The sequence below is a fragment of the Amphibalanus amphitrite genome, unplaced genomic scaffold (assembly GCF_019059575.1).
Source record: "Amphibalanus amphitrite isolate SeventyFive unplaced genomic scaffold, NRLGWU_Aamphi_draft 000425F_arrow, whole genome shotgun sequence".
NCBI classification, from domain to species: Eukaryota; Metazoa; Arthropoda; class Thecostraca; order Balanomorpha; family Balanidae; genus Amphibalanus; species Amphibalanus amphitrite.
The window spans coordinates 488,465-554,767 of NW_024881919.1; the positions used below are offsets into that span (position 1 = coordinate 488,465).

Consider the following 66,303-nt stretch of genomic DNA (forward strand, 5'->3'; position numbering starts at 1 on the left):
CCGACCAATCAGAGACAGATCCTGAGTGACGTCACCCCTGATGCTCGCAAGGGGTACTCCGTTCCTTTACAACGTAAAAATGACTAATTTTATTTAAAGATTATTCATGGCATTCTATACCTACTGCTCAACCGTTGATGTCAATGGAAAGCCCAACCAATTTGTTAGCGACAAAAAAAAGAGCAGCAATATGATAAGAAATGCCCGGTTTTGAAGATATATACGATTTAAAAACCCTCTGCAGTAGCAGGAAAGAAACGTATTAACGCATCGAGCTTATAGTTTTACTATGAATAAATCATTTTTCAGTAAGATTTAAAATAAGGTATCGATTTAATAAACAACTTTATTACAATATTTTTATTATTTGTAACTTTATTTTAAAAAAAATCAAAAAATGGCAGCTGTTGGCAAGTAGCTTGGAGGCGATTGTGGCGCACCGCGCCATTATTGTCCTGAGGCCCCCTATGATGTCATCAAAAGTGGAGTGACATGGGCCTGCTAATGCCAAATCCTGAAGCATGGTTGTGGGACAGAACAACAGACCCTGGTACTTTTCATTATCAATGTTGCGGAAAATGAAACTGAAGTTGATGAACTGTCAAACAGTGATTGTAGTTAAAACTCTTGCTCTTTCTTGCCTTGCATATTTTCTGGGGTGTGATATGCCAGGCTTGAAGCAACCTTCTGAGCAAGTCTCAAACTTATTTGATATGCAAGGCATCAAAACACTAGTAGGCATCTAAGTCAAGAAAGAAAAACATGATTCATCTATTTTGATTTTTCCAATTTGATTTTTATTTTTCTTCAAGCTGCGATCAAATCACCAAGGACGTGTGAGCCACAATTGCCTCTTTCAATCTCAAAGTTTATTCAAATTTTTAATGACGTCAATAACAAAGAAGTGGCAATTTTTTCCTTTTTAATAGTCATAAAAATAAGGATTATTTCATATTAAGATTTTACAGTTAATTTATTGCTCAAAAACAAAACGTAATATCATTTCTTTAACATTTTTAGAAAAAGACGTCATTTTATCAGAAAAGGCAACAACTCGCGTAAGAAATGTTGTGTTCAGGGTTTTGAACTTCATGTAAATGAACCGTATGTACGGTTTTATTAATTTTTACTTATTATTTTATTAATTTTTTACTTATTATTTTATTAATTTCTATTTATTAATTTTTATTTAATTTTTATTAATTTTATTGATACCGTAAGTACGGTATCAATTTTTCAATGAAGACACGAGGTAGAAGTAACTTTGGCTAGGCGCAATGGGGGTATGCGTACCATCATTCGAACAGTAATTAATTGCTGTTTAAAGGGACAGTATCACCATTTTGATGAAATTTGACATTGCATAGGCCCCACCTTTCTGGTCCGGGAACTGAAAACCGATCCTCGAAGCTCCACACCGTTATCCCGCTATCGCCGCTCAAAGTACGAAAGGTGTACTACACTTTGAATCGTGCTTCACTATCTTCACTGTTTAAATGTTTGTGCCGTTTTGAATTGACCGCCAGTAATAAAACTTTTACCCTGGTCATTCCATCAAATTTTATAAAGCCAAAACGTTTTTCGCACTTATTCATCACCGTTAAATTCATTAAATAGTCGTAGGCAATTTCCGCTGTTTCCTTCGGATTCTAGCGGCAGGGCTGGTAAAAATGGTTTTGGTGGCTCTGACCAAATTTTTGGCCATCAAAAGTGGCTCCTAACACGCGTAACAGAAGAGGCTTGAAAGTGCGGTGAACAACGTCCTTTTCAGGAACACCTTAAACATCATCAGTAACTATTTTAGTTTTACTTATAGCTCACTGATGTATCCTGATTTTAGGACATCGCCTGGTGTCAAACACAGCAAAAGAATGTAGGTAGGTATATAATTTCTTCTACTTTTGTTTAAGCTGGTTGGTGACAGAAATGTAAGGCACAAATGCATGTAAGGCAATGAATGTTGTTGACAAAAAAATATAATACTGACTCACCAACAGAGGAAATTTCATCATCTCACCCACTAGCATAGATCTTCCGCAGGCTGGTCATTGTCTGCATCATCTGAGATACACATGATTGATGATGTCCTAGGCTGAGAACTGAAACACAAAGGCACTATAAGTGAAATTCTAATATTAATTTTAGTTACAAAATGCCTGAAATATAAATAAGGATTGCTTATATAAGCATATTTTGAGTATGACGTACCAAAAAGAAAAACATGCAGAAGAGGAACATATCTTAGTCTTCAAATTGATTTTGTAACAAATATGCTAACCATTACTGGGTTGGTTGGCAAATAAATGAGTATCTTTAGCCACTTGAGTTAGGTATCCGTATGCATCTTCAAAATAAAAACAAGCGCCATATTTATGTCTAGCTCCACAGCTTGACCAGCTTAAAATATTGAGGTAGGTGGTCTATGATATTGCTATGAGATGTACTATACAGAAAAGGAGCAACTTCAAATCCAAACGAACAACAACCAACATACCATGAAATGTAGTTTGCCCGTGCCGCAACCAGCCGCAACCCTGCATGCCCTGCATTGATAAAAATGAAAAGGCCACTTGAACATCATTATTTGTGTTCTAAACTAGTCGGTAATACAGTGAACCGCCAATGGTAGAAGGCTCTGTGGCTCCCCGTTCCCTCAACACTAGGTCCTCATCAACTGATAAAAGTTACGGAGCCCTATTCTCCGTAGTGTTAAAGCTGGAAATCGACTGATGGCTCTTCGACTGATGAATGCTGACGCTGTTCGCGGTAAGAATTTACAGCTATTCTGAATAGGCTACCAGCTTTGTACTTTGTAGACAAACATTGCGCATAAGACCTCATTGGGAAATTGAATGCTGCTACTAATTTAATATTTGTGCTCAGGCATCTTGTATTTAAAGGTTTGTCGTAGAAATAAAATGAAAATATGAAACAAAACTTAACAGTTATCCTGCACATGCATACTTCCGTTGAAACGCTTATTTCTGGCTCCCTAAATAGCTTGTACAGCTATTGTTCTGGCTCCGATATTATCAGCGAATCGGCGCTTTTTACCAGCCCTGTCTAGCGGCTCAACAAAGGAATTCCTCCAGCTTGAATCACAATCTCCCTCCAATGTATGACGTTTATCACGTGATTGTCACGTGATATTTTCTCCCATTGTCAATTGTCACGTCCAATTGTCACTCCCTCCAATTGTCACGTGATATTTTTATAGGCAATACCTAAGGCTACCTCTCCCTAAGGACAACTCAATCAGAAGAACGACTGCGTAAGCGTAGCGTCAATAATGTATTATCTGCGCCAGTTCTGTAGTAATTTTGCATGCTTCCAAACTGGCGGCCATGCTTGTATAGTGGTGGTTCGCTCATGAAAATGAAATGTGGTTGCAATATTTTTCACCAAGTTCGGTCCTCAAACTATGTTTTTCTGATTCAGAAAAATAAGAAATGCTAGTAAAAAAAATCAGCTCCATACATTGATTTTTTTTCGATGATACTGTCCCTTTAAGTATCTACTGGGGCATTAACGTAATATTCAAATTTGACTTAGTTGTAAGCAATGAAATATAGTTAGTGTATTTTAATAGACCGCCAACGAAAACAATCGCGTAAAAAGCAGCCTAAGTCATCACTGACTTCTGACTAATGCACACTTTTAGAAAGCTTACTTTGTGGGCTTTCGTATTCCGGTGGATTATTTATCGAATATGTAACATATACCAGGGGTCGGCAAATGGTGGGGCATGCCCCCTTTGGGGGTAATGGAGCCCTTTCGGTGGGGGTAATGAGGGATTCTGAGAAAGCCTATTGTGGTGTTCTGTTACGGACTGGTGTCTCTCTTTCGTTCCGTACCGTACGAGTGTGCCAGTGTCACCTAGCGGCAGTTCTGTTAACTGCAGGTTGTGGGGGTGGCGCTGAGGGCGAGTGACGTGTCCGTAGGCCGGCCGGCGGAGCAGTCGGTTGGCGACGGTGGTCACGGATGGTGACGGTCTGTGCCGTGCGCGTTTTGAGTTCTTCCTTTTAACCGGACTGTATATATCGCGTGGGTGGTGCAATACACTACAGTGGCGACGAGGAACTGAGATCCTTCTGCGCTAAGTGATAACAGTGATCGCCGCGATGGACTGTTTGCGTGCGCCAGCGCCATTTCTAGTGGCGCCAGGACGGCCGACCACGCCCTGGTCCCAGTGGCTGGGCGAGTTCAGGATTTTCGCCGTGGCGAGTGGTTGGGACGAGTGGACTGTGCAGCGACGAGAGGCCCTCCTGTTACACTGTGTGGGACAGGAGGCGCGGCGTCTCTATTTCGCGGCGGCGAAACCGGCGCAGGGCGTGGCACCGGGAGCGCAGGAGGCGGCGATTCCGGCGCAGGAGGAAGATGGTGTCAAGGAGGAAGGACAACCGACTGCAGCAGTCGACCCGGTGGCTGCGATCTCTGCAGTGTTTCGGCGGCTGTTTCCGGAGACACGAGCGACTCATTCGGAGAGAATGCTGTTCCGGCGGTGTTACCAGCTGGACAGGTCTCCAGCGGTGTACCGTACTGAGCTGCAGGACCTGAGTTCCAGATGCGCCTTCGGCGAACTCCAGGAGCAGCTGATCTGTGAGCAGTTCATCGAGGGCTGCAGGGACGACAGGTTGAGAGAGCGGCTGTGTCGGGAGCCAGCTCTGACTGTGTCGCGCATCCTCGAGGTGGCTGAGGAGCTGGAGGTGGCTGCTGAGCGACAGCGGCTGGTGGGTGGAGGTGGAGCTACGCGGGCACCAACCTCTTCCCCGGCTCAGCTGGAGATAGCTGCAGTGACTGCTCCCAGGAAGGGGGTCTCGCCGTGCTCCAGCTGTGGCGGTCCCCACCGGGCTGCTGATCCCTGCTGTCCAGCTCGTTGGAGAAGGTGTCACAACTGCCAGCAGAAGGGCCACTACGCCAGATTCTGCAAGGAACCACCTCAGAAGACGAAGCAGACCAAGAGGAAGCCAGTGAGGACTGTTGGAGTGCTGGCCGTGACGGATGACGACCGGAAGAACCTGTGGACCGAGCTGCGGGTGGACCAGCAGCCACTGCGGATGCTGGCTGACACTGGCTCGGCCATGAGCATCCTACCGTTGTCCGTCTACAGGAAGCAGTTCCGCCATCTGCCCCTCCTGCCCACTGCAGTGCGCCTGGAGGCCTACGGCGGGTCATCGCTGCTGGTGCAGGGGGTGGTGCAGGTGACGGTGCAGGCAGAGAACGGCAACAGCTCCCAAGTTTCACTGTACGTGGTAGACGCTGGTGTGCCCCTGCTGGGCAGGGATCTGCAGGAGAAGCTGAAGTTGTCCGTGATTCACGGGGCGACTGTGTGTGCTATCCAGGAGCAGATGCCAGAGGAGCTGCCGAGTCTCACTGGGTTCGTGCACAGGGTGAGACTGAAGACGGAGGTCAACCCAGTACAGCAGCGGCTGAGACCTCTACCGTACGCCGTGAGGGAAGAGGTGCGGGATCATCTGTTGAAGTTGCAACAGGCTGGAGTCATCGAACCAGTCGACGCATCCCCATGGATCTCTCCCATAGTGGTGTCCAGACGGCGGAACGGGAAACTGAGGCTGTGTGTGGATCTTCGAGAGGTCAACAAGGCGGTGGAAGCCAGCGGACATCCACTCCCCGACATGCAGGACATGTTGGAGCAGCTTCAGGGTGCAACCATCTTCAGCAGCCTTGACATGAAGTCAGCATACCATCAGCTGGATCTACATCCGGATTCAAGGTCGCTGACGACGTTCATCACCCATCAGGGACTGATGAGGTACAGGAGGTGTCCCTATGGGCTGAAGAGTCGTGGTCTGGAAGGAGTGCAGGTGTACCTAGATGACGTCATCATCTACGCTGCGACCTCCAACCAGCACGAGAGGCGACTGACGGCTGTGCTGAAGAGGCTCAGGGAGCACCAGATCACGCTCAACATCGAGAAGTGCAAGCTGAGGAGAGAGCAAGTGGAGTTTCTGGGGTTCATCATCTCCAAGCAGGGGGTGGCAGTGAACCCAGACCGCATCAAGGCTCTCCGAGAACTGCGAGCACCTGCTAGCCTGAAGGACCTGCAGGCCATGCTTGGCCTGTTCGGCTTCTACAGCCGATTCGTGCCGGCGTACAGCACGCTGGTGGAGCCACTGCAGTGCCTGCTGAGGAAGGGGGCGCCACCCTTCCAGTGGACTGGCGAACTTCAGGCGGTGATGGACGACGTCCGGCAGCGGATCCTGGGCAGCAGAGCGCTGGCCATGTACGACCCAACGCTGCCGACCCGAGTCACCACAGACGCCAGTGACGTGGGATTGGGGGCCGTGCTCTCCCAAACTCACCCTGAGGGAGAGAGAGTGGTGAGTTTTGCGTCATGCAGTCTCACCCCGGCTCAAAGAAGATACAATGTCACGGAGAGAGAGGCCCTGGCATGTGTGTGGGCCGTGGAAAAGTGGCGGAAGTATCTCTGGGGTAGGCCGTTTTGCCTACGAGTCGATCACGCGGCTCTCCAAACGCTGATGACGTCACCGGGGGTGGGCCGAGCCGGCCTACGGGTGGCACGGTGGGCGTCACGTCTCATGGCATACGACTTCACCGTGGAGCATGTCAGAGGCGGTGACAACCCAGCTGATGGCCTCTCACGACTGCCAGGCGCAGAGGAAGGCGAACTGGATGATGATGTCGTGGCGGTGGCGGCAGTGACTGCCCAGCTCGGAGCAGTGCGGCGGGACGAGCTGCTGGAGGCGACACAGACTGACCCAGTGCTGTGCCAGCTGGTGCAGCAGATCCCACGGCGGTGGCCGCGACGGCGCCGCGACTGCCCGGCAGAGCTGCAGCCCTTCTACAACTGCCGAGAGGAGCTCGGCCTGGTGGGAGACCTGGTCGTCCGCGGTCAGCGGGTGATCGTGCCGGCGCACTATGGTTGGAAACGGCCTTACGGATGGCCGGGGGTCAACGCGAAAAAATGTTTTGCCCATTACTTTTTAATGCGTGGACCGATTGTGATGAAACTTTGCATGGGTATACCAGTGTCTTTTGTGCATCATACAGTAACTCAGAAACGACAAGGTCCCGTCACGTCACGCATGTGTGACGTCATTATTGCAAGCATGTTATATGTCGCCTAGGTCTTTCGTAAAGTCATCGATATCGTGAGGCATTTTGAACATGTTTTGAATACTGCTATGCTGAATGGATATTGTTGTTATGCTTTAGGGCGAGAAATATCAACGTAGTGACGCACAGTGTCCTACTATTTGTCATAAAGGGTCAAAAATTTGGAGAAAAAGTATTAATGATTCTTTTTTTAGATTGGTCAAAAACTAAGAAATAAAATGACGATCAAAATGACAAAAAATGCGTCTGATTAACCCGGCAGTTGCTGGGGTATTTCCCCACCCGCTGTTTGCCGGGGGGGGGGGCGTTCAACGCCCCCAGCCGATAACTCGCGAACAAATAGGCGCAGCGAAACGCACGAGGCGGCAAACGAAAGAACGCGACGAGACAATTCAGATGAATACTTGACAGTTGAATTTCGAGGTCACCGGTCGGGTCAAGGTCAGGTCAAACACTTGAAATCAGGCTTTCAGTAGCATGGACTTTAGAACCTCACAATCGGTGCCTCTCGTCATAAACTCTGTCACAACTGTGCACAATCCTTCATATAAGTGCTAAAAGAGTGTCAGATCCATGTAGGGGTCAGTCAAATATAGGCCAGGGTCAAAGTCAGGTCAATCAGGTAAGCACATAACCCCAAAAATTAAAATTGGTACCTATTCGCAGCCCATGACACATGTGTTATGGGTACTTTTGGGTGTAGAACACGATGGTGACATTCATTTTATCATACGAGTACGTGGTTAGTTGAAAAAGATCAATTTCAGAAATGCATGGTCGTGAAGTAGTCACGACCATGGTATCATGGTCGTGAAGTAGTCATCATGGTCGTGAAGTAGTCACAAGAAATTGCCAAGATTCAGTTCAAGATTTTGGAAAATGTAGAACGATGATCAAAAATCATAGATAGCCATTGGATTTGCCATGGTATTGGCAGTGTAATGGCGTTTACAGCATGTCTGTATGGGTGTTCTGTCAGTGGATATCCATATCCAAACTCCAGGATATCCATACACGTTTGCACGATATTCATACTCCAGGTGCAGGGGCGAGCAGTTACTTCTTACGAGGGGTGCGGAGTTGAAGTCAGAGTCGGAGTCAGAGTCGGAGTCGGAGTCAGAGTCGCCCAGAGTCGTGACAACGAGCCAGGAGTCGGAGTCGGAGTCGGGGTCGGTCAGGAACCCGCAGTGGAAGTCAGAGTCGGTCCGAATCGGAACAACTCCATCACGACTCCGAAACACTGGCAGGGGTCCGGAGTCGGAGACAGAGTCGCCCGGAGTCATGGCAACGAGACAGGAGTCGGAGTCGGAGTAGGAGTTAGTTTTGGCGCCACCACGACTCTGCAACCCTGCTTCTTACCATCATTTATTAGGATAAACCATTGCACGACTGACGAGCCGACATGCTGCTAACGAAGCGACGGGTAGGTACGCCTCGGGAGATGAAGCTTCATGGACGATTTTGCGCACAAGTGCGCAGTTTGCTTTTAGGTTCCCCTCACGCAGAATTGAACAGAGATTTATTTTGCCAAAAAGCTCAATGGAGGTCGATGGAGAGCTTTTTGTATGTCCAATGAAACATAAACGTAATTTTGCAAATGTTGCTGTGGTGACACTGCAAACAGAATGCAATGCCGTTCCTGATTTTGAACACGCATGAGAAAAAGAGTCACTCCACTCGATAGCCAACATAACAAGGATTATTTTGATATATAATAATCCAGTTTTACAACGTCATGGAGGTACTCCACATACTATCACCAGCGCGGTTGTTTAACCCTCGCCCTGGCAGGGCATCTTTCATAACACGGCCTGGCAGGGGGGGGGGGTCGATGCGACCCCCCCTCGCGATTGGCTCCTATGGCACCTAGAAACACCAAATTTGGTAGGTAGGTGGGCCCCCTGGAGTTCTCGCCCCTGTGCAAATTTGGTTGCTCTAGGTCAATATTTAGGGGGGTTTTGGGGGTATAAATGTAAAAATTTCGCTAAAAACAGGTCAAAAGTTTTTCGCTTATAACTTTTGATCTAATTAAGATAGAGCAAAAAGAAAAGCACCAGTGAACTCAGCACGTCAAGGCGCGTCGAATGATATACTTTTTAGCTTGCTTAAGTGTACTTAAAGTTTTTCTTAAATTTTAAGTAAACTTAAATTAATAAATTAAGTTCAAGTTAACCAAATTGCATCATATCGCATATCATTCGATTTGGCTGATCACCAGGAACACAATGATACCATTTTTTAAGCTCTAGCGTCATTATGTGCCAAGTTATTGGCAAAAACGTCATTTGACCTCAGTTGACCTCATTTGACCTGACCCATGGATAAGTACACCAAACAAAGAAGCACCAAGTGACCTGCTGTTAAGTACCGTGGTTTCAAAGCACAAAAGTGATAGAACGAAGCGGATATCTCCAGTATTTTCCGAATTTAGTATTTTCCCATAGGCTTAACATTACGACGTAATGACCTCTAACTGACCTCAGGTCAGTGACCTCAAAAAAGCCGGACTATATGTTATACAACTCGGTGAACTTAGCACATCCTGAAAGTTTGAAGGAAATCAGTCAAAAAATGTGAGTTGGACAGGTGCAAAAAGAAAATTGAAATTTGACCATGACCTTGTACCGTTTTTTCTGACCTGGTGACCTGACCCAAGGTCACCCGGACCTGAAATTTTCAGGTCATATGTAAAAAGGTTGCCCCATAGGCTGTGCCAAATTTGGCGGCGCTGCGCGCCGCCGTTTTTACGCTATCTTCGAAAAACCTTAGGGGGGGGGGGTCGCATCGACCCCCCCCCCCCTGCCAGGGCGAGGGTTAAACCTTTGACGGCGCACCAAAAAAGCCACTATCAGAAACTCCCGATTCTACGTACGATAATGAAGACTAAATGCGTAACTAAATATTTTTGTCTGCCCAATTCAAAACATTTCATCAATTTCCAACAGAATGACACCCCAAATATACATATATTCCGAAATTGCCCATGGCCATCCGTGAGGCCGTTTCCAACCATAGTGCGGCGGCGCTGCGGACGAGGATGGTGTCCCTAGCCCACGAAGGACATCAAGGGATCGTCCGAACTAAGCAGCGGGCTCGTGACATTTACTGGTGGCCCAAGATGGACACGGACATAGAAGAGGCGGTGAGAAACTGCGACGTGTGTGCCGACGTGGACAAATCGGCTCGGACTCGCAGTGCGCCGCTACACCCTGTGCCGCTGCCAGGAGCGGCGGAGAAGGTGGGCGTGGATTTTATCGGTCCAATGGAAGCGCGCCGCCAGCACCGATACGCGGTAGTGTTGGTAGACTACTTTTCCAAATGGATAGAAGTCGGCTTCTGCACAGAACCCAGCACGGAGGCGGTGGTGCAGTTTCTGGAGACGCTAGCATCTCGAGAAGGTTACCCGAAGGAGCTGGTGTCCGACAACGGGACACACTTCACCTCAGCAGCTTTTGCAGACTATCTGAGGAGTGTCGGCACGCGCCATATCCGGGTCACGCCGTACCATCCTGCCGGGTCAGGTGCGGTGGAGCGTGCGAATCGCACAGTGAAAAGTGCTCTCCAGGCGGCGGACCGGAGCGGCGAAGATCGAGCGTGTTATCTGCAGAAGTTTCTGCAGACGTACAGGAGCACGCCTCACGCCACGACGGGGCTGAGCCCAGCCGAGCTTCTGCACGGACGGAAGCTGAGGACACGTCTGCACGCGGCGGCTCTTCCCACGGAAGAACCGCAAGATCGTGAGCTGCGAGACAGAGTGCAGAAGAGGCAGAAGAAGCAGAAGAGGTACAGGTCTCGCGGGTTTTAAGGGTAGGTTTTGCCTTTCCGGCTATATCTTTTTCGTCTTCAGCTTTGTAGGCTTAAAGATGTGACCGATTTATTCGTATAGCTCCCTACCATGATCATGGAAAAAAGTTTAACCGTATGCCGGATAGTTTCGGAGAAATTTAAAGAAAACCTCAAAATCCGCCGTTTGGGGCATTCTGACCGCGGCTTCCCTGCAGTCGCCCATGACTACAGTGGCGCCACCCAACGGGTAGGACGCTGAAACACAGAGGCATGAATGAACCCAGCGCGTAGTAAACGGTGAATGGAAGCGGGACTCAGTAGAGGCTATCACTGCGGCCCGCGCGCAGGGCGTCCTTGGACAACGGCCGAGCCCTCGGGCGGGAGGCCAGAGGTCACGAGAGCCCGGCGCTGTTTAGCGTGTAGGGAGGGGTGAGGCGCTCGCCACCAGCCTTGTAGCTCGGCCGGTGTGGCATGTCTATGAAAGCAGGGGTTGGGAGGAGCTGGAACAGGGTGATAGGTTAAGGCATAGAATAGAATGGAAGTGTGCTGAGGCCAGTGTTACCAAGAGAAAAATAGCCGGCTGCCAGTATTCTTTTAGAAGTCTCCCTCAAGGTCAACTAATAACCCCTAAATATATCATAAATAATAATGATCGGAAAAGGTAACCGCTATGGGCAAAATATTCCGGCAGCCGGCGATGTTGCTGTTGGTAAAACTGGCCTCAGATCGACTAAAAATATCTTTTGCTTATTAAAATGCATCTATCATTACGAAATAATCCACAATAATCTATTGAGAAAGATACAATGAATTGTATTTTTCCGATGTTACCGTTTTTAAAACAATTATTATTTGCACTTGAAAGGATGGCCGAACGAACCACTCCCCTCATTGTTCTCGAACAACTCGCCATGAGTAGCGGATCGCCACGTATGTCTATACAAAAATCGTAGCTGCCATAGATCGGCATAGATCGGCCGAAAATGGGAGTTTGACAAATTGATGTCAATTGTGAACTTTTTCACCATAAGTCTTCCAAAAAGTCGAGCTATTTATCTGATACTTGGCATATCGATGGACCGCATTAGCCCGCGCCCCGTAGGGCTATCGGCGGACCCTACCACCCGTGGGGGGGGGGGGGGCGTTTCGCCCCGCCCCCAAGATCTCGGAAAGTTACCGGCCGATTTTCAAAATTTAAACGGCGTTGGATAGCCGGCCAGGGCTGCAGAGTCGGAGTCGGAGTCGGAGTCTGAGTCGGTCGGAGTCGATAGTTTTAACTGGAGTCGGAGTCGCCAAAATCTTACCGACTCCGACTCCGGGGTGTCGGTGAGAGCTATGCCAAATACACTTGGAAATATTATGCTCGTTGATGTTTCCAAACCAGACTTTGTCGAAGATAAGGCAATGTTTCTGTTTGGACGATCATTTTCAGCGAAAAACCAGAAGACCGGCTGAGCTAGAAACTGCTTATGATACTGATAGCTATTTTTAGAGTATCTATAACTGTAAGGCCATGGAACGCGCGAATGATATTCTCAGGCAAGATAAAAAGACCTCTGACATGAACTTTTCTATCATGATATGGATTTATAGGGAAATGCCCGGAGTCGGAGCTGGAGTCGGAGTCGGAGTTGGAGTCGATTTTTCAAGCCGGAGTATTTTCGGAATATTTTTCTCTATCCTCAAAATTGTAGGCCTGACAGCGCTTCCCGCGCGAAACCTTTTTTGTTAAAAATGGCAGAACATGACGTCAGATTTGCGGCCAACATATCATAGCCTCTGGATAAATTTTTTGTCACAATGTGTAAAATTGATAACCTGAGGGGCCCTGAAAGTTTGGTGACGATATCTATAGTCGTTTAGGAGATTATACGGAAAAGGGCAAGGGGGCGTTCCCCCTACGGGGCGCGGGCTAGGTTCTATAACATCTAGATTTTTTCGAAGTTTAGAAAACTTTCGGCTGTTTTTGAAAATAATATAATGATTGCTAAAATAATATGCTTTAATGATGTATATCATTATACAATAGGATGTATTATATAGTGTTGCACATTTTTATCTATGTTCAAAACTGTAGGCGTGGCAGCTATTCCCGCAAAAGTCCTTTTTTGTCGAAAATTGCAGACCCATGACGTTATTCTGATGTCATTTTTGGCCAACCTATCATACTCTCTGGAAAAAGACGGCCCCGCATGGTGTAAAATTGATGCCCAGAGGGTCCCTGAAAGTTTGGTGACGACTGACGATATCTACAATAACTACTTAGGTAGACATGGATTGAAAAAGGGAGAAAGGTCGTTTCGGACCCCCCTCCCCCTAAAAGTCGAAGGATAAGGCATATTTATCTCCTATCATATGGTTTTATCATGCTTCTTCAAGCGACTCATATAGATTTGGCTTTAACCCTATTAGTGGCAGGGGGGTTGTTTTCATCCACCCCTCAGGTTTTTCGGGAATATCTCCGAAACCGCTGAAGCTACGATGCTAAAATTTTCTGACTTTTCCTAAAACTAAATTGGGCACATTCCCTGAAAATTTCAAGTTCATAGCTTTACCAGGGGCGGCTCCAGAGCACTGGGAATTGGGGGGTCCTATTCGTGAAGCGAGTCATTTGGGCGAAGATCACGATGCTGATATATTATAACTGTATGCACCAGTTTTACGAACAGTGAATGAAAGGTATCATGTGATAACATATACAAAGTTATTGTGCATCCTCTTTTGACACGTTTTTGCTATAATAGGCGGATCCAGGCATAAAAAAGGGGGGCTATGTTTTACCTCCCAACATAGGTGCCCTGACACCGCCTATGCATGACCAATACAATTGTAGTCGTTCTCTCATAAGAAAATTGTAACATAACAAGACCATTACCACCCTTTTTAGAAACAGTACCAACAAAAACCTTATTTACTATACTTTTTGTGTACCCCCAATCTTAATGATCTGTATCCGCCTATGATTTTTGAAAATGCATATTTTTAGGATCCATGTGAATTCCTGGTTCATTCTCTATCGATCGGCAAAAGGTGCGTTAAGATTGGTTCAGAAACCTGGCCGTGATAAACAGTCCAAAATGTATCTGCAATTTGCCCGTTTTTACCCCCCTCTACCCCCCTATTGACATTTTTTTCAATTGTTATTTTTTAGAAATGTAGATCACGTTGAGCGAAATCGAATGCCGTTTGAATTTTGAAAATCGGCCCGTTAGATCTCGAGATATCAGGGGGGGGTCGTAAACAGCCCCCCTGCCACTAATAGGGGTAGCCAGGAGCCTGCCACTAATAGGGTTAAAAATAACAAAGATAACAAATAACATTAGTGTAACTAGACCCCAAATGCCTATCTTATAAAAATGATGTCAAAAATCCATACAACATTTTCTGCGGTAAGAGTTGTGTCTGGTAGTTTTGGAACTATAGTGCGGCAGAAAATAAAACTGTAGTGTGACCAGATATCCGGCCTCATCAGGTCACGGATAATTAGCAGAAACGTTCCCAAGAAATAACAGCGCTAAACAGTCGTCTGCCGGCTCCATTGGTAACCGGCTAATACTATTCGCGACCTTGGATCGGCACGCTGCCGGCTCACTCAGCCCTCTGGCTACGGACGACCTTGACCGCTCAACACCGATTGGCCAACGGACGGGGTCGTGCGCTGGTCAGCACGTGGAGAGGACGGGGCACAGCACCGCACATTGTATGCGACCTCTGACCTTTCCCTGTCTCCTGACCGCATGACGGGTCGCCGGCCCAGGCGGTAGAAACCGGTTCTAGCCTCTACACACGCTGCCACCCTAACCCTCCCCTCCCCACGCTACTACGTGATGTAGTACACGCTCGTGCGTAACTGGGCGGAGCAAAGGGTCGCCGATACAGGGGCGGAGCTAGTTGCCCTCCCGCCCGCCGAGCGACCTACCGCTAAAACCCGCGAGACCTGTACGCTGACGAGCGGCGTGCAGCTGAGACACCACGGTTCCAGGTCGGCGACTGGGTCCGGTGCCGGCTGGTGCCGCGTCCCAAGAAGGGACGGCCACGGTACTCCGAGCCGAGACGGGTGGAGTCTCGCCTGGGACCAGTCAGCTACAGGCTAGATGACGGCTCCCGGATCCACGCAGAGCGGCTGACGACAGCTCGGGCGCCGCAGCAGTCTCAGGCTGAGCTGCACGTGGATCAGAGCGGCCAGCCGGGGGCTGGTCAGCGGAGTGCGGTGTCTCCGACGTCTGTGCCTCGCCGCGGGGAGCGGCTGGAGGCCGACGACTGGCGGCACGCGGAGGACGGCGTGCCACTGGAGGACGGACAGGCTGTGTCACTGCGGGTCGGCCGGCGGCACACCGAGGCCAGCCGGGGTCCCGCGGAGGACGGCGTGGCTGTGTCACCGGAAGACGCAGAGGACGATCGGGAGCGGGAGGCGTCACCACCTCCGGCGACGGAGCGGCAGGCAGAGCAACAAGACGCTGGCGTACTGCTGTCGCCGCGCGAGGCAGCGAGCGGTGCCGGGCTGGTGGCGGTCGAACCTGCTCTCCAGCCGGGCGCGAGAGTGAACTCCAGGACGCAGCCGGTGAGGAGGTCCCAGCGTACGAGACGTGCGCCAAATAGACTGTAACTTTTTCCAGGGGGGAAGAATGTGGTGTTCTGTTACGGACTGGTGTCTCTCTTTCGTTCCGTACCGTACGAGTGTGCCAGTGTCACCTAGCGGCAGTTCTGTTAACTGCAGGTTGTGGGGGTGGCGCTGAGGGCGAGTGACGTGTCCGTAGGCCGGCCGGCGGAGCAGTCGGTTGGCGACGGTGGTCACGGATGGTGACGGTCTGTGCCGTGCGCGTTTTGAGTTCTTCCTTTTAACCGGACTGTATATATCGCGTGGGTGGTGCAATACACTACACCTATCTTTTTAGAGTTTGTAGCTCCAGTGATGGACCCATCGTGACTGTTGCATCCCAGGGTTCAAAGATTAGCCCAGGCCAAAGGCACATCACACTATTGATTAGATACCAATTTTCACGTACCTGCTCGCCTCACCATCTCACCCCTCCGTACAGTCGTTCAAAAGCAGCTGCAACTTTTAACCGTCGCCCGTCTGTTGGCGTTTCAACAGCCGCTAACGTAAGGGGGAGGAGTCGATCGGACCCCCGCGGCCTCTCGGACTCTGATATGGAGCTGTGCATAAAAAAGACGAGCGTGCAACCCGTGACCATAGGAAGCCGCTGCTGCCCATTTTTAAGGTCCTTGGTCATTCCGTCTCATTCAAGACGGCAATGATAAGTGTCGAGAAAATCGGGACCCGCTATAACTTCTTGAAGTGAGATTTTATGGCTCAAGATGATCTCCAGAAAAAGCTCATAAGCCAACGGTCATTATGGGTCCAGAGGCCAGTTTTACCAACAGAAAAATAGCCGCCTGCCGGAATTTTTGCCTAAAGATCGTTTCACATATGGAGCGTAAACGGTAAAGCCCTATCCGCTTACGAGCCCATCGCGTTTACGCTCCGTATGTGAAGCGGTCTTGAGGCAAAAATTCCGGCAGGCGGTTATTTTTCTGTTGGTAAAACTGGTCTCAGGTCATGATATTTTCTGGGCTGGTGAAAAAAAAAATGATGGGCTCGAGGGTACAATTTGGTCGTGATCCAATGCCTTTTACGTGAGCTTTTAACGAAAAACCACCCGCCGCCCCTATACGTACAAGGGTTAAATGGGATATAGCATAGGCGGCGGAACGGGGAGGGCACCGGGCACCTTGCACCCTTTGATTTTTGCATTTTAACATTAGCCCTATGGGCGTTGCATGGAAAGAATGGGACCAAAAGTCGGCAGTGCTCCCCCCCCCTCCCCCTTAATTGAAGGTGTTCCGCCGCTACTGGGATATAGGCATTAAATGTTTTGTGGAGGAAGTGTCATATTTTAAATTTGATGCATTGGAAATGCACAAATACCCAAAGAGTTCCAGGACGGTATGGAATTTCAGTAAACATAGTTGTGTCAGCAATGGGGTCTGGTAGGTGGGGGTAATGGCCCTGCCTGGCGCCCAAAAAGGGGGCACGACCCCGAATGACCTGCCGACCACTGACATATACAATGATATTACCAGTAAAACGCCTTTTGGGCGAAGAACGAGCGAGCGAGATAGTGAGCCCTGCACGTGCGGAAGGGCGAGAGGGTACTTCCAACCGGCTTGTGCAAAGCACCCTTCTAACTGGTCGCTAGCGGTGTGCCAAATTTGAACGCAATCGGCCCAGCCGTTCCTGAGATCTGGAAGCGGCATTCTGCACGTGCGCACGTGCAAGGGGTCCAAACTGACTTTTGCACGGCACCCTACTAACCGGTCCCCAACCGTGTACCAAATTTGAGCGCAATCGGCCCAGCCGTTCTCGAGATCTGGAAACGCCCCCTGCACTTGCGCACGTGCAGTAGCACCCTAACCGCAACACATGGGAATGCATTGCCTGGTGGGTGCCTACCTGTATACCAAGTTTCAGCGAAATCGCCCCAGTAATTACCGAGTTACTGAAATGGGAACAAATTTGGCACCTCTTATTGTTGTATTTTGCACGTGCACTGGAGGTGACCCACATGCATCGAGAGTTTCCTACTTTGGGTAGAAGGGATGCTGCTACCCTACAAAAATTACCGCAAGTCAATCGCCCAAGCGGCTGCTGAGATATGAGCCTCTCAAAATCACTACTTTTGCAAAACAGCTTGAACACCCTTGACTTTTCACGTGGCACGTGCCACGACGGTCACTGAGATGTATCAAAAGTAGTCAATTACGGGGTAGAAGGGATGGGGCTACCCAACAAAAAACACTGCAGGCCAATCGGTCCAGAGGTTGCTGAGATATAAGCCTCTCAAAAGCGTTACAGGCCGGGCCGGGCCGGGCCGGGCCGGGCCGCTCATACTGAGATTTTTCCGTTATATTGAACAGACTCACTTCGCTCGCTGCGCTCGCTCGCTCGTACTTATAAGTTAATTGAAGAGATGCAATTATTTCCTATTCAAATTATCCATTGAAATACCTACCTATTTACAACGCGAGATGTACCATGAATTTACAACATGAAATGCATTTTGCTTAAATTTTTAGTATAGTTTTCCTACACACATAACATATCGTTACGATATAATTTGAATTAGCATAGGACGATAGGCGGCGGCCGCGGCCATAACGGCCGGAGCGACACCAGCGCCACCATCGGCGGCTGGTCGGAACTATCGCAACGGATCGCACGTTAATTCAAATTATTTAGTAACGATACGTTATGCGTCAACGAAACCTTTACTGAAAATTTAAGAAAAATGCATTTCATATTATAGCTTAATTTCATGATACATCTCGCGATGTAAATAGGTATTTTAATGGATAATTTGATTAGTACCTAAATAATTGCATCCCTTCAATTAACTAATAATATCATTGCACATATTTCGCATTCGATAAATGCCCCACCGGAATATGAAAGCCCACAAAGTAAGCTTTCTAAAAATGTATATTAGTCACAAGTCAGTGATGGCTTATGCTACTTTTGACGCGATTGTTTTCGTTATCGGTCGATATAACATACACTTTCACTATATTCCAATGCGTACAACTCAGTCAAATTTGAATATTACGTTAATGCCCCAGTAGATATTTAAACATCAATTAATTGCCGTTCGAATGATGTTACGCATGCCTCAATGGTGCCTACCCTAAGCTACTTTTTTCTCGTGTCTTGATAAGCAAGCACTAGGCAAAATTGTGGTATCACCATAATTAACTAATAAAATTAATGAATAAATGACACCTTCGATAAATGCCCCACCGGAATACGAAAGCCCACAAAGTAAGCTTTCTAAAAATGTATATTAGCCACAAGTCAGTGATGGCTTATGCTACTTTTGACGCGATTGTTTTCGTTATCGGTCGATATAACATACACTTTTACTATATTTCAATGCTTACAACTCAGTCAAATTTGAATATTACGTTAATGCCCCAGTAGATAATCAAACAGCAATTAATTGCTATTCGAATGATGGTACCCATACCTCCATTGCGCCTAGCCTAAGCTGCTTTTACCCCTTGTCTTCATTGCCAATCACTGGGTGCAATAGCGGTCTCAGGCCTTATCCGGGCAAAAATGATTTTTAGGGTGAGGGGACAAACGCTAAAGCTATTTCTTTCAAATGTGGCTACTTAAGCGTTTCAAATAAGAGTAAAATTTGGGAACTTCACTTACCTGAACATAATTTACTTAATCTTAAAAATTGACTATCTAATCAAAGTATCAGTAGGCATGATCCGAACATGTAGGTACCTAGGCAATAGGCATGGCGGCGATGGGAGATACCTGTCAGGGTGCGGGCCAGTTATTTTCATGTTCAATCTCTTCATATTGACGCCATCAACGTCACGTAAATATAGAATGTATATTCTTCGCAAGTAGCATATCAATACATTTATCACAAATCTAATGCAGTCACATAAACACATTTTGACACGCACGCTCACGCACCAGATTCTGATGCGCCAACATTTTGATAGGTGCACATTAGGGTGTTTCACATTTTCAAAGTGCCATATTGCGAGTCATATCGATGTTCCCCTCAAATGTCATATGCTCACAAGTTTCTGTGTAAAATTTCACTTCATTCTGATGATGTTTAGAGGTCGCACATTTCTGCGACTTTTCATCTCTGATTTTGTTTCTGGCCGTAACATGAGTAGTCTTCCTGCGAACTGATTTGGTTGAGAAAGCCAGGCAGTGGCGGCGGAATAGGGGGTGCAGGGGGTGCAGCTGCACCCCATTGAAAAACATGGGGGTGCAAACATATCTTTTTTGCACCCCCAAAATTCATACAAGGGGCCCGTCGCACCATCCAATACATTTTCTCCTGAAAACCAGTGATCGGGAAACGAACACTGATGTGGAATCATCCGGGGTGTCTATTTATGGTCAGGAGCGCCCCATGCTAGTCGGGGCCTCCACACCGGCTAGAAGTGTCCCGAGCCGCGTTTGGTGCTCCACACGGCATCTGAGGGCCCCACGACGGCCTCAGAGGGCCCTTTTATGACGATCTCTGAGGGCTCCCACCTGAGGGCTTTGTCCCCTGGGGCCCTACAACGGCCACTAACCCGCGCCCCACTGGGGGGGGGCTATTTATAGCCCCCCCTCCCGTTTTTCTGCAATAACTTCCAAACAGCTTGACGGATCGACGCCAAACTTTCAGTACCTTCGGCTGCATCAATTTGACACCTTGTGTCAAAATTTGAACTTCGTACCTACCATAGGTCGGCCGGAAATGACGTCAGAGTGACGTCATGTTCGTCCGATTTCGACGCAAAACATTGAACCACGGCAATCGCTCCCAAGAGCTCAGTTTTTAAGCTAGATCCAATTTCTTTGCATGAAAGAACTCAGAATTGACCGCGCTATCAAACTGCTATCTCGGATTTTCAAAATTTTGAAAATTTCGAAAATTTTATATAATAATATTCAAAATTTATATTTTTATAATTTTTTCAAAAAGTTTTTGACTTTTCGAAAAAACCGGAATATATGTGACAGAACGCATGATTATGACTAACTCTAGCAAGTTTAAGCTAAATATCTTCAAAAATGGCCAAGTTATACGCATTATTGCAAAAAATTCACAATTATTAATTTTTCAAATCAATTTTTCAGTACGTATTTGGCATCGTACACCAATATAAATGGCACCATCGTGTTCCTGAGCTCAAACTGCATTCAATAGACACCTTTTTTGTTGAAAAATTTCAACTTCAAAATTTGACCTTTTTTGACCTGAAAGTGACCTGACCTAAGCTAAATTCGACTCAAAATGACCTCGAATGACATAGACGACATCAAATTCGAAATCTATGACCTAAATGGACCATAAAACATGTGTCACGTGACCGACGCATGATATAATATTTTCGTGACCTGTGATGACCTGACCCTGACCTGAAAATCAAAGTACAAGTTTGGTACCCGCAAGGTATCTAGAGCATCTGTTAACGAGTGTGGAAACCAAAAATGAGCCTGATCTGACTTGTAAGACGGCGGCCAGAGCCCAAAATGTGAACAAGCCAAAGTGCTAATAATTTTTACTTTGACCTGACCTGTGACGTCATCGGTGACCTCGAGGTCAATGAAATTAGGTTTCGCTCGACAGTTTTTCCGGGGCTATCAGACGCCGTTTGAATTTTGACGATCGGCCCAGTAGTTTCGGAGTTAGGAGGGGGGGCTATGAATAGCCCCCCCCCCCAGTAGGGCGTGTTATACACAGACCCCAGTGGGGCGCGGGCTAAGGGCCCTCGTGACGACCGCTGAGGGTCCCACAGAGACTCCAGGGGCCACGCTGGCCTCTGAGGGCCCCTATGACGGCCTCTGAGGGCCCTTACGATGATCTCTGTGGGCTCTCACGACGAACTCTGTCCCCTGGGACCCTATAACGACCACTAAGTGCCCTCATGACGACCGCTGAGGGTCCCACAGGACTCCAGGGGCCCCACTGGCCCCTGAGGGTCTCTACGACGGTCTCTGAGGGCCCTCGTGACGGCCCTAGACCCAACTCAAGTCTGAGGGCCCTCGTGACGGCCCTAGACCCAACTCAAGTCTGAGGGCCCATTTGGCTTCAGGCGGCCCAGCGACGGCCTCTGAGGGCCCCAACACAACCAGGCTGCGGGGGCTATGCTGGCATCTGAGGGCTCTGCAACGGTCTATTGAGGGCGGCAGGGCCCTAACAACGATGGCCTGCGAGTCGTGGAACTCAACCGGAAGGCGCTGCCCAAGCGCACCAAGGAAGGATGTGCCCCCTTCTCTGTGTAACGAGTTTTGGTGACAAAAGTGTGCGACCCCTAAATATACTTCAATTTGGGTTTCAAGCGTATCAATCGATTCAGTTTTACGGGTAGAGTTGGGGTAAAGTCGATATGGCTGAGTTTTGAACCAACATTATTTTACCATAGTGTAATGAAACACCCTAGACTGCACATTCGCTCGCAATTCAAGTCACATAACAATTTTTAGCTGCCTTCAACAGTCGGCGGCCGTCCTGCGTCAAGGCATGTCGCATTCCGTCCTGTTTTTCAACAGGTTGTTGGGTAAACACTTGCATAGATTCTGCCCGCCCAGTAGTTAAATCGCAAACATGAAATAACTGAATACGAAGAAGAAAAAAAACGGGCCGATCATGGACAACAAGAACACCGACAGGAACATTTTCATTAAGTTCGCAACCTCGTGGCGAAGTTAATCGAGATCACGACTTATCGTCCTATAGGTTCATGACTTTTACACACTTTAGAAGTAGCAGTCGCAGCTGCATCCCGCTTTAGAGGCCGAGGAAATCCATGGCAGGAGGGCAAAAACAAGAACAATATGATTTTGTGACGGCCGGCTTTATCTAAATTACTGAACTCCACATTTCGTCCCGAACAGTGATTTTTCCTCGGCATGCTATTTTACTCCGAATGAACTCGTGACTCGAGGTTTAGGAATTTCGCGCCGATTGAAGTTCGTCGGAAGCACGGAGGACGTTTCTTTGTCTAGGACGAGTGGTACGCGTGCCTCCATTGCGTGTAGCCCCACTGCGTTTCCAGCTGGCAAATCTCGGTGCTGACGATGTCCTTTAGGTCCACTAAACGTTGATGCACGTAGGTGTCGCACTTATCTGTAAAGAAAAGCCAAATTGTCACAAAAACATTTTCTTCAGTGTCACTGTCATTCACCAGAAGGCTCATATTTAAAACCCCTTAGCCCTAGGTAAAAAGATATTATGAGGAATTTCGGTCCCCACTAGTGAAACTTCACATTCATGCGTGAACAGCCTGATGGTAATATTCTTATTTGTTAAACAATAAATACAAACTGATAACTGACACTGACACTACTATGAATCAGCCCAGAAAAAGAGCATACTACCTAGGTACTTGACAAATGGGATACCAATTTCAAAGAAAGTAAGTCAATTCTTCAACGCAGCCTGAATCAATATATGCAGGCTAGAAGCATATGCCTACTATCTGAGGAGTTAACAAGCAGCCGTTTAATGAAGTGGGTTGCAGACTGCAGAGCCACCACAACAATTCTTGAAACTGCACATGAGTGACACATGTTCTGATTTCAGCAGCATGTTGTAATGGCATTGGGTGGTAATGGCATACTAATAAATTTAGTAGGCACTACTTGTTGCATCAATGTTAAATAGGGAAGATCAATACATACTCGGGAAGCTGATGTCAAAGGTAGTTATGAAAGAATCACTTCAAACAAGTTATGAAAATGTTGTGAAAGGGTTCCAAATAATTTACAAAAGGGCAGTGTCGAATGACTCATCACAAAATTATATTGATGCTTGGGTGTTAGAGGGGAAAATTCCTCTCCAAAAAAGGGATGAGGGTGGTATATTCTTGATAAGGTTAGCCCCGCCCCCCAAAAAAAATTGAAATAAAGAACAGAAGAAGGAAAAATTGCACTTTCCTGTACAATGGTAGAATCTGATGCGATCATGCAATTAGATGCTCTTTCATGAGTGGTAAATTGCTATTGAAAGTTGGAGGTGGGAGTGGAAAATTATTTTCATTTGGATGTCTTGTTCCACCCAAATTGACAAATTTTGGGACACTGCGAATGAGTTATGAAAATTTTGCCAAAGGGTTCAACAAGTAAACAAAAGTGTTGTTTGAAATGAGTTATGTAAAGGCTGTGAAAGAGTTATGAAGAATTTGCAAAAGGGTTCCTTCAAAAGAGTTCCGAAAAGGTTCCGAAAGAGTTACAATGAGTTAATGAAGAGATTTTTCGAATGAGATATGAAAAAGTTGTTAGAGGGTCACAAATAATCTATGAGAAATTTGCTTTAAATGAATTATGAAAGGGCTGTGACAGGGTTACAATAAGTTAATGAAAAGCCTCTTTCGAATGAGTCAGGAAAATGTCGCGAAAGGGTTGCAAATAATTTACGAAAGGGTTATTTTGAATGAGCTATGAAAATATTGAACATAGTTAAAAATAAGTTATGAAAGGGTTACTCTGAATAAACTATTAAAAGGCTGAGAAAGGGTAACCATGAGTTTACGAAAGGGCTGTTTCAAATAAGTTATGAAAAGGCTGCGAAAGGGTTACGAAGGGCTTGCGTAAAGGCTTAGTGAAAGGGTTGTGAGTTGTGACCTAACAAGTTGCGAAAAAAATCACAGCAGCTTTAGGAAAAGAATATGAATGGATAAAGAAGTAACAAATTTTGTTGCAACAAGTGAGGAACAATGTCACACTAATGGGGCTATAATTATACTCAGAAATAAAAAGCATCTCAGTCTAGTCCATGAAGACTGAAGAGCAGGCTGCACTTAATTGGTGGCTTACCTCGAAATCACTGGCCGACTCACCCCTTCCACTAGATTGATCGGGCGATTAAACACCTTTTTTCAAATAACGGAAACCCAGGCAATTGCCTAAAACCCAGAAGAAACGTTTGAACCGCTGGAAATGCCGAGAAATTGGCGGCAATATACATTATACAGGGAGGGTACACTGCGCAACAAATGTCTCATAAGCGCATGGAACGTATGCAGTTTCCAAAGCTCTTGATAATATCAAGAACATGTTTTTTTTTCTTCTAATCCCCATCTGGCCAAATGTCCGCCTTTACAGGGGGCCTGCACCCTAACGATCCGTTGCGATAGTTCCGGCCGGCCGCCGATGGTGGCGCTGGTGTCGCTCCGGCCGTTATGGCCGCGGCCGCCGCCTAACGTCTGAGACATTGGGTTACACAATCGTCACTACCGTCTGCCCTTAACAATATATAATGTCTCCATGAAAAATGTACTTAGCCAAGTATAAAGGTAGTTATGATAGATTCGGTTGCAAAGCTTTTAAAACTTCAACCATGTTAAGCTGCAGGTAGGGGTGTTTTTCGTATAACTTAACCCTCGCCGGACCTATTGGTTTTCTACATACGCGCCGGCCGAGGGTTGGCGGGTACGACCCCCCTCGCCGTTTCACCCCTGGTGGAGCTAGCGCGTCGCGGAAAAAAAACGAGCGTGTGCACTTTTACGAGACGCAGAGATTGGTACCCGATTTTAAGGTCCTAGGTCAACCGGTGACCTCTGAGGTCAGGTCAAGTGTCCCAAGGTACGGTTCAGTTTCTGGTGAATAACTTCGCAAAAAAACGGCCGCAGAGCCGCGATTTTGGCAGCATCGTGTTCGTCTCGATCAGGCGCGTCGAATCATATACTTTTTGTTCGGGTCAGGTCAACTTAGGATGTTGACCTCAGGTCAAGGTCAGGTCAGCACCCCCAGGTCACGAAGTTGGTCGAAAGAGGTCATGTCGCATATCATTCAATTCGGCAGGTGTTCCTGAGTCCATTGGTGGCTTTCCCGACTTGCTAGCTCAATTTGACCGGGAATTATTGACGAAAAACTAATATGACCTTGATGACGTCATAAATGACGTCACGCAAGTTCAACATTGTAAAAGTGACGCATCTTACCTTGCAAGGAGTGCATCAAATCACGATTCTGTGTGCTTGAGATAGTTAAAGATCGTTCCCGGCGCCAGAATAGCATTTTCATTTTTCCCCATTGACTTATAATGGTGAGGTCACGAAAATTGCCTGACCTCATATGACCTTGAGGAAAAATCCGAGATATACAAGTTGTGAGACTCATAATGGATACTAGATTCTGCAAGTTTTATTTCCCTGTGACATCTCCTCTGGCAGTGAGGGCGTTGCGAAGTTGCGACATCTGAAGACCGTGCAGAGGTTCACTTATGACGTCATAGGTCAGTGACCTGACCTGACCCAAAAATGCGAGTGGTGTCAAAAGATCCGGCTTCAATCAAAGGTCAGGTATGCCAAGTTTCAGCTCTCTATCGCCAGCGCGTTCGGAGCTATCGCGAAAAAAACCTATGGGGGGGGGGCGGCACCCGCCTCCCCCCTCGGCCGGCGAGGGTTAAATTGTGGTTTTTCTGTGTTTCTCATTTAATGCCAAATTTCTTTCAAAAAAATTCAAACTTTTCAAAAAAACTTTGTCATGGCATTCATCGTTTAATTCCACATCAGCCTGAGCAAAAATGATGAAAAATATGAAACGGTTTTCATGGTACGTACAGCGTTTTTACTAAACCACTACAGTACTGTTTCAAATAGCCCCACTGTCTCAAATAGCCCCACTTTACGGTACATCATGTTGTGAATCGTGGTACTAATTAGCTTCATGCGACTACAATAAAAAAGCCAGGAGACTTGCGTGTCTCCGACCCTCACCTTATTTCGAACCAACCGCAGCAGCTCAGATGTGGTTTCCTTGTAGCCCTTGAAGGAGCCTTTGTCCAGTGAGCGGTCGATTAGTTTCCTCCAGTCCTTGGGTTTGCCTTGCTCCTCTCCGAACACCCGAGTGGGATCTTCATTGACAGCCGTTTTCAGCTCTTCGTCTTTTGCCGTGATGAGGTCACTAATGGCCTGAAAACAAAGCCAGGTATGCATATAAGGCTTTCCTTCTTCCTGGAGACCTGAGTCGGTTATGTTTTTCGAAAATAGCTGTCTTGTTCTGCTTCAACTTCAGATGCTTTAACACGCGCAGTGGAAGGGGGGCGGATTTCGCCCACCCCTCCTGTTTTTCGCCAATAACTCGCGCCGCAAGCATAATATCAATGTGAAATTTCGGTTACCTGTCCAGAATTGAATTGCGGATCTTCTCGTGCAAAAAGTAAGAAAATCGGTTCACAACTTTTCTACACCTTTTTAGGCGCAATTTCAAAAAGTGAAAGACCATATTCAAAAAGTTGAAGTTCGATTTCAAAAAGCTTAACACCAATTTCAAAGAGCTTAAGTCCAATTTCAAAAAAACCTAAATTCATTTTCAAATAAGTGAAGTCCAAATTCAAAAAGATAAAATGCTATTTCAAACGAGTTGTTGATTGATGCAATTCGTTATAGGTATGTAGGTAATATACCTACCTAATCTTTTTTATGCCATAGCAAACACGATTAGGTGTTAGATTCACTCGATGGAAGATGTAGGATAACAATTGGTATCATAATTATTTTGTCATTATTATTTTGTTACGTGCATATACATATATGCTGGCGCATTAAATTGCACACAAAGAAGAGAGATGAGACTTGGCTGCCTTTGTGTGCATGTTGGCTGGCTTGTCAGAATTACGTAGATAGGTACTTGGTATATCGTTTTACGACATTGGTTTTTAAATAAAAAAGAGTATGTAACACATTTATTACGAGACAAAACAAAAACAAGAGACCCCACGCATGTAACAGGTGCAGGAGAATGCGCAGTATGGTACAATCCGTGCGAGCATGATTGCACACTTGTACGTTCACTACAATCTATGGGTGCTCAAAAGTCGTAGATATTCACAAGATCGTTGTTGGAGCAAGTCACCGGCAGTGCTCTTTGTCCGCCGTGGCGTTTACCGTTTAGCAGCCCATGGCAAGGTCAGCCAGGGTCATACACCCTGCATAGTGGCGCTGCACATGGTTATAGAAGTGAAGGCACATCACTGGAGTGATCTGCTCCATTGCCGCGTCAATTCTCGCTTCCAGGTAGCGCAGGCGGTGCTCCTGCTGGGTCATTCCATGCGGAGTGTCCATCATCTCCCGCGAGGAGCTTGACATGCTTCGCTTCATGTGGGCCTTCATGGACGACCAAACCGCCTCGATGGGGTTCAGTGGAGCGCTGTACGGTGCCGTCCTCAGCAGCTCCAGTCCAGGGAAGTCCGCCACGACGCTCTCCAGGTCCGTGTGTACGGGCGCGTTGTCGCATACGTCACGGTGGTTTGGTCCAGCGGTGTTGGGCAGGCCTCGAGGGCGTGCCTCAACCATTCTCTGCAGTCATCCTTGCGAAAAGAGCCTCTTCTTCGCTCCCAGTGCACCATACCTGTCTGGGACATAGCGCCTATCACATGAATGTTTGGTCCCCTAGCATTGGCCGCTTTGACTGAGCAGCGCGTGCCTCGGAGAGAACGACCTTGCGAGCGCCGTAAGAACAGGTTCACGTTGGTTTCATCAATACCTATAGATGATGGTCCTTCCTTGCCCGTTCGCTTGCATGACCTTCTGTACGAAGAGGGCCCTTTTCTGTTTGTTGTCCAGACTGTTCATCGATATAGGTTCTACATTCACTTTCTTAATGGTATACATCCGTCCATTGAGATGGCTGTGGATCGTCGGTAGTGACAGCGAAACTCCCGTGTCAGCTTCTAGTTTGCGACCGATCTCCGTCAGTGTTATCAGGGGATTCTCCTCCACGTATTTCAACATCTTATCCACCATTGGACCGTCTACTTTCTTGGAGGTCGCTCCGCACGGGGCGCTGGAGTGTAGCCATCTGGTCTGGTTATATAGCCATACGCCGTTCTGACTGCGACGCCGTTTGCCGTGGCGGCAAGCTTCCAGTCACCGCCTGCTCTGTATACATCCAGGATGCGCTCCCTGGCATCAGCACCGACGCGTTTGTAGAGGCCGCGTTTGGTACCCGGCACCAGACCCCGTCTGCGGCGCGGCCCAGCGGTCGGCTGAGGCGGACCATCACCTGACCCACTGGGGCGCGGCCCCGCGGCCGGCTGAGGCGGACCGTCACCTGACCCGCTGGGGCGCGGCCCCGCGGTCGGCTGAGGCGGACCATCACCTGACCCGCTGGGCGCGGCCCCGCGGTCGGCTGAGGCGGACCGTCACCTGACCCGCTGGGGACTGGTGAGGCCGCCGGTCCCTCGTCTGTCTCGGCAAAAGTGACCTCAATATTATCTGGATCAAAGTGATCATCTACGTCCTGGGACGACGTAGATTGAGACATGCCCGAGATTATGATTAAAACGCGATATATTAAAATTACGGTAAGCAAATAGAGCTATTAAAAAATAATGAACAGATCACATCGATATTACTCGCTTTTAAGTTTCAACAAAGGTCGAACTCGACCACTGAACTCTAATATATACTCGACGAACTCCGACGAACCAGACAGCGAGAGTAAAATCTACGATCAACAATAGCATTCGTTTTAATATTGCACGTTCTTTTGTATGAAGCCTTTTACCTCAACATACTCCTGCTATTGTGAGTCATTTTAAAAAGGTCACTTGCAAGCTGCATTTCAAGCGTTTACATCGAAATGACGGTCTAAAAAACTGAATGTTACTAAATGTAATGTATCATTGCATTTCATTTGAAATAGCATTTTATCTTTTTGAAATTGGACTTCATTTATTTGAAAATGGACTTAACTTATTTGAAATTGGACTTCAAGTTTTTGAAATTGGTGTTTAGCTTTTTGAAATCGATCTTCAACTTTTTGAATTTGGCCTTTAACTTTTTGAAATTGCGCCTAAAAAGGTGTAGTAATAGCGGCGTAAAGTCAAACATCCTGCCGCCGCGGCGGCGCCGCGGCCGGCGCTAGCCGTTACGCGCCGCCTGAATTGTAGACTGTGCCGGGGCGGGACGGTTCCGTCTTTACATCGCGCTCCTTACCGCTGATTATATTAGATTCGCGTCAAATTCGGTAAGAAGACTGATAAATGTACAGGCAATCATATGGTCAAAGAATTTTGAAAATCGGCCGGTAACAACTTGAGTTATGAGTGTGTAAACACAAAATTGTGATTGCCGCGTTTCCCGCGTCGGCCGATGCCGCTTCAGCCGGCGACATCTTACCCTTAGCAGGCTTCTAACTGCCATATTATTGCATATATTATTGCATATATATTATTGTTGGATTATCTAGAAATTCACCATACGTACTCACAAATGTTTGCTCTTTCGTATAGTGAAAGTTAAAAAAAAATCGGCCGGTAACTTTTTGAGTTATCGGCGTGTAAACGCAAAAAAAGTCGCTAATATGGCAGATTTGACCACATTTGACCTCATTTGACCTTGAAGATATTGACCTAGGGTCATGAAATTCGCACACAACAGAGCTCCCCATGGCCCCCACCTACCCTCCAAATTTCGTCTTTCTAGCTCCAGTGGGAGCTGAGATCTTAGGGGGGGGGCGACATCCGCCCCCCCCCCCCTTCCACTGGGCGTAGTACTCGCAACCCTTCCACTGCGCGTGTTAACCCTCGCCCGTAAACGGTGTTTTGCCACCTTCGCCCATGCAGGGGGGGGGGGGTTGGTGCGACCCCCCTGGCGTTTGAAAACGGAGCGTCGTAGAGCTTAGCGGAAAAGACCAACGGATTGCTCTAAACGAGATCTCGCGATTGGTGGTATATTTTTTGGTCCTAGGTCAACATTTGACCTACTTATGACCGGTCAAAGGTCAAATTTTCGGAAAAAAATCTAACTTTTTCAGATTTCCGCGCCGATTGCGGCAAAACGGTAAGAGATATCGACTTGAAACCTTCACTATCGTGATCCTTGATCAATTCTCTATCGTTTGGTGTGTATTTCGATGTCATAACTCTAAAAATGATGCGTTGGGAGCATCGGAAGTCATTGTAGTCATTGTAGCATTGGGTCACGTCAGGCGTGTGACGTCACTGACCTGGCCCTGACCCAAAATGAACTACAAGAAACAACCGACGATGCCTGAAATGGATAGCAAATTCGAATTCAGGGCATCAAAATACCCCGAAAAGGCATACAAGTGCAAGAAGTCATTACAGGTCAACCGAGGTCACTGACCTTACCTTGACCTTTAGTAACCTTCAAAATGTCAACGGACATTGTGCCAATGTCAAATCAGCCAGCTGTGATTCTAAAACAATTCATCAGTGTGTCAAGTCAGTCGGCAATTATACCAATGTGAAGCAATCTCCAATTTAGCGTAAATCTGGCCGGAGGTTGTTCCCTTTATGACGTCATAACTCCGTGACCTGACATGACCTTGACAAAAAAAAAAAATCAAAAGTTGCGCAAAGGATGCCCCAGAGGGTACTGAAAATTTGAGCAGGCTATCTGAAACGGTTCGGCGTGTAGCTAAGAAAAACCTCAGGGGGGGGGGGGTGCACCAACCCCCACCCCCCCTATATGGGCGAGGGTTAACACGAAGGGTTGCGAGTACTACGCCCAGTGGAAGGGGGAGGGGGCGGATGTCGCCCCCCTAAGATCTCAGCTCCCACTAGAGCTAGAAAGACCAAATTTGGAGGGTAGGTGGGGGCCATGGGGAACTCTGTTGTGTGTGAATTTCATGACCTTAGGTCAATATCTTAAAGGTCAAATGAGGTCAAATGTGGTCAAATCTGCAATATCAACGACTTTTTTGCGTTTACACGCCAATAACTCAAAAAGTTACCGGCCGATTTTCTTTTTTCCTTCACTATACGAAAGAACATACATTTGTGAGTATGTATGGTGAATTTCTAGTTAATCCAACAATGAATATGGCAGTAAGAAGCAGAGGCGGTGGAAGGTAATTTGGGATGGGGGGAGGCACACCTGATCCTTACCGAAACCTATTGTACCCCCAAATCTAGTTTTCTCACCGGTTTTAGGCCACTTATTTTTCACCCCTTGGCCTTTACAACGAAAAATCGAAACGAAAACATTTGCAAAAAAGTGAGATATTCTGTCTCATCTGAGTCAAGGAACTACCTTTTTAGTAACCTGGAATAAACGTTTAAAGCTTTCACACATGAGCTGTCAAGTCAGGTACAGAAGGGGATTTTTTACTTAACCCTATTCCTGGCGGGCTCCGCCGGGACAAGAAACTGGCGGGGGGGCCGATTCGGCCCCCCCCCCCTGAGATCTCGGAAACTAATGGACGGATTTTGATCCGGTAAGCGGCATTGGATTGTTCTCAACGTGAACTACATTTTAGACATTTTTCAATATCAAAAACGAAAAAACAAGCCCCTGAGACCCCCAAAAAGCCAAAATTTTCCGATTTGGCAGAGTTTTCAAAGAATGAGGTCTAGCTCAGTATCTAGGAAAAGTCAGAGCAAAACGGAAAAAAGCAGCTGATAGCTGAGGAAATTTCCTTTCGAATAGCTGCCAACAGATTTCAGCTATTTTTTTTTATTTGAGGCGCTAGGAGTCAAAAATCTAAAAGCGTATTTTTTAGTAACATCACTTTTGCGTCAATAACTTCTGAACCGTTATTGATAGCCTGAAACGGTAAACGCCGTTGCAGTTCTCTAATAAATGCGAAACAAATGGTTTGTATTTTGACCTACTAAGGTCACTCTCAATTCTGACCTCAGGTCACGGTTATGCAAAAATAGTATTTGACCTCAGTGAACTTGTGTGACCTGGTATGACATGACACCTCCAATAACGTACTCTTCATTATATGAAGACGATATGAATGTTTCATGCATATAAGTTCTGATTTTACCCTAAACATGTTAGTTTGAATCGTTTCCCCATTGACCGTAATGGTAAGCATTGGTGACCTCAGGTCATGACCTGTCAAGGATATAACAAAAACCGAAACATATATTGCACATATCCGTAAGCTTATTTGAACCTGGAAGTTTGAACATATTTGCTCGAAAACTCTTGCTGTGGTGAGAGGACAAACTTTTTTCATGACCTAAATCTAGGTTGACCTGGTGACCTGACCTGAGGTCAGATCAGCTCAAAATTTTCAGAAATGTTGCGTAAAAGCCTTTTAGGAAAAGTCAGAAAATTTGAGCTTCCTAGCTCAAAGCGTTTGGGAGAAATAACCAAAAAACCTCAGGGGGGGGGGTCCTGAGGCCCCCCCCCCCCCCGCCAGGAATAGGATAGGTATTGTCTTCCATTCAACTTTTCTTTGAGGCCTACGGCCGCTAATATAGGGAGGACAAGCTGCCGTCGATAACGATTTGGGGGGGGGGGCAAAAAGATATTTTGCCCCCCCCCCCACCCCCACCCCACCCTGGAAGATGGGGGGGGGCGTCGTGCCCCCGCTGCCCCCCCCCCCCCCGCTTCCGCCGCCACTGGTTAGAAGCCCGCTAAGGCCGGGGGGATCAGGGCGTCGCAAGTCCATCTACGACACGTCGCAAGTTACGACACATGTCCCGTCGCAAGTTGTGTCGTAGCGAAAAAGGAGGGATGTTGAGGAAAGAGGGGTTTGTCGGAGGATACGACAGAACGTAGCTGCGACGAGGCTTAAATACCCGATTTACTCGAGAATTTAAAAGGCTACACAATCAGCTGATCCCGTAGTAAACGTCAGTAAGGTCGAAAACTCTATCATGCATAAAGGAACATTCGCCCTTCTGGTTTGCGAGCTTATGAGACAGCCAGGTCAAGCATGTTCTCTGATTCTGAAGCTTTGTCTCAACTGGGTGACTTGTGGTTGCTAACGCTCACGTGATTTGCCATAAAATTTGGGATCGATCACAGGAGATTCGTGGCTATAGGGCATCTAGAATCGATGCTTTAGCCCGCGCCCCAGTGGCGGTCTCAGCCAACTTCGCCCTAGTGGGGGGGGGGGACATATGTTACCACCCACCTCTAACTCAAAAACTAAGAGGGCTAGAAAGACGCGGTAAAGATCAGTCGATAGCTCTCAATCCGTACGTGTGAAAGTATGTCAGTCATTTTTCATCTTAGAGCAATATTGGGGTCACCAGAGGTCATCAAAGGTCAAAATTTGCCAATTGTCATTATATTTTTCAGAAAACGTGCCGTTATCTCAGGAACTATGGTAGCTAGAAAAACGCAAGGAAGAGCAATCGATAGCTTTTGAACTCTTCTTTTGATAAGGTCATTATCAAAATTGACCTAAGGTCAACGGTTTAGCCTCCAGAGGGCAAAAACTCCAAAAATAGCTGTTTTTACGAAAAGTATTTTTCGACAATAACTTTCGACTGCAAAAAGCTACGACATTTATATTGCCAGAATCGTGTTCCTCTTGCCGAGACGCGTCGAATGAACTATAATTTGACCTTGAAAGGTCAACTTGAAAATTTGACCTCAGGTCAAGGTCATGACCTGACCGGAAAAGGTCATGTTGCATATCAGTCGATGCGTCTCAACAAGACAAACACAATGAGACCATCCCCAGCGTTCTATCTCTTTCCAATCGCGAGTTATTGGCAAAAAAACTTTGTAGCCTCAAATGACCTCGGATGACCTTTATAGAGGCTATCAGCAAAAATGACACCTTGGTCATCACGGGTGGTCCAAATCATTGTGATTCTGAAATATTTGAACTGTTCCTATGCGTACACACGGATCTAGAGGCATTTTCATTTTTCCCATTGACTTGTAATGGAAAGGTCACGCCACTGACCTGACCTTAGGTCACGGATATAAAAATTCCGAGATATACTAATTGTAGGCGCCCATAACAGCATGCAATTCACCAAGTTTGAAACCTTTCTGACAAACACTGCAGGCTGGACATGATTGCAAACTTTTTTTAGGCTTGGTCAGTTAACTTGACCTGGTGACCTGACCTGACATGACCTGGGGTCAAAAATTTTACACATTGTCCAAAATTGATGTACAAAAAGCCACCCCAAGCGGCGCGGCGCTACGCGCCGCGGTTTTTTATTCACACGCAAAAAACGCGACAGGGTGGTAACATATGCCCCCCCCCCCCCCCACTGGGGCAAAGGTTAGAAGAAATGAGTTCCGAGAGTTTGAGGTCACAGAGAGGTAAGAGAGTTGTAGATGGAGGTCTCAACTGGAGGTTACAGAGGTCATCTGGGACACGTCAGGTCACAGAGGTCAACTTGGGGTCATCACAGAGCTCAATTGGAGACTACGGAGGTAATCTGAGACACGTCAGGTCACAGAGGGCAACTTGAGGGTCATCACAGAGTTCAATTGGAGGTCACGGAGGTCATCTGGGACACATCAAGTCACAGAGGTCAACTTTGGGTCATCACAGAGCTCAATTGAAGGTCATGGGGGTCATCTGGGACACGTCAGGTCACAGAGGTCAGCTTGGGGTCATCAGAGAGGTCACTTAGAGGTCACAAAGGTCATATGGGACACGTCAGGTCACAGAAGTCAACTTTGGGTCATCAGAGACCTCAATTGGAGGTCATCTGGGACACGTTAGGGTACAGAACCCATGTATAGGCGGACATATGGTTGAATGGGGATTAGAAGAAAAAAAAACCATGTCCTTGATATTATCAAGAACTTTGGAAATTTCATACGTTTGATGCGCATATGAGACATTTGTTGCGCAAATATACTTCCCGTGTATATTGCCGCCAATTTCTCATTACTTTCTTCGGTTCCAACGGCTGTTCGGCGGGTTTGAGGCATTTGCCTAGTTTTTCGTTATTTGAAAAGGTGTTTAATCGCATTATATTAATGTAGTGGAAGGGTGAGTCAGCCAGTGAGGCGGAGGTAAGCTACCTAGTAAGTACAGCGTGCTCTTCATAATGATAAACTAGATGCTTTTTTATTGCTTCTTTATCACTTGTAGCAACACAATTTGTTTCTTTAGCCATTTCTGCATTCTTTTCTGAAATCTGCTGTGATATCTTCACAACTTGATAAGTCATTTAAAGCAATCCTTTCGCTAAACCTTGTAAGCCCTTCGTAACCCTTTCACAACCATTCATAACTCGTTCCAAACAACCCTTTCGTAAACTCAGTGTAACCCTTTCGCAGCCTTTTAATAATTCATTAAAAGCAATCCTTTCATGAATTATTTGTAACCCTTGTGCAGTATTTTCATAGTTCATTCAAAACAACCCTTCTGTAAATTATTTGTAACCCTTTCGCAACCATTTTATAGTCAAGTCGTTCGAAACAACCATTTCGTAAACTCAGTGTAACCCTTTCGCAGCCTTTTCATAATTTGTTCAGCAATCCTTTCATGAATTATTTGTAACCCTTGTGCAGTATTTTCATAGTTCACCCAAAACAACCCTTCTGTAAATTCTGTGTAACCCTTTCGCACCCATTTTATAACTCGTTCGAAACAACCCTTTCGTAAACCCAGTGTAACCCTTTCGCAGCCTTTTCATAATTTACTAAAAGCAATCCTTTCATGAATTATTTGTAACCTTTGTGCAATATTTTCATAGTTCATCCAAAACAACCCTTCTTTAATTTCTTTGTAACCCTTTCGCAGCCATTTTATAACTCTTTCGAAACAACCCTTTCGTAAACTCAGTGTAACCCTTTCGCAGCCTTTTCATAATTTATTAAAAGCAATCCTTTCATGAATTATTTGTAACCCTTGTGCAGTATTTTCATAGTTCATCCAAAACAACCCTTCTGTAATTTCTTTGTAACCCTTTCGCAATCATTTTATAACTCGTTCGAAACAACCCTTTCGTAAACTCAGTGTAACCCTTTCGCAGCCTTTTCATAATTTATTAAAGCAATCCTTTCATGAATTATTTGTAACCCTTGTGCAGTATTTTCATAATTCATCCAAAACAACCCTTTCGTAAACTCAATCTAACCCTTTCGCAGCCTTTTCATAATTTATTCAAAGCAACCCTTTCATAAATTATTCGTACCGGGACGGCTGGGACCACTTCTGCGCCTGCCATCTATCGGGCAGTGTTTGGAACTACAGCGGGCGCCGGCCGGCCGCGCCGCGCGGCGCCGTTACCGGGCTATGGAGGCGAATGAAGTGGTATAAAACCAGACGAATTTTACGCTTGTAAAGCAAAAAACGAAAAATGTACACTCACCACAGTGTTCAGCAAAGTACTGGGAACAATATGGATATAATTTAAAGCTAGTACGATGCGAACTGTTGGTTCCCTAGAGCAGTATTTACATACTTGTAGGAGATAGGACTTTAACATTACGGGAGCTTCTAAACTGCGCTCGCAAAGTACTTGATTGTAAATATTTTCATTTAGAGGCAAAAATCTAAAAATGTACAGTCAGAGCGTTGTTCCCAGTGCTTCTAGGTACACAATGAGCATAAATTTAGCTCGAAATGTCATCACACATTGGTTCCCAGTCCAGTTTAAAACGACACTTTGTGCCGCAGAGCCTATCCCTTCCAATGGATGGCGGCTGGGTGGCGGTTGTAGTGGTGGACAAGACAATTCTTGAGTGAAATGAAATCATTTGCTTTCAAAGAATAAATTTGAAGAACTTGTAATAATTGACAAAAGATCGTTAATTACAGTGTATAATTTCAAGTTCATGGCAAATGAAAATAGCTAGTGAACCCCAGTACCGCCCCGCGAGAAAGCAAGTACTCGACGCACGGTCTGCCCGCCACTTCTGAAAATGGTCCGCGGCCGGCCGGCCGCGACCCAACACGTTGTAACCCTTTTGCAACCATTTCATAACTCACTCAGACCAACTCTTTTGTAAATTATTTGTAACCCATTTGCAACCTCTCCACAACTCAATTGAAATAACCCTTTCAAAAATTCTTTGTAACCATTTTGCAACCTTTTCACATACCTACCTCATTTGAAAAACCCCTTCATAAACTCATTGTAACCCTTTCCCAACCTTTTCATAACTCTTTTGAGGGAACTCTTTTGCAAATTCTTTCTAACCATTTTGCAACTTAAATATAACTCATTTAAAACAACCCTTTTGTAAATTCCTTGGAACCCTTTCGCAACATTTTCATACATCTTTTGAAACAACACTTTTGCAACTTTTTCGGAACCCTTTCGCAACATGTTCATACCTTGTTTGCAGTGATCCTTTCATAACTACCTTTGTCTGACATCAGCTTTCCAATGAGTATGTCTTTCCTGTTTCTTTAAAATTGTGCGTCTGCCGTCTCTAGTAGGTTCAACGCATCAGTGCAAAGTTTTAGGTACATGGTGGGGACCAGAATTCTTCATAGTACCTTATTGCCTAAGACTAGGGGATTTTGAATATGAACCTTATGGTGAATGACCATGAAGGCAATTTTTGTGGCATTTTTTTCCAGATGAGTGCGGCACCTGCCTGCATCAACGTTTTATGGACCAAAGGACATCGTCAACACCGAGATTCGCCAGCTGGATGTATAATCGCCCTAGACAAAATACTTCCTCCGTAATTCCGACAAACTTTTCAATCGGCGCGAAATTCGTAAACATCGAGTTCATTCAAAGTAAGATAGCATGCCGAGGAAAAATCGCTGATCAAGACGAAGAAGTGGAGTTCATTAATTTAGATCAAGCCGGCCGTCACAAAATCATATCGTTCTTATGTTTGTCCTGCTTACTGGATTTCCTGGGCCTCCAAAGAGGGGTGCAGTTGCGACTGCTAGGTACTTCTGAAGTGTGCTAAAGTCACGAACCTGTATAGGAGGATAAGTGGTGCTCTGGATTAACTTCGCTACGATGTTGCGACCTTGCTGAAAATGTTCCTGTCGGTGTTCCGGTTGTCCATGATCAGCCCGTTTTTTTCATATTCCATTGTTTCATGTTTGTGAATTAACTTGTAACTGCGTAACAGTTGTATCTGACTTTGGTTTCTCCTCATTTGCAGGTTCGCCAGCCATTGAATGAGTGCTAATTGAGCTGGGCGGCTATTTGTTTGTTTCTTTGTTGCGCATTGAGCGACTGGAAGGAGTGACTGTGGAGACAGCACACTGTTGTCACTCGAGGTACCTGGAAAGAGTACGTTTCTATTTTTCTCTAGTCATTTCCGTTGTATCGTTCGTCGCGATTTGGCTTCACCATGTGTTAATAATTTTTTCGCGCTATAATTCTGTTACAAAGTACAAGCGTACTGGTTTCGATTATTTATCATGCGTTTACCAAAGCTTCGACTGAACGTTCGCCACATTTTCATGTGTCACATTTAACGCGAAGTGTGTATGTGAGTGTGAATGTGTGCGCTTTATTGCTGAGAGAGCATTATTTTTAACCCATTTTCTCATGTGTGTGATTGACAGGTTTTTACGGTGACTGTGGTGTTACCAACCCAAGGTTCTCTGTCATTACCCCACATTACTGGATCCCAATACATGTGCCCTATCCCAATGCATCCAGTAGTTTGAGTTTGATTGACGGTGGTGGCGGAGGCCGCATCAGTAAAAACTCTTCCTTCCGTCAGTGACCATACTACTAACAAACTAACCATGACCCGCAGAGTCAGAATTATGCTTCTCATTATTATTTTTTCCTCAATTACCTCAGTAGTTAGAGCTGTAGCTGTCCCCCATTAACGAGTCAACCAACAAGGAACCGAACATGGAGGGAGACAGCATCAGTGAAGCGCGTGGACTTCCAGGTCTCACCTCACAACGTGGAAGACAAGTAACGCTGACTGAAGAAGGGAGACAGTTCCAGATCGACATCAAGCAAAAGAAGTACCAGAAGGATCTGAAGGAGTTGAAGAAGGGTGTCGATATCATCAAGAGGCTGGAAGCGGCAGGTGAAGAGGAGAATGAGACGCTCAAAGAAGCATACATCCAGTGGAAGAGAGCATACATCGATCTGGTCCAGACTTCCAGTGAGCTGCAAGGTCTTCTCTCTGAAGTTGATTTGCAGCAACACCTGTCAAGACACCAAGATGTGATGCCTGAACTCAACACAATGAAGGCCGAGATGGAAAAGAAACTGGAGCCTACTCACAAGACACAAGAAGTTCAGCCATCAGTCGCATCATCAAGGTGTTCTGTCCGATCGAAGATCAGCCTTCTGCGACTTGAAGACGCCCAGAGAAGAGCGGAGCTAGAAGCCAGAGCAGCTGCCGCAAAGAAGCGACTGCAAATGGAGCGTCAGAAACAAGAGCTGCAGTGGAAGATGCAGGAACTGGAGCTGGATACTGAGCGTGAGATCCTGAAGGCGAAGCAAGGGGCTCTACTGAAGTTTGAAGAGGAGGATGGAATGTGCGCACCCGGGATTCCCATCCAGAGGAGCAAAGAAGAAGAAGACGCGATGCGTGCATCAGAGCTTCCCGTACCGAAGAGCAAGCTTGAAAAACAAGAAGCCTCAAGCAAGATAGCTGTGCCCGAGCAAGCAAAGGCGTGCAAGGAGTACGGAGCGCCACGTACGGAGAGGAGTTCTCGCCCGAGGCCGCGTCCCTTGTGGAGCGGAACTTCTACATCGACGATGGAGTGGCTCCAACGAAGACTACGGAAGAGGCGGTGCAACTGATACAAGACACGGCTGGTCTCTGCCTGAAGGTGGGTTTCAAACTCCACAAGTTTACCTCGAACGACAGGGACGTCTTGAAGACACTACCTGTGTACAGCTTGTCCAAGAGCTGTCAAGCTGCGCTGGACGAGGAGCTGCCTCTCCCGCGTGAACGCGTCCTGGGACTGAACTGGGACATGGATGACGACACGCTCTGCATCGACGTGACCCTGCCCTGCAAGCCGGCAACCAGAAGGGGCATATTGTCATCCGTGAGTACGATCTACGATCCTCTCGGGCTCATCTCTCCGTGCATTCTTGCGGCCAAGAACATCCTGAAACGGTTGTGCGTGGACAAGTACAGCTGGGACGACTTGATTCCGGAGGACATGGAGCGAGAATGGCGTCTCTGGAAAGAAGACATAGAGCGCCTGTCCACACTGAAGATCCCACGCTGCTACGTCACGACGGAACTCGGTGGAGCTGAGAGATATGAGGTCCACCACTTCTCGGACGCGAGCTACGATGGATGTGGGCAGTGCTCGTACCTCAGGACCATCTACAAGAACGACAAGATCACCAGCATGTTGATAATGTCAAAGGCCAGAGTCACGCCTGTCAGAGCCGTGACGATCCCGCGACTGGAGCTGGTGGGTGCCCTGATGTCGGCGAAGGTGAGCTCTTTCCTCAGGAACGAGCTGGCGATTGGCGACTACCAGGAGTACTACTGAACTGACAGCCGTGCCGTGCTCGGCTACATACGGAACGAGACGAAGAGGTTTCACGTCTTCGTCGCCAACAGGGTCGAAGACATCAGGCAGCTCTCGGAACCGTCACAGTGGCGCTACATCGATTCGAAGAGTAACCCAGCGGATCTTGCGTCCCGGGGAGCAAGCGCCAGTGAGCTGCTGACCAGCAGTCTGTGGTGGCATGGCCCATCCCTACTAACAGTGAGCATTGAACTCCCAGCTATGGAAGAAGAGTTCAACGTACAGAGCGACGACCCTGAAGTGAAGCGAGCTTCCTTCCAAGCCGCCATCTCGAAGCCACCAGAAGACGAGAAAAAGCTTCCAACCGACGGGCGACAGAGAGACCAGGGCGGCGACACAGAAGAAGATCGACAAGACGTTGCCGAATCAGACGATCAGCGCGATGAGCGATCACCGGCAGGACCCGTGCGAGGACGCGACCGACTACAGGGAAATGAAGACAACACACTCGCGAAGCGCCTGAGCTACTTCTCGAGCTGGCACAGGGCGAAGAAAGCTGTGGCTTCGTGCCGACGCTACACGGCCATCCTGGCAAGTAAAGCAAGCTCGAACAGAAGTGTGGCCGGCGCAAGAGTCTACACCCCAGTCGAGAGAATGACAGTGGATGAGCTGCTTCAAGCTGAGCAAGTGATTTTGAAGTCAGTCCAGAAGAGCGCCTTCGAAGAAGAGCTCACAGTGCTGAAGACGCAGCAAGAGAACAGAGACGACGAAGAACATGCAGACCTGGGAGAGGGAACCAAGAAACGCAGAAGAAAGAGTGACAGAAGGTGTCGGACTGTGAAGCGCAGTAGCCCGCTGTACAAGCTGGATCCCTTCCTCCGAGCTGACGGGCTAATCTGCGTCGGAGGACGAATGAAGAACAGCACTCTGCCGAAGGAAGAGGTCCATCCAGTGATACTTCCGAGGAAGAGCCACGTGACGGAACTCATCGTGCGAGAGTGTCACGAAAGGACGTGTCATGGCGGTCGCGGCTCGACGCTGAACGAGCTCCGCGCCTCTGGGTATTGGGTGATTGGTGGCCGTTCCGCAGTGAGCAGTTACATCTTCGACTGCGTCAAGTGCAAGAGACTCCGCGGAAGTCCGCTGACACAGAAGATGGCCGACCTGCCACAGGAGAGAACGGAGCCAGCCGAACCCTTCAGCCACTGTGCAGTTGACTGTTTCGGGCCTTTCTACGTGAAAGAGAAAAGAAGTGAGGTCAAGCGCTGGGGAATACTCTTCAGCTGTCTGGCGTCCCGCTCCATCCATCTAGAATCGGTCAACTCACTCTCTGCCGACTCTTTCCTGAACGCTGTCAGGCGGTTTGCTTGTCGGAGAGGACCCATTCGCAAGCTGTTCTGTGACAATGGGACGAATTTCGTGGGAGGTAAGAACATGCTGGAGGGGGCGCTGAAGGTGGAGGATCATGTCAAGATTAGAGGAGAGCTGCTCAAGAAGGACTGCGACTGGTTCGAGTTCCGGTTCAACGTTCCGATGGCAAGTTCCATGGGAGGGGCTTGGGAGCGTATGATCAGGAGCGTGAGGTCGGCGCTGATTCCGCTGATCATGGCTCATGGCCACACACTGGACGACGAGCTGTTCCGGACGTTGCTGACAGAGTGTGAAGCGATCGTCAACAGCCGTCCGATCTCGTACTTCAGCGGAGCGCCGGACGATACTCTCCTCCCCCCGAGCCCGAACCAGATACTAACACTAAAGAGTAGAGTAGCCGTGCCTTATCCCGGTAGCTTCTCCCAGACCGACCTGTACGTGCGTCAGCGCTGGAGGCGTGTCCAGTTTCTGGCGGAACAGTTCTGGCGACGATGGAGGCGTGAGTTCCTGCCGACCCTGCAGGAACGCCACAAGTGGGTGCAACGTCGCCGTAACCTGCAGCCCGGAGACGTCGTGGCCGTCGTCGACGACGACGAGCCGCGCTCACGGTGGCCGCTCGGCCGCATCAAGTGTGTGTACCCGAGCGCCGATGGACTGATCCGCAAAGTGTGCGTGCGAATCGGTTCCAGTGACTACGACCGGCCGGTGAATCGCCTGATTCTCCTGCTGCACGACCGGGAAGATTCCCAGACGGGGAGCCACGAGGCCCAGTGATCGATGCGCGTGAGAGACGCGCAGGTGTGAAAGTGAACGCTACCGACGCTCAGTGACGCGCGCGCGCGATTCGATATCCCGGAGGTCACGTTTTTTGGACGAGTGCGCGCCGGTCGCGATCGAGGCGTAATAAGTCTGCGGTTTCGACTCGGTGATGAATGGTGTATCCGAGGAAGCAAGGTACATCCGTTCGTACGTTTCCGTGTGAATCGTCCGCGTTGCTGAGTGCCGTTGCCCCGCGGTGGCAACCGCCGACCACGTCAGATGGTGTATTTTTCTTGTGTTACCACCAGGTGATGCTGCTACAGAAGATTGTTTTTGATTTCGTGGATGAGAGGATTGCAGGAAATTTGTGATCCACAAATTTGGGGAGCCATGTAACTGCGTAACAGTTGTATCTGACTTTGGTTTCTCCTCATTTGCAGGTTCGCCAGCCATTGAATGAGTGCTAATTGAGCTGGGCGGCTATTTGTTTGTTTCTTTGTTGCGCATTGAGCGAATGGAAGGAGTGACTGTGGAGACAGCACACTGTTGTCACTCGAGGTACCTGGAAAGAGTACGTTTCTATTTTTCTCTAGTCATTTCCGTTGTATCGTTCGTCGCGATTTGGCTTCACCATGTGTTAATAATTTTTTTTTCGCGCTATAATTCTGTTACAAAGTACAAGCGTACTGGTTTCGATTATTTATCATGCGTTTACCAAAGCTTCGACTGAACGTTCGCCACATTTTCATGTGTCACATTTAACGCGAAGTGTGTATGTGAGTGTGAATGTGTGCGCTTTATTGCTGAGAGAGCATTATTTTTAACCCATTTTCTCATGTGTGTGATTGACAGGTTTTTACGGTGACTGTGGTGTTACCAACCCAAGGTTCTCTGTCATTACCCCACATCACTGGATCCCAATACATGTGCCCTATCCCAATGCATCCAGTAGTTTGAGTTTGATTGACGGTGGTGGCGGAGGCCGCATCATAACACTGAGCTAGTAGGATCTATTCAAGTGTTTACCCAACAGCAGGTTAAAAAGCTAAATCATTCAGTTAGTAGTTCCTACTACCATGCGACTAACTACAAAGATGGAATGCGACAGGCTTTGATGCAGCATGGCCGCCTACTGTTGACGGCAGCTAAAAATTGTCATGTGACTTGAATTGCGAGCGTGCACTTTCGTACCGAATGTGCACCCATCAAAATGTTGGCGCATCAGATTCTGGTGCGTGAGCGTGCGTGTCAAAATGTGTTTATGTGAATGCGTTAGATTTGTGATAAATGTATTGATATGCTACTTGCGAAGAATATACATTCTATATTTACGCGACGTTGAATGTTGATTGCGTCAATATGAGGAGATTGAACATGAAAATAAATGGCCCGCACCCTAACAGGTATCGCCCATCGCCGCAATGCCTACATGTTTGGATCATGCCTACTGATACTTTGATTACTACTGATACTACTACTGATTTGATTTGATTTGATACTACTGATGAGGTTGCCAATTTTAATGATTAAGTAAATTATGTTCACTCAGTTTAAAGTTATCTAGGCATAGGGCATCGGGCATCGTCTGTAGGTAGGTACGGCTCTCCAGTAAAAGTCTTGTTGGTTTTGCTTTTTCGGACATATCTGGTCCTATATAATGTTTAAATGCATAAGTATCAACCCGGATTATGTGTATGCACATTTACCACGAGACTGTGAAATTTCATCGTTGTATGCCAAATACTTTCCGAGATATCCACCAAAAACCTCATTTTCTGCCGTTTGGGGTATTCTGGCCGCAATCTTCCTGGGATCGCCTATGACACATATGGTGCCACCTAGCGAGAGGGACGCGGAAACACAGAATCATGAATGAATCGAGCGCGTAGTAAACGGTGTATGGAAGGGAGACTCGGCAGAGGCCATCCGGGTGGCCGGCGCGCGGCGCGCCCTTAGGCATCGGCCGACCCTTCGGACCGCGTGGGGTCAGAGGTCGCGCTCGGGAAGTCTCGGCTCTGGGTTTTAGCGCTGTGCAGTCATGAAGGGAGGGGAGGATAGCGCTAGCCCGACTGACTAGTATCTCGGATGATTCGTGTGGGGTGGAACGGATCACAGAACGGGATGGTGGCTAGTGGTGCACGATGGGATGGTGGTTAGGTTAGTGCGTTCTGCGTAGAACGTAGCTGAACATGCTTTTTTCATGGCAAACAACATGCAGCATAATGTGCGGGATTATGCCAGAACTCATACAAAAAGGAACTAATATTTCGGCCGTGGGAGTGGATAAGTGCCGTGACAAAGCATGACGATGCTGTCAAAATCGGGATGCTTGTTTGCTCCCATTTTTTTTTTATTTACCCTCGCATGTGTAGGGGGGGGGGGGTCGGATGGACCCCCCCATGGTTTTTCGCGAATAACTCGCGTAAAAAGCGGCCGATCGCGACGAAACTTTCAGTACCCTCGCATTGATCAATTTGACACATACCCTGAAAATTTCATGACCCTGACCCAAATGACCTTTGACCTGTGACCTCTTTTCCGAGACCATGTTTGGCCGGAATCGCGATTTCGCGTATGTCGGCTCGCACTAGCCGCGTGTTTGCAAGCTTTTCGTGGTTTCAAACGTTCAAACATGTGATTTGATGTTACTCCCGTGTGTGTCAACGTCACCTGAAGGTCAGGTCAGGTCATTGACCTTTGGTGACCTCGGGTGACCTCGGGTCACTTTTTCGAGTTTTACATGTTTCTAGGCTAGTTTTTGGAGCTGAATTCGAATTTAGCAACCATTTGAACATTTACGAAGTAGTTTTGGTGACTTCGTAACATGTTACGAAGCTGTCAGAGGTGGTTGACACGTACTACGAATACCCGTCACGACGCCTACTGGTTGACCTGACCTGACCTGACCCGACCTGGTCTAAATGCTTCAAGACATCATCTGTGATCAAAACTAACACGATATTCGTGATCAGCAGCCCGAAAAACCCCTTAGCAGCCACACTTTACGACTTTCTAACAGGTCCCGATTTTCCCGACTTTGGGTCATTGACCTGACCTGGAAGGTCAACCAATGACCTAGGACCTTAAAATTGGGTATCATCGGCTTCCTCTCGTCACGGGCAACACGCTCGTTTTTTCCGCGAAGCTCTAGCTCGATCAGGGGCCAAACGGCAAGGGGGGGGGGGGTCCAACCGACCCCCCCCCCCCCTACACATTAGAAGCTGGCAAACGCCGCACACATGCGAGGGTTAAGTTTTAACCCTAACATGCAGCGCTTGATCCGAACTTAGAGGTCCCCGACTGACCTTGGACCTTAAAATTGCACCCGTCCGGTGCGCCACCTTTTCTTCAGGGGCGCTCTTCTTGGTTGTATCTGTTCTTAGCAATAACTAAAGCAAATCGAATGTATAATAAAAAAGGCATACCTCAAACACAGTTTAATTCACATCCGCTCGTGTGCATACTTGTTTTTACCTATACCTTCTCGCATCATAATATATCACTTCAGTGCTTAACCTTCAACGGAATTTTGAGTTTTCTGCATATACCCCGGCCGAGGGGGGGGGGGCGATTACGACCCCTCTCCGTCTTTTTGCCCCTAATTGAGCTAGCGCCTTGCGGATAAAACTGAGCGCGTGCGTCGTATGAGATGCAGCAACCGGTACCCGAGTTGAATGTCTCAGGTCCACCGATAAACTCTGAGGTCAGTATAAGTGCTCCAAGTCGCGGGATCGGTTTTTGGTAAACAGCTTCACCTTAAGTGGTTACAGAGCCAAGAGTTTTGCATGCTCAAACGCGTCGAATAGTTTACGCTTTGTTTTTGTTGAGGTCAATTTAAGGTGTTTACCTCAGGTCATGTCAGGGCAGAGCCACTCAGGCCACGAGGCTGACTCAAGGAGGTCATATCGCTTCTTCGATGCGGTAGGTCCTTACAAGTCCACTGGTGGCTTCCCGACTCGCTAGCTCAATTTGATCGGGACTTTTTGGTGAAAACTCCTGTGACCTTAGTGACGTCATAAATGAAGTCGCCTAACTTTAAGAATGGAAAAGTGAATGCTGGGGCTTGCAAAAACTGTATAAAATCGCGAATTCATACGCTTGAGACAGCTTTAGATGGCTCCCGGCGCCAAAATAACAGCTTTCATATTTCCCAATTGATTAAATCGTGAGGTTGCGTGACCGACCTGACTTCAGGTGACTCTTAAGAAAAATACGAGATAGCTACATTCAAGTTGTGAGGCCTCTGGGAGATAGTACTAGATCATATAAGCTTCATTCCCCGTTGAAAAGTCCCCTGGCACGAAGGGTGCTGCGACGTCGCGACATTTTGGGGCCTTACAGAGGTTCACTTTTGACGCCATTGGTCAACGGCCTGACCTTAACCTTCGCATTTGTAGGAGGGTGTCGAAGAGACCTCCTACCCTCAGTTTTTCGCAAATAAATATCGCAAAAAGCGGCTGATTGCGGCAAAACTTTCAGCACCCTCGAGTTATTCAATATTACGCCTACCCTATAATTTGCATGACCCTGACTCAAAAGACCTTTGACTTGTGACCTGTTTTCCGAGACCATGTTTGGCCGGAATCGCGTTTTGGCGTATTTCGAGTAGAACGCGTTTTATTGTCTTTTTGTGGCTTTAACCCTCGCCGGCCGAGGGGGGGGGGCGGGTGCCGCCCCCCCCCCATAGGGTTTTTTCGCGATAGCTCCGAACACGCTGGCGATAGAGAGCTGAAACTTGGCATACCTGACCTTTGATCCAAGCCGGATCTTTTGACACCAACTGCATTTTTGGGTCAGGTCAGGTCACTGACCTATGACGTCATAAGTGAACCTCTGCACGGTCTTCAGATGTCGCAACTTCGCAACGCCCTCACTGCCAGAGGAGATGTCACAGGGAAATGAAACTTGCAGGATCTAGTATCCATTATGAGTCCCACAACTTGTATATCTCGGATTTTTGCTAAAGGTCATATGAGGTCAGGTCATTTTCGTGACCTCACCATTATAAGTCAATGGGGAAAAATGAAAACTGCTATTCTGGCGCCGGGAACGATCTCCAACTATCTCAAGCACACAGAATCGTGATTTGATGCACTCCTTGCAAGGTTAGATGCGTCACTTTTGCAATGTTGACCTTGCGTGACGTCATTTATGACGTCATCAAGGTCAAATTAGTTTTTCGTCAATAACTCTTGATCAAATTGAGCTAGCGAGTCGGGAAAGGCACCAATGGACTCAGGAAGGCCTGCCGAATCGAATGATATGCGACATGACCTCTTTCGACAAACTTCGTGACCTGGGGGTGCTGACCTGACCTTGACCTGAGGTCAACACCCCAAGTTGACCTGACCCGGACAAAAAGTATATCATTCGACGCGCCTGAGCGAGGCGAACACGATGCTGCAAAAAGCGGCGCTCTGCGGCCGTTTTTTGCGAAGTTATTCACCAAAAACTGAACCGTACCATGGGGCACTTGACCTGACCTCAGAGGTCACCGGTTGACCTAGGACCTTAAAATCGGGTACCAATCTCTGCGTCTCGTAACGGCACACACGCTCGTTTTTTCCGCGACGCGCTAGCTCCACCAGGGGCGAAACGGCGAGGGGGGGTCGTACCCGCCCCCCCCCCCCTCGGCCGGCGCGTATGTAGAAAACCAATAGGTCCGGCGAGGGTTAACCCTATTCCTGGCGGGCTCCGCCGGGACAAGAAACTGGCGGGGGGGGGGCCGATTCGGCCCCCCCCTGAGATCTCGAGAACGAAGCAAGATAGCGACAAGCAGTAAACGGCATCGGATACGCATGGACAAGGTCTACAATTTTTACTAAGGTCATTTTCAGGTCAGGTCAAAGATGACGTCACAGGGGTCGAAAAAGTCAAAATGGCGGCGCTAGATATGGAGAGAGGTTTTCTCGAATAACTTTCGAATTAGTCAAGATAGGAACAAACTAAGGGCATCATCGTGATCCTCTCGTCAATCCGCATCGAATGATATATATGTTGACCTCGAAAGGTCAAGGTCAAAGGTTGACCTCAGGTCACGTGACCTCGAGGTCATCATGTATATCATTCGATGCGTCTTGACGAGCTGAACACAATGAGACCATCCACGCGTCTGTATCTTGTTCCTGTACGGAGTTATTGGCCACAAACCTTTGGTGACCTTTGATGACGTCACATGACCTCACAGCTGCCCAACAGCAAAACAGACCTCAAGGTAGTAAAGGTTGATCGTATATGAAGTCATGTATGGTATATGGGGCCATTCCGACCCGTTTTAGTGGTAAAAACAGGGAGTTGATTTTTCCCCCATTGACTTATAATGGGGAGGTCGCGAAACTGACCTGACCTTAGGTCACCGATATCAAAATTCCGAGATATACAAATTGCACATACTGGTGCCCTAACTAAAGCCTGAAGAGAAGAAATTGATCGGTCAAAAACTCTAGCTCTGGCGTGATTGCAAACTTTTCTGAGGTAGGGTCACCAAACCGCCTCTGGTGACCTGACCTGAGGTCAGATCAACTCAAAATTTTCAGACATGTTGCGTAGAAGCCTTATAGGAAAAGTCAGAAAATTTGAGCTTCCTAGCTCAACGGGTTTGGGAGAAATAACCAAAAAACCTCAGGGGGGGGGCTCCTGAGGCCCCCCCCCCCCCGCCAGGAATAGGGTTAAGCGATCAAACATGTGAAAGGATGTTGATCGCATGGATTCTAGTGGGTATTAAGGTCACGTGAAGATCAGTCAGGTCACTGACCTTTGATGACCTTTGTTCACTCTTTCGAGTTATACATGTTTCTAGGGTAGATTTTGGAGTTGATTTCGCATTTAGAAATCGTTTGAAAGTTTAAGAAGTAGTTTTGGTTCACTCGTAGCATGCGACCTGACCTGACCTGACCCGACCTGGCCTAAATGCACGAAAACATCATCTGTGATCAAAACTAACTTGAATTTCGTGATCAGCACCCCGCAAAACCCTGTAACAGCTTCACTTTACGAAGCTCTAACAGGTCCCGATTCCCCGACTTTTGAGTTATATTGACCTGTCAACCAATGACCTAGGACCTTAACCCTCGCCGGCACAGGCCATTTTGCGTCCTTCGACGGCACAAGGGGGGTTGGTACGACCCCCCCCCCCTCGCGTTTGGCCCCTGATCGAGCTAGAGCTTGGAAAAAAAACGAGCGTGTTGCCCGTCATGAGAGGAAGCCGATGATACCCAATTTTAAGGTCCTAGGTCATCGGGTGACCTTCCAGGTCAGGTCAATGACCCAAAAACCGGGAAAATCGGGACCTGTTAGAAAGTCGTAAAGTGTGGCTGCTATGTGGTTTTCCGGGGTGCTGATCACGAATGTCTTATTAGCTTTGATCAGAGATGATGTCTTTAAGCATTTAGACCAAGTCGGGTCAGGTCAGGTCAGGTCAACCGGTAGGGGTTGTGACGGGTATTCGTAATACGTGTCAACCGCCTCTGACAGCCTCGTAACATGTTACGAAGGCACCAAAACTACTTCGTAAATGTTCAAATGGTTGCTTAATTCGAATTCAGCTCCAAAAACTAGCCTAGAAGCATATAAAACTCGAAAAAGTGAACCGAGGTCACCCGAGGTCACCAAAGGTCAATGACCTGACCTGACCTTCAGCTGACCTTGAAACCCACCCTAATGTATGGGAGCAACATCAAATCACATGTTTGAACGTTTGAAACCACGAAAAGCTTGCATACGCGCGGCTAATGCGAGCCGACATACGCCGAATCGCGATTCCGGCCAAATATGGTCTCGGAAAAGAGGTCACAGGTCAAAGGTCATTTGGGTCAGGGTCAAAAAATTTTCAGGGTAGGCGTAAAATTGATCAATGCGAGGGTACTGAAAGTTTCGTCGCGATCGGCCGCTTTTTACGCGAGTTATTCGCGAAAAACCTTAGGGGGGGGTTGCATCAACCCCCCTGTGCCGGCGAGGGTTAAAATTGGGTATCATCGGCCTCCTCTCGTCACGGGCAACACGCTCTTTTCCCGCAAAGCTCTAGCTCGATTAGGGGCTGAACGGCAAAGGGGTCCAACGGACCCTCCTCCCCCTCTTTACGATAGACGCTGGCAAAACACCAATATGGGCGAGGGTGAAAATACAGCTGCTGTCATAAAAATTCAGCTTGAACCAAAGGTCAGGCTTGCCAAATTTCAGCTCTCGCAGCTATCAACAAAAATAAGCATGTGTAGGCGGCACCCGCCTCCCCCCCCCCCCTCCTCTCGGCCACTGCCAGCGAGGTTGCGTATTATACATGTTACAAAGCATCATATCAAGATGACACACCCCAGCAGCCTGAACAAAAACTTATTACCCACGCTAGTCTATCGGCACCATAGCACATGGTCGAGACTGTCGTCAGCCACGGACGCGCACTCGACCAACCCTCTGAGCCCGTTGACTGCGGGTGACCTTGACATGTCTAGCCTGATCGGCGGCCGGCCGCTATCGTGCGGTCGTTACACGCGGAGGGGAGAGGGAGGAGGGAGGGAGGGAGAGTTCTACGTTATAGCTGACCTCTGACCTTTCCCTGCGCCCTGGTCACCGACCCCGCTCCATGTCGCTGGGCGGTGGCATGGCGGTGGAAACCGGTTCTAGCCTCTACACATGCCACCATTCTAACCCTCCCCTCCCCACGCTACTACGCGGCGTGGAATACGCTCGTGCGTAACTGGGCGGAGCAAGGGGTCACGCGATACAGGGGCGGAACTGGTTGCCCTCCCGCTCGCCGAGCGACCAACGACTAATACCCTGGAGAACCGTACGTTGATATAGAATAAAACCTACGTAGTGCTTCATTCTACTGCGAATGTACCTACCCAAGGCAATAACTTGGGCAAATAACGACTGATAGGTAAGTGAAGTTCTCCAACTTTACTCTTATTTTGAAATATTTAACCAAGTAGCCACATTTGAAAGAAATGGCTTGAGCGTTTGTCCCCTCACCCTGAAAAAAATCATTTTTGCCCGGATAAGGCCTGAGACCGCTATTGCACCCGGTGATGGACAATGAAGACACGAGGTAAAAGCAGCTTAGGCTAGGCGCAATGGGGGTATGCGTACCATCATTCGAACAGTAATTAATTGCTGTTTGATTATCTACTGGGGCATAAACGTAATATTCAAATTTTACTGAGCTGTAAGCATTGAAATATAGTAAAAGTGCATGTTGTATCGACCGATAACGAAAACAACCGCGTCAAAAGCAGCTTAACCCGCGCTCCGCTGGGCTATTTAGCCATACGCGCCCTGCTGGGGGGGGGGGCAGATTCTGCCCCCCCTGTCTAACTTCCGAACCGATGGTCGTAGAAAGACGGGGAAAACGGCAATCGAAAGCTCTCAACAAGGCGGATCTTAAGAGCCCAAATTTTTTTGCTTAAGTAGGTCGGAGGTCAGGTCAAGGTCAGGTCAAGGGTACAAAATGCAAGTTTCTACAGTATCGGCCTTGCACCGTAGTTGCCGAAGAATGGACTGAGACTGATTGCCCAAAACGTGTTCTTAGACTACCAAAACAATATTCGTTGCACACAATGTCATTCAAAGGTCAAGGTCAAGGTCAGGTCAGGTCAGTTCAGGTCACCAAAAACAAAATATAGAAAAGGGCATGTGCGACACATGTTTTATGGGTCATTTTACTCGTGGAATTCAATAGGCACACTCAATAAGTGATATGGACCACCTCTGGATGAATTTCAGGTTGAGGTCAGGTCAAGGTCAGGTCAAGTGAGGTCAAATTTTGAAGTTGATTGTTAAGGCCTAAAAAGGTGTCTATTCGATGCAGTTTTTCACGGCGAATCGAATGGTGCTATTTTTGTTTCCGTACGAGGTCTAGAACTTCCAAAAAATCATTTTTTTTTTCAAAAATTTTGTGTGTCGTGACGTCATAAAATTTTGAATGACTCCCACATTTTTGAACCGATTCTTCCAAAAATTTGTATGTAGGTGCACATGGACCACTTCTTTGACATATATTCCGGTTTTTTTTCGATAAACTCAAAATTTTGGATTTTATAAATATTTTCCCTAAAAAGTCAGTTTTTTTGAAAAAATTTGGCCGAAATCCAAAATTTTCAAAAAACCGAGATAGCCATTTGATAGACAAAGTAGAATCACGTATAACCTTTTTTGTTACGTCTTGATTCCTTTAAAAATGAAGATGTTAGCGGCGTTTGAAATTTTGCCGTTTTTGAGGCGAAAATGGCGAACATGACGTCACTAAAACGTCAATTTCTCAAAAATTTTCCGACGGATTTCGCTCAAATTTTCAGGGAACATGTCACATTGATGTATGATAAGGTACTGAAAGTTTGACGTCGCTGGCGTAACGCGTTTAGAAGTTATTGGCGAAAAACGGGAGGGGGGGCAGATTCTGCCCCCCCCCCCCAGCGGGGCGCGGGTTAACCCGCGCCCAGGTGGGGTCTGTTTATAACGCGACCTGGTGGGGGGGGGGCTATTTTTTGCCCCCCTCGTATCTCCGAAACTACTGGACGGATCCGCAAAACTCAAACGGCGTTCGAAAGGCCTGTCAAATTTGTCGAAGGAAACCAAATTTCATTGAGCTCGGGGTCACCGATGACGTCACAGGTCAGGTCAAAGATGAAATGTTTCACCGTTCACGGGTCATCTAGGGAATGCGCTATAACACCGAAGAAAACGCATTTTGTCGAGAATCAGCGATAGGGCGTCAGTTGCCTAATACATATGTTGCTATAAGAGGTCACTGATATTACCAGGTCAGGTCACAGGTCAGGTCACCAAGGGTCACAGGTCAGGTCACATGAACCTAACTTTAGGTACTAAGGTTGTGCGATGCATGTTTTATGGCCAATTTTTCATTTCCAACTCAATGGTGTTGGTTATAAGACTATAAGGTACGGCTTAGGTCACTTTCTGGTGAAGGTCAGGTCAGGGTCAGGTCAAAAAAGGTCAAATTTAAAAGTTGATATTTTTGCATAAAATGGGTATGGATTCGATGCAGCTCGTCACGGGGAGCCTAATGGTGGTCTTTGTTTTGCGCTACGAGGTCTAGAATTGCTAAAAATTGAGTTTGAAAATTTGACGTCATCAATTTTGAACAGTTTTTTTCGCTATAACTTAACCAAAAAAGAGGTATCGATCTCCAATTTGGTATGTAGATAGAAGGTGGTAGGAACTATCACATATATTCTGGTTTTTCGAAATACAGAAAACTTTTTGGATTTGTTGGCTAATATATTAAAAAAAAATCTATTTTTTATTTTTGGGGGTCAAAATTCAAACATTTCAAAAATCCGAGATAGCAGTTTTGTAGCCCTGTCAATTCTACAGCTTTTATATTTTTTATCGTTTTTTTTCTGTATTTGCAAAGCTATAGGCCTGACAGCTCTTCCCGCGAAACCCTTTTTTGGGTCGAAAACGGCAGAACATGACGTCACTCTGACGTCATTTCCGGCCAACCTATCATAGCCTTTAGAAAAATTTTTGGTCACAATGTGTAAAATTGATGTCCGGGAGGGTACAGAAAGTTTGGTGAAGATCGGCGCAGCGGTTCTGGAGATATATCGAAAAGTCTGGAGGGGGCAAAAAATAGCCCCCCCCCCCTCACCATGGCGCGGGTTAAGTCATCACTGACTTGTGACTTATACACATTTTTAGAAAGCTTACTGTTCTATCGCCACCCCTTCGTTTCAGTGGCGGCCTCGGTCGTCCGCTCGCGAACCCGGTGCGACACTAGGGACTCAACGGGCAGTCTGTATTCTATCAACGCGTGGTCGTACGCGCACACCTGGTTCCGCGGCCGGCGGCCGGCGACTGCCTTTCAAGGCCAGCTGGCTGATCGGCGGCGGCTGGCCGCCGCAAGGGCGCGCTCAGCTCCGCTTCCGGGGGGGGGGGGGGAAGGGCCGGTATCACGACACCACACCTCACCCCCCGTCACTAGATCACAAACACCGATCTAACCGCCAAAGATATGAAACATAAACACAATGAACGCGTGATCTCCGGCGATCTCCAGTCTAACAGGACAGGACAGAAAGACGCGAATCGAACAAAGACGCGAATCGAACAATCGAGAATCGAATCGAATCGAATCGAACACACGCTATAGTTCTTCAATGTAGCGCCTCGGAGGAGCCGCTCGGCGCGTCGAGTGACGCGGCACAGTTAACTCAGCGTGGCGATCCGCTCGACCCGCTGGTCCCGCCGTCACTCCAGGCCGCGCCGCGGCCGACTCGTTCAGCGCCGCGCGCTCTGCTGTCGTCCCATCTCGGGTCGGTCCGCGGCTGGGCTCCTCTGCCGCCGTTCCGTCCCGGGACCCACCGGCGCTGTCCGCTGCGGGCGCGGCACCGGTCCAGTGTGCCGCCCCGGCGCCGGCTGACCTCCCGGCTGCGGCGCCGTCCGTGCCCGCTGCAGCTCTGGCCTCAGGTGAGTCCGACGCTGCGGCTCCCGCCGGCCTCTCGGCTGCTGTGTCGGAAGGCCGCTCCGCTCCAGCGCCGATCACGCGAGCCCGCTCCGGCTGAGAAGCACCGTTGCTCCGGCTGATCGCGCCGCTGCTGCTGACGCCGCTGCCCTCCCCTCCGTCTCGACCGACGGAGGGCGGCCAGTAGCGATCGGACGCGAGTGCTGCCGCGTCCGCTCTGCCGCGGTCCTCGGCAGGCGCCGTGCTGTCAGCGGCGGCCGACAACAGCTGATCACAGTGCCGTGACCACGACCCGCCTCTACCGACGTCGACTTCGTAGGAAACGGGCCCAGTGCGTGTGACGATCCGACCGCGCACCCACTTCTGTGGCCCGGAGTAGCAGCGAACCCAGACGTCGCGTCGGCGCCGACCGCAAACGCTCTGGCGCGTCCGCCGGCTGCCGTCTGCTGTCGCTCCGCGCTGTCCCGCAGCGCGTCCTCGGCGGTCGGAACGAGCAGATTCAGCCGCGTGCGGATGTTGCGGCCCAACAGCACCTCCGCTGGGGTCCGTCCCGTGCTGACATGCGGTGTGGCCCTGTACGCCATCAGAACTCGGGCGAGCGCCAGTTCCATGCCTCCGCTGTCGTCTGCTGCCAGAGTCGCCTTCAGTGAGTTTTTTAGCGAGCCGACCGCTCGCTCCGCCATCCCATTAGACGATGGGTGATGGGGCGCCACTCTGACATGTCAGATCCCGTTAGAGCTGGCGAACTGGGCGAATTCCTGGCTCGTGAACTGTGGGCCATTGTCCGTTACCAGCACCAGCGGTAGTCCGAGACGAGCAAAAACCGTCTTCATCACCGCTACGGTCCGCTCGGACGTGGTCGTCTTCATTGGGATCATTTCAGCCCACTTGGAGAAACTATCCACCATCACCAGGAACCAGGTGCCCTTCAGAGGTCCGGCAAAATCGGCATGCACCCGCTGCCAGGGTCCCTGAGCGGGTTCCCAGGGGTGCCGCTCCGCGTGCGGCGGCGCCGCTCGCTTCGACTCGCAGGCTGGACAGCCCCGAGCGAGCGCCTCCAGTTCAGCGTCCAGCCCCGGCCACCAGACAAACCGACGAGCAAGTTGCTTCATCTTCGTGCAGCCGCTGTGTCCCTCGTGTAGCTGCTGCTTCACACGATCTTGCAAAGCCCTCGGCACCACCACACGGCCGCCCCAGAGCACGCAGTCTGCGTCCGTCGACAGCTCGTCCGCTCGATGCTTGTACGGCGTCAGCTCGGCGTCCATCATCCCCGGCCAGCCGGACCGCACCGCAGCCAGTACGCGACCCAGCACCGGATCCGTGCGCGTGGCCGCTGCGATAGCCCTGGCCGAGAGGCATGGTCCCTGCTCCTGCACGACGAACATGACGCCTCCTCCGCCGTACTCAGCCCCTTCCTCCGCCGCCTCCCGCTCCTCCGCCGGACTGCTCACCGGCAGACGGGACAGCGTGTCCGCCGCTCTCATGTCTCCGGAGCGCCGCAGCTCCACTTCATACTGATACGCCGCCAGTTGAAGCGCGTACCGCTGCATACGAGCTGCCGCGAGGGTGGGCAGATCCCTGTCCGGGCTGACGATCCGCGACAGCGTGCGGTTGTCCACTACCAGGGTGAACCGCCTGCCCATCAGGTACTGGTGGAAGCGCCGTATTCCGAATGACACGGCCGCAGTTTCCTTCTCTACCTGCGCGTACTTCCGCTCAGTCTGCGTTAGAGTACGAGACGCGTACTGTACCGGCTTCTCCAGTCCATCAGCCGTCACCTGCATCAGTACCGCGCCGAGTCCCGTCTCACTGGCGTCCGTCACCAGCCGCACCGGTCGGTCAGGATCGAACCGCACCAGCACTGGGGCTGATGACAGCATTGTCTTCACCTTCTTCACTGCCGCCGCGCACTGCTCCGTCCACTGCCACTTCACTCCTTTCTTTAGCAGCGCGTACAGAGGTGTCAGTACGGTAGCCAGTCCCGGCAGGATCCGCTGATAGTAGCTCACCGTGCCGATCAGCGACTTCAGCGCCTGCTGGTTCACCGGGTCTGGCGCCTGCAGGATCGACTCCGTCTTCCCTGCCAGCGGACGGAGCGCGTCCGCCGACAGACGCCACCCGAGGTAGGTCACCTCCGGCACATTGAAGCTGCACTTCTCTCGCCTCAGGCGGATGCCGTTCTCCTCCATCCTAGTCAGGGTCGCGTCCAGCCGTTCCAGCAGCTCCTCCTCCGTGTCAGCCCACACCAGCACATCGTCCATGTAGCTGACAGTGCCGGGCAGTCCCGCCGTGATCTGATCCATCACGGACTGGTACAGTGCCCCACAGACAGAGATGCCATACGGCAGTCTGTTCATCCTGTAATCGCCTCTGTGTGTCGTCACCGTGGTCGCATTCTTGCTGTTCTCGTCCAATTCCACCTGCAGATAGGCGCTCCTGCAGTCCAGCTTGGCAAACCGTTTCCCCCGGACGCCGGAGAACAGCTCATCGGCCGTCCGCATCGGGTACTTGGTCTGCTCCAGCTGAGGGTTGACAGTCAGCCTGTAGTCTGCGCAGATGCGGACGCCATTCTGCGTCGGGATGACCACCAGCGGTGTCCCCCAGCCGCTCCCTGGTGGCACCTTCTCTGCCACGCCCTGCTCCTCCCACCGGTCCAGTTCGCGGTCCACCGCCTCCTGCAGGGCGAACGGCACCGGACGCGCCCGTCGGTACACCGGCTTGGCGTCTGACTTCAGCCGCAGTCCCACCTTGATCGGGATGCGTCCCAGCTCCTCGTTGAAGACCGCCGAGTGCCTCTCCAGCACGCCTTCGAGCGTCCGCGCCGGCTGCACGCGGCATACCCGAGCCGGTGACGTCATTAGATCAAGCGCCTGCAGCCACTCGCGTCCCATCAGCGGGCGGTGGGGTCCAAAACCGGTCACCACCAGCCGCAGACGGGTCGCGGATCTGTCCGACGCCGAGACGCTGACCAGCACCTCCCCTCTCAAGGGAATGACCTGACCTGTGAACGAGGTCAGGCGCAGGTCACATGGGTCCAGCAGCTGCAGAAGTCCCAGCTGCCGCGCTGTCTCCGCGCTCACCAGCGACACCGGGCTCCCCGTGTCCACGACCATGGCCAGCTGCTGGCCGTTCACCGTCACCGTCTTCATTTCCGGCTCCGCGGCGCTGGCTTCGACTGTGTTCACCAGCCACGCGTCGCCGTCGCCGTCCGTCTGCTCCTCCTCCACAGCCACCAGCCGCACCCGCCGCTGCGGACATGCCGCCTTCAGGTGCCCGGTGGAGCCACACTTAAAGCACCGCCGCTGCCTGACCGGGCCGTCACTGCTCGTCCTGTCCGGCGCGCCAGCCTGACCTCGTGCGCCGGTCGTTCCCACGCGCCCGCCGCTGACCGCTTGGCCAGCTGGACGGTGGCTGTCGCGCGCACGGTGGCTGTCGCGTGCACGCGGCACGGCTCCGGCCGCTGGACAGTCGCGCTGCCAATGTCCGGTCGACCCGCACCGGAAACAGGCGCCTGGGTGCCCAGCCGGCCGGCCGGTCTCCGGTCGCTGCGACAGCCGCAGCGCCTGAACTGTGTCCGCGGCCATCGCTGCCGGCGCTGGCACTCCCCCCAGCTGAGCCGTCAAATCCAGCACGTCCTGATGCGCGCGAGCCGTCTTCCTGATGTCCTGAAGGGTCAGGTCGGTTCCCTTCAGAGCTGCCTCCCGGACCAGCCTCCGCTGCAGCTCGCCACTGCTGCCCAGAACGCAGCGGTCTCGCAGCTGCTGGTCGATATCCGCTGTCGTATATCCGCAACGCATCACCTGAGTGCGCCAAGATTACTTTACTACTCAGGTTGGTTCACTAGGGAAATAAAGGCGCCGTAGCTACGTCACGGAGTTGGTAGCAATCTGGTAGCAATTTTTGCAGACATCAATGGCGCACGTGTTGTTTGATCGTCGCCAATACTATTTTACTGCACAATTTTGTTATTTCACTGCAATGTATTGTACATTACATTTGAAAATTAAAATAAAGAAATATTCGTAACCCAGCAAGTCAGTTATTCTTTGAGGCAGCACTCTGTCAGCATTGAGCCTTCAGAATGTGTCATTTGATAGACTTTCCCACATTTTCTACTCTTGTGGAAAACTTTCTTGGTCATCAAAAATGTATGCACATATGAATAATTAGAACTTCATGTTCAGTTTTATAGAAATAAGATTTCACATTGCATTATCATAAGGCTACCTGTCCATTTCGTCCAACCAATTAAATATTCATCCAGCAGAAGGCAGGTACCTCTGAGAAGGTACTGATATCTCTTATCTACACCAATATTTCAGGAAAATGACAGAGACTGAGAAGCTATTAAAACTTCAGCGTATGAAAGGGATGTTATGACTTATGCACATTGAAAAACATCAGATAATGCTTTTGAACCATCTCATTCACCAGCACACATCAATCCGGCTCCTGGCTTCTGTCAAGGAAACATTCCAAAATAATGCATTATTTTATTTCATTGACAACCTTGCAAAAGACAAACAGCAAACACATCACCACCAAAAACAAAAATAGTCAACAGAGTCAACAGGTAGGTACCAGCTGATCTAGCCGTGCTGTGTCATGTGCCTTTGAAAAACTTGAGCAGTCAGGGTTGAATAAACACCCCAAACTTAGCCATTCATGCATGAACAAGTGCAAATTCTGGTTGAGCATTTTAATCCATTTATGCCCAGGAATATTGACCATCATGAAAATCGATGAAATCAAGATATGTTACGCTTCTACCAGGGCCTTGCATGGAATCGAAAATAATTTTTGCAGGCAGCAAAAGTTTTTCGAGGAAAACGTAAAAAACGTGCGTTGCGAAATCGCAACGAAGGGCACACCGGGCGCCATCAGCGTTGCGAAAACGCAACGACGGGCACATCAGACGGACCTAAAGTACACTAAACCGCCGTATATGCTAGTTTGTTTTAACATATATTTCACCAACTGTTGAAAAATACTGCTTGAGAATGCGGAACCCACATCCCTCATGCTTTATTACCCGCCTAAGAGCCTCAATGAGGGAGCATAACTTGAGGTTTCGCGAACGGGGAGATGACAACAAACGGTCATTATCAACAACAATTGTCCATTTGAGAGAGAGAGAGAGAGAGAGAGAGAGAGAGAGAGAGAGAGAGAGAGAGAGAGAGAGAGAGAGAGAGAGAGAGAGAGAGAGAGAGAGAGAATTTATTTGCTCATATACAAAATGCATCTTTCATCTTATAACGCGATTGGCGTAAAAGCGCTTGGGGCGCTTGTGACACGACGCCGCTCACATCAAAGCTAGTTGAAAGTCAATAAATACTATCTCAACTACCACGTGCACACTCCACACACAGACACACACGCGAGCATACACGCGCAAGTGTATAGTATATATATATATATATACAACAAATAGGTTTAACCCTCGCCCTGGCAGGGGGGGGGGTCGATGCGACCCCCCCCCTAAGGTTTTTCGAAGATAGCGTAAAAACGGCGGCGCGCAGCGCCGCCAAAGTTGGCACAGCCTATGGGGCAACCTTTTTACATATGACCTGAAAATTTCAGGTCCGGGTGACCTTGGGTCAGGTCACCAGGTCAGAAAAACCGGTACAAGGTCATGGTCAAATTTCAATTTTCTTTTTGCACCTCTCCAACTCACAGTTTTCGACTGATTTCCTTCAAACTTTCAGGATGTGCTAAGTTCACCGAGTTGTATAACATATAGTCCGGCTTTTTTGAGGTCACTGACCTGAGGTCAGTTAGAGGTCATTACGTCGTAATGTTAAGCCTATGGGAAAATACTAAATTCGGAAAATACTGGAGATATCCGCTTCGTTCTATCATTTTTGTGCTTTGAAACCACGGTACTTAACAGCAGGTCACTTGGTGCTTCTTTGTTTGGTGTACTTATCCATGGGTCAGGTCAAAAGAGTTCAACTGAGGTCAAATGACGTTTTTGCCAATAACTTGGCACATAATGACGCTAGAGCTTAAAAAATGGTACCATTGTGTTCCTGGTGATCAGCCGAATTGAATGATATGCGAAATGATGCAATTTGGTTAACTTGAACTTAATTTATTAATTTAAGTTTACTTAAAATTTAAGAAAAACTTTAAGTACACTTAAGCAAGCTAAAAAGTATATCATTCGACGCGCCTTGACGTGCTGAGTTCACTGGTGCTTTTCTTTTTCTCTATCGTAATTAGATCAAAAGTTATAAGCGAAAAACTTTCGACCTGTTTTTAGCGAAATTTTTACATTTATACCCCCCCAAACCCCCCTAAATATTGACCTAGAGCGACCAAATTTGCACAGGGGCGAGAACTCCAGGGGGCCCACCTACCTACCAAATTTGGTGTTTCTAGGTGCCATAGGAGCCAATCGCGAGGGGGGGGGGGGTCGCATCGACCCCCCCCCCCTGCCAGGCCGTGTTATGAAAAATGCCCTGCCAGGGCGAGGGTTAACTACAGCCGACCCTGCTCCAGCCGAAGCGCCAGTCCCCTAGCCCCCTCCATTGCGCCATTGATGTGTTTGTGTATTTTGCTCTCGAAACGCTATTCCTGTCTGTAGGTGAATCTCCGTGTTTGGAGAATGAAACATTGGACAGCCAAAGCTGTGTTATGTATGGTATTTCTATTTGCTTGCTGTGGACCGTTAATGAGTATAGCCATCTTCTTTTTGTTTGTGAAGCTTAGAAAGTTGGTTCCTAGAACTTCTGTTAATCTACGAAATAGGTCAGATCGCTGAGTGTTGAAGAGAGGACATGTGAGTAGAAAATGTTCGATGGTTTCTTTTGGAGCACCACATCGGCAGATGGCTGAGTTGCTTTTTCCTAGAGCATATCTATGCTCGTTTAGTTCTGACGTTTGGAGCCTGATTTGGGTATGTAGCTGGTTACCTACTTTAGAGCCTTCGCTAAAGTAATGTGGAGCTGCCTTATCCATGCCCATAAGTGCATGGAGCGTTTTTTTGAATAGCCTCCAGTTTATTTCGCTCCTCAAGGCGTCGGAAAGTTCGTTCCATATTTTAGTTGTGGCTGGAACAAAGGATCTGGCATAGGCAGCTGACCGGGCAGCTGGTACGGCACGCCGTGTTGATTGTGTGGAGCGTAGTTCCCGATTCAACTCTGTGGCTCTGGTCTGGGGGATTATGTCCTTGATATAGTTAGGTATTCGGTTATCAACTATGATTTTGTGGTAGAGTTCGACTCTATGCGTGCGCCGTCTGTCTTGCAGCGTTGTCCAGCCGAGCTCTGCTCTAAGACCAGCAGTCGACGTCCGTCGAGGCGTGCCTGTGATGAGGCGTGCCGCTCTATTTTGTGCCTTTTCGAGTCGGGACTTATCATTGGCTGTCAGATGGCAATCGAAAATGGTGTCACAATAGTCGAGGTGGGGCTGAATGTACATCTGGTAAATATGAAGTAAGATCCGTCTTGGCACCAAAGATGCAATAGGGAAGAGAGGACTCAGCGTGCGATTGAATTTCAATAAGATATTATTTACATGCGACTTAAATCTAAGGTCAGTGGATATAGTCACCCCAAGATGTTTATGGGAGTCTCGAATGGGAATGATCTTATCGTCAAAAGTTAGAGCTGGGATACGCGCATGTTTGTAGGTAAATGTCTGTTGGGTGGTTTTATCTGCATTAAACGTTATGGCCCAATCATATCCGTAGCGTTTGATCCGATCAAGATCTACTTGAAGCGATCGCTCAACTTCGTGAATATTATCAGCATTATGACTGGCGTGTAATGAACTGTCATCGGCAAAAAATAGCATTTCTTTGTCAGTCATACTGCTGAGCCCATGCAGGTACATAATGGCTAGAAGGGGGCCTAGGACAGATCCTTGTGGCACTCCAGCTGATATTTTGCGTTGGGTAGAAGTAGCCTGGCCTACCTGCACTATTTGCTTTCTTCCACTTAAATAGGATTTTAACCAATCAAGATAGGTGCCTCTTATTCCGAATTCGATGTCACATTTCGCTAACAGACCCTCATGCCATATTTTTTCAAAGTATCTTGAGATATCTAGATAGATGACTGTATAATCGTCACCAGAATCCATAGCTCTATAAAGTTTGTCAGAAAGATAGCTAAGCTGAAGTTCCGTGCTGTGCCCTGGGCGATAGCCGCTTTGTTTTTCTGTTATAAGTGAATTGCTATGGATGTGGTGGTATATTCGTGCGAACATTAGTTTTTCAAAGATCTTTGATAGGCATGGTAGTAAGCTTATCGGGCGATACGATCCAGCTTCAGACGGGGAACCTCTTCCTTTGAAAACGGCCTTCACTGTTGCCTTTTTCCATTGGGTTGGATATTTGCCTTCTTGTACGGATTTGACAAAAAGTTTGGATAGCGGTTCGGCAATATAGGCAGCAGCCATTTTTATAAGTCGCACTGTTAATCCATCGGAACCGCAGGCCTTTGATGGGTCCAGACCGTTTATTACATTCAATACCTCTCGAGGTGTGATGGGGGAGAAGTGGAAATCGTGTGGTGTTCGTGGGTGGGAAGTTTTATAGTCACGCATTGACTGCAAGTGATGATTCGTGATGTTTATCTCAGTCTGGGAGCAGAAGTACACATTGAGCGCTTCGGTCTTTTGATGGTCGTCGCTCAGTATATCATCTCCGACAATCAACGGGGCCATAATCGTGCTTTGTTTAAAACCAGTGACACTTTTAAGAATTTTATGATATTTGTACGGGGTTTGTTTATTAGCAATGAGGAGATTTACTTTGTGTTTTATTACTTCATTCTTTAGTTTTCTATTAAGGCCTGTCACTAGGTTACGTTGCGATCGCCATCTTAACCAATCTCGCTCATCATTACGATGCTTCGCGATATTGAACAGACGATCGCGCTTCCGCATTTCTCGTCTGAGTTCTGCAGAGACCCAGGGCTTGCTAGTACGGGTTCTTATCACTTTCCTGGGTATATGTGCCTCAGCGGTGCGCAAGATGGCTGATGAAAGTAGTTCGACAGCATCATCAATATCAGCATTTGCTATAGCACTCCAGTCGATTTCTCTCAACGCATTAACAAAGCCGTCTACATCAGCTCTGAGATAGTCCCAACTCGTGACTGTGGAGCGCCGACTCTCTTCGATTGTATGGAGCGGAATAGTGATAAGCAGAGGTAAATGATCGATGTTTGAGAAAGCCGGAGCGACTCCTGAAGCTTTGACCATATCTGGCTGGTCTACAAATGCCAAATCTCTCAGATTGTTGACGCCACCCTGCACCCTGGTCGCTGTGTTGATAACCTGAGTTAGATTTAATGTTTCAGCAGTGCTTTTCAGTTTAATGTCGAAGGCCGTGATCGGGGAGTGACTTGGTGCTCGGTCAGACAGCCAACAGTTTCCAGCATTAAAATCACCCAAAAGGATCGTGAGATCGGGAGCAAATTTCTGAGCTTCTAGAGTGCTGTCTGATAAATATTCTAGGAATTGGGACTGCCTGTCGGCGGAAGCATTCGGCGGGAAGTATACTGAACAAAGAAGAATAGACTTGTTGTGTAATTTGAGTCTCACCCATATGGTCTCAAACGTTTCACTCTCTAGAGAAGATATTTGTGAAAATGGAAGTGTGTTTTTGACATATATCGCTACTCCACCTCCTTTTCTTGTTCTATTCTTCAATATCGGGGTATGAAAGCCTCTGAGAGAGTAAAGACTGGGGTGAATCGTGTCGTCAAGTTTAGTTTCTGATAGCGCTAGGATGCTTATATTATTTGAATCAACACAGCATTGAAGTTCTTGTAGTCTCTCCGGGGCTGTGATGGAGTTGATATTTATCGCAGAGATATTGATCGCAGATTGATCGCAGAGATTTAAAGTGCCTAGTGGTCGGCACGTACCCTGGGCGGTGCTTTCTTTTTGGAAGTTAGACAGAGCCATTAGCCTAGCCCATTACCCTCTCATATGAGAACCCCAAACTGGAAACAATTTAACCGAGGATTGGGAGTCAACCAGTGCCTCGCCTAAGCGCCTATCCGCAATACCATTGTTAACCACCCTCCTAGGAGTAAAACAAATTCCATTGCAGGTAGTCGTGCCCACTCTTAGCAAAAAATGAACCTATCCTGCTTTCACAAATTACCCGCGTAAGGCGTAGAGCGCCATAACAACTCGGCTTAAAGTGTCTCCCAGGACCTATTTTATCACTTTTACACCTAATCCAAACTTTTCATTGTCCCACTCTCAGCGACCTTCACACTTGTAACCTCTTTCTCGAGACAATGCCAGGGCAGACTGGTGATTCGACGCAGTTCACACTTTCCAAGTGTTTCGTCAATCCGTCCTTTCCATCTTCAGGATAGTAGAATCCTTCTCCTCCATGCCTCAACCTTTGTTTCGAGCTGGACGGGCAACTATATCGCATTCGAGCAGCTCCCATAGGAGCACAGGTCTGTAGCCGGATACAGAAAGTGCTTGGAAAGGGGGGGGGCTGGTTCATGGGTGGCCTGGATGGATGGGCTCAGCCTCGACGATTCACCATGCCCGCTCAGACCAATGTTTTCCCTAATTCCAATAATGGACTACTACAACTACTTCTAGCTCTAAAATGGTCTGATTAGACAAAAGGCCTACCCTCAGTAAACAAACAAGCAATGTTTCACATCAACCACCTTATCAATCCGTGCAAACCATGAATTCTAAAAATGAACTATTATTTTCCAGACGCCCTCATCACCCCTGCCGAAGGGGTCTGTTGCCCCCCACCCCGAGGGGACATATCCCACATTTGCCGCTTATGGGAGTTATCTTTTCTAGCGTAAGGGCCAGCGGATTGCATCCAGAGAATGACAATGCCTATCTGTCGTCTGATACCAGACTACGTCCCCATTATTTAGTACAAAGTAGATCCAATTTTCAAAGTACCCTCGCTATCTCTCAGCTCCGTTAGCATCGCCGACCGTTTGATACAGGTCCTTTTCCTACCATGCGATTTTCAGATGCTCGAAAACCCATTGCTCGTACAGCCCGATAATCTGCGAGAAAAAGAAATGAGTGTTTGATAGCTGTTTAAGTGAGTTAATGTGAAACACTGAAACGTGTCGCAACATTCACGTGCAAATGCACCTTGCACTTTACATACCTACACGCCCCCTCACGACTACAAAACGAGGAGAGAAGAGAGAGAGAGAAGAGAGAGAGAGGAGAGAGAGAGAGAGTAGAGAGAGAGTGAGAGAGAGAGAGAAGAGAGAGAGAGAGAGAGAGAGAGAGAGAGAGAGAGAGAGAGAGAGAGGAGAGA

General features: G+C 48.2%; 4 protein-coding genes and 2 long non-coding RNA genes across 6 annotated transcripts; 3 read left to right on the forward strand and 3 right to left on the reverse strand.

The window, feature by feature from the left end:
* Nucleotides 1-4,121: 4,121 nt before the first annotated feature.
* LOC122391188 (uncharacterized protein K02A2.6-like) lies at nt 4,122-10,903 on the forward strand. The gene is made up of 3 exons (XM_043384865.1): nt 4,122-6,285; nt 6,634-6,903; nt 10,323-10,903. Exons 1-3 carry the CDS (start codon nt 4,122-4,124, stop codon nt 10,901-10,903), a joined length of 3,015 nt encoding a protein of 1,004 aa, XP_043240800.1.
* An 11,135-nt stretch (nt 10,904-22,038) lies between these two features.
* On the reverse strand, nt 22,039-24,399 carry LOC122391184. The gene is made up of 2 exons (XR_006258304.1): nt 24,224-24,399; nt 22,039-22,535 (listed from the first exon to the last, which is right to left on the reverse strand). It is a non-coding gene; the product is annotated as an uncharacterized LOC122391184 (long non-coding RNA).
* Nucleotides 24,400-38,132: 13,733 nt separating this feature from the next.
* Nucleotides 38,133-38,676, forward strand: LOC122391192. Its single transcript, XR_006258307.1, has 2 exons — nt 38,133-38,306; nt 38,585-38,676. It is a non-coding gene; the product is annotated as an uncharacterized LOC122391192 (long non-coding RNA).
* A 2,065-nt stretch (nt 38,677-40,741) lies between these two features.
* Nucleotides 40,742-42,625, forward strand: LOC122391189. Its single transcript, XM_043384866.1, has one exon. It carries the CDS (start codon nt 40,742-40,744, stop codon nt 42,623-42,625), a length of 1,884 nt encoding a protein of 627 aa, XP_043240801.1.
* Nucleotides 42,626-54,710: 12,085 nt separating this feature from the next.
* LOC122391190 (dynein axonemal assembly factor 3 homolog) lies at nt 54,711-55,711 on the reverse strand. The gene is made up of 2 exons (XM_043384867.1): nt 55,416-55,711; nt 54,711-55,272 (listed from the first exon to the last, which is right to left on the reverse strand). The coding sequence occupies exons 1-2, from the start codon at nt 55,709-55,711 to the stop codon at nt 54,711-54,713; spliced, it is 858 nt and encodes a 285-aa protein (XP_043240802.1).
* A 39-nt stretch (nt 55,712-55,750) lies between these two features.
* Nucleotides 55,751-58,825, reverse strand: LOC122391191 (uncharacterized protein K02A2.6-like). The gene has a single exon (XM_043384868.1). The coding sequence runs from the start codon at nt 58,823-58,825 to the stop codon at nt 55,751-55,753; it is 3,075 nt and encodes a 1,024-aa protein (XP_043240803.1).
* Nucleotides 58,826-66,303: the final 7,478 nt, after the last annotated feature.

Excerpts from the sequence above, each read along its gene's own strand:
- LOC122391188 (XM_043384865.1), top strand. The coding sequence starts at position 4,122 with ATGGACTGTTTGCGTGCGCCAGCGCCATTTCTAGTGGCGCCAGGACGG. Across the intron at positions 6,286-6,633 it reads CCGAGTCACCACAGACGCCA|GCGCAGAGGAAGGCGAACTG; the intron begins GTGACGTGGGAT and ends CACGACTGCCAG. Across the intron at positions 6,904-10,322 it reads GATCGTGCCGGCGCACTATG|GAGCGGCGGAGAAGGTGGGC; the intron begins GTTGGAAACGGC and ends TGCCGCTGCCAG.
- LOC122391189 (XM_043384866.1), top strand. The coding sequence starts at position 40,742 with ATGGAAGAAGAGTTCAACGTACAGAGCGACGACCCTGAAGTGAAGCGA.
- LOC122391190 (XM_043384867.1), bottom strand. The coding sequence starts at position 55,711 with ATGGCGGAGCGAGCGGTCGGCTCGCTAAAAAACTCACTGAAGGCGACT. Across the intron at positions 55,273-55,415 it reads GGCGCCGACGCGACGTCTGG|CACGGCGCCTGCCGAGGACC; the intron begins GTTCGCTGCTAC and ends CGCCGCTGACAG.
- LOC122391191 (XM_043384868.1), bottom strand. The coding sequence starts at position 58,825 with ATGCGTTGCGGATATACGACAGCGGATATCGACCAGCAGCTGCGAGAC.